The sequence below is a fragment of the Mesoplodon mirus genome (genome assembly GCF_964341445.2).
Source record: "Mesoplodon mirus genome assembly, chromosome: 4".
NCBI classification, from domain to species: domain Eukaryota; kingdom Metazoa; phylum Chordata; class Mammalia; order Artiodactyla; family Ziphiidae; genus Mesoplodon; species Mesoplodon mirus.
In genome coordinates this window covers 81,167,618-81,239,335 of record NC_138979.1, presented here as the reverse complement: position 1 = coordinate 81,239,335, position 71,718 = coordinate 81,167,618, and the positions used below count along the sequence as shown (strand labels likewise).

The following is a 71,718-nucleotide window of genomic DNA, read 5'->3' as shown; positions in this document are numbered from 1 at the left end:
CACACAGATTTTCAAACACATTACCTGAAGGCCATGATCAAACTCCTGTGCTAATTGGTTTCAAAACAGAAACCTAACTGGTGGCTTCAGGATAGAAATTCTAGAAGAGGATTCAACTTCTCCTAAGTTCTTGGTTTCCAGTAAATCGGAGTAACTAGATGATGCCACATCGACCGCTGGGATTTCTCAGCCAGGCCCATGCACGTGGACTCCATCCACGTGGGCATCCCGGGTCGGGGGGCTTTCCTTGCTCCAGAACTTGCAGGACTTTCTCTGCTCAAGATCCAGTCCCCACCCTGGGCAATTACACCATAGAGGCTGTCAGGGTCCTTCGGAAAAACACAAACTTGGCCGGATGCAGCCAGGCTCACCAATCCTGAAGGGGCCGCCCCTCGCCCGGAAGCCGTGAGCTCCCTCCGTTGGGCTGCAGCTCTCACCACCAGGAATAGGGTGTTAGAGGCCGCCCGGTGGCCTTGCGTCTGGCCCACAGACCTTATCTCTTGTTCCCGCTCCATGTCTGCTAGGTTCTTTTATTCGGGGCTGTACATCTCACAAGCTGCCAGAGCCCCAGGAGAAAGAGAGAGAAAGGGTCATCTTGGGCTCCTAAAAGGAAACTTTAATTCTCAGGCTTCCCAACCCAGGAACTCCCGGCAGGAGAATCCAGGGCCCATCTAGGCACCGGGTAGCTGCCCAGCCTCTGAGGCAGACATTCAGAGTGGCTGCGGGCGACATCGAGTCTGTTAGGACTCGCTTCCCCGGGGCTCACCTCTAGGAGCCTCGTCACGTGGCCTTGGAGGCCCCGGCAGGAGGGAGCCTCCCCAGGGGCGGCAGCTGCTGGATTTCTGAACTGACCCTTCCTTGGGAGAGGCTTTTAGCACCACTGGTGAGGCGGGGTGCCAGCTTCACTGCCCAGGGAGCATCCTTGGTCGTCGTTCCCCATCTAGGGCTCATGTCACCAAAAGAAGTGTCCCTGAGGCTGACGAGCAGCGCCCCCCGTCCCTTCTTCCTTGACACTGGGTCTGCAGAGTGGCGCACTCTCATCACCCTCCCCCATGGCCGCAACCAGCTGCCAGACGACCCAACCAGCCGCGCCCCCACCCCGGCTGTTTCAGCCTGTTCTCCCCAGTTTCGTCCACACACACTTTCCTGCAAACGCCCTTGCCAGATCTCAAGCTGCCTCTCGGGGGACACAGGGTGCAGATCAGGAACGCCGCGCTAAAGGCTTTCTCTCAATAGCAAGAGATCTCACTCGTGGTGACCCCAGCTCCCCCAGGCCCCCAGCCACGGGGCTTGGGCTCTCCCTAGGTGGGGGACGCCCTGCTTTGCTTTTCATCCCCCCCCCCACACACACCCCAGGGGCCACCCACCAGTTATGGGGGACAGAGGGGAACTCTGCAGTACTATACTGAGGCGATATCCCCAGGTGGGACCCAGGCCCGCGCTGTGGCCCCAGGTGCTCTGTAGTCACATCAGTTACCCCGGGGCTGGGGGCCGGGGCTGCCTTCCTCAGGCATCCCAGCCCTCTCCCCCACCCACCCCCCAAGCTGCATCTTCCTCTCAAGACTGGCCTCCCCTCAGGGTTCGGAGAAAATCACATTCCAAGCAAGGTACTGGGCCAGAGGCCAGGCTCTCATTGGTTTTGGGCTGTGAGTACAGCAGTGAGGATGAAGGGCCGCTACGTGGAATGGAAAGACATAGAAGGAGGCGCCCTTAGGAATGAGCCCGGCCCCTCCCCTCTCCCCTCCCCGTGCCCCCCGCCCCCAGATCATGGTTTGCTCTTTCCAAGGAAAAGTCTCATGAAGTTAAGTCCTCCTGTGTCTTCTCCTCTGGCCCTGACCTTGACGGGGAGACACGCAGTTGTGCCTACTGGACGCCCTGCTGCCTTCAGCTTGGGCTCTGACACCAGAATCACCAGCCTCTCCTCAGAGGACACCCAGTAGCGGAAAGCTTCTTCTGCCAGGAGCCAGCAGCCCTGGTGCAACAGGGTTTCCAGACTGAGGAGCCCACACCGCTGCCCAGGCAGCAATGTCACAGTCATTTGTGAACCAGCCAGCTGAGGCTCACCCTCTAACTCCCCTTTCTCGACCTTCTAGGGGAGAAAATCCAAGATTCTGACTCCAGGGGCCCCCAATCAGCGAGCTCAGTGGCCTCAGCTGGGCATCCTCACTTCTGAGAGCTCATGCTTCTTCCAAGACAAGGCTTTCACGGATCAGATCCATTCTCTGGCCCGACATGGTGGCCACTCTCCATTCAGTCTGGACACAGGGGAAGTGTGCCCCCCACCCTGACACACCACTCCCCATCCCCCCACACGAGTGGGGAGGGAAAGCCGTGAGGCACAGGTGTAAAAGGATGAACTAGAGAAAGTGGAAGCCAACGGCCTTCTATTGAGTCTTGCTTAGGGTTCTGGGTGCAGGTGGTCCAGTCACAAAGGGAATGTATCCTCTTGTGGAGAAAAGAGTTGAATTCACAGAAACTCTCTGAGCCCAAGTTTCCTCAAGTGTAGAATGAGGACACCAGACTCCACAATCCCCAGGCACCCTTCTGTGGTAGACACAGTATTGCTTCCCCCACAGAGACGTCCCTGTCCTATTCCCCAGAACCTGTGCTTACGTTACGTTATATGGCAAGTTTGGGGGGATTAAAGTTGTGGATGGAATTTAGGCTGCTATTCAGGTAACCTAGAGGTGTGGGGGGGTGATACTGAACGAGCCGGGTGAACCCAGTGTAATTTCAAGGACCCTTGTGAGGGAAAGAGGGAGATGGGAAGATCAGAGTCAGAGAGAGATTTGAAGATGCTGGCTTTGAAAATGGAGGAAGGGGCTATGAGCCAAAGGATATAGGTGGCCTCTAGAAATGGGAAAAGGCAAGAAGACAATGCTCTTCTAGAGCCTTCTGAAGGAACACAGCCTTACCAACACCTTGATTTTAGCCCAAGGGGACCCATTTTGAACATCATGACCTCCAGAACAGTAAGATAATTTGTGTTGTATTAACCCACTCCTCTTCTTGTAATTTGTTACAGTAGCAGTAGGAAACGAATCCACCCTCCATACCTAGCATCCGCACCACAATTTCCCGTCTGCTCCACCTTCTCCCCAGGGCTCCGTCTCCTCTGTCTGCAAGTCACAGAGCCCCAGGTACCAGCACTGCTATGACTCAGAATCCCAGTCCTGGTGCAACCTCATAGCTAGTATTTATGTGTTCTGAAGGAAAACAGGAATATAACGTCCTACACTTACAGAGGGTCTTGCTGTTTTTAAACCACTGTCATTCCAAAAAAAAAAGTAGCAGAGTGTTCTTGTGTGCCAATTACTGAGCTGCTTCCTGCAGATGTAAAGTCAAATGGACATCATCCTTTCCCTCAAGTAATTCACTGTCTAGTTGGAAAAAGAAACAGAAGCATCTACCTCGAACCCTTGTTTCAGAAATTAAGAGTTGGACTAACCCAGTCTCCTTCAATGGAAACAGCAAATGGCAAGAAGAAAGGTATGAATTGGCCACCTCTGCTCCAGACTCAGCCTGGGAGCCTAGCCGGGCATGTGTTTTTATGTGTGTTTTTTTTTTAATCTAATGAATAATTCTGAGTCACAGCCAGGACACTGAACCATTGAAAGATCTTTCATGTCTTACTTTGTGTCAAATGTTGTTTATACTTCTCTTTTGTCAGAGGTGGGTGGAATGTTCTAGTAATAGGGAGCAGTAGAGAAAAATCACTGCTTAAGAACAGAATTATGAACAATGCATCCTTTTCCTCCTGTCTCCTCTCCCCTTCCTGATTCTCAAAACATTTCAAACTCATGTATATTCTTTATGTAGATGGATAGGACCGTCTCTAACTTGAGTCATTCCTTTTTGCCTGGTTGGTTTTCGGTTTGTTTGAACCTGAGCAAAATTGCTGTTAGGACCTGCACACAAGTACATTGCACAGGAAACTTACCAACAAAGGAAACTTGACTAAATCCTTCCTCTTCTGTTGAATAGTGAGTGCTGAAATACACAAACCGGCAATTTATCAGGAGGAAAACTGGCAAACCTGTGAAATAGAATGTCTAAGAAACTATAATTTTCTTAATGCAGTCAAGGGTTGCCTGTTATTACAATTAGACAGATATTTTCTGAACCCAGCCAGGTGAGACCATGCAGGTAGAGTTTTGAGTCAACTCAGCAAGGATCAGAGCTAACATTACAATCTGTCCATCAACAGAAGAGGCAGGGATTCTTCCTTGGCTGTCTCTTCAGCTTGAGTTTCTAAACCTACCCCCATGAAGGAGCATTGCCAAACCTATCCCAGCAAGAAAGAGCCCTGGTGGCTTCAACGATTTTGATGGTGGAAACTTGTCCTGGTCTATCTGCAATGCAGAATGACACATTCAGTGAGCTCAGCCCAGAGCCCACACCTTGAGCATCCGCCCAGAATTCTCATCCCAATTCTTTATACCTCTATTCTTCTCTCTTGGGTGGACTACATCTTGATCCCCAAGGGTGATGCCTTTGGGGCTTTGATGCAACTGAGGCATAATCAGACAGAAAGGACAGAGTGCAAGAGGCAAGGAGGCTTAGAGGAAATCTGCTTCCAGATGAACCAAGTCCCTCATAGACGCAAAGATTTGGGAGAGAGTTTGAAGAGCCACTTGCCAATCACTGCCACTTACGAGGGGCCAGCAAAAAACACTTATAACAATCTTTGGAATTAAAACATCCTTGTTACTTCCAACTTTTCAGAGCATCTATTTTAAAGCTGAGAGTGAAAGGTGTTGGTGGCTATCCCGTTCACTGCACTATATGTCTCCACTTTTACCTTCCTCCCACTCCCTGCCAACATCTCTCTCACCAATGGTCCGTCAGGAAGAGTGGGGGCAGGGAATCCACGCCCCCCCCCCCGAGGATCATTACAACTCTCCCCTGGAAGCCAGTGCCCCTTGTCCTCCAGCCTTGCGGATTCGCTTCTCCTGCAGCAGATCTGTTTTTTCACTCTTCCTTTGCAAGACTAGTGCCCTTGACTCTCGAGGCAGCAACCATTCTCTCCTTCCCCTCATTTCATCTCAGCACAGGACTCTTCATCTGCTCTAGACATAATGGGGCTGTAGGCATGGGGTGATTCAGTTACTGCATTGAAACATGACAGCTCAAATCACTTCAGGTCTAAACCAACCCCCTTGCATGCTCACACCAATGGCACGGTCGGCCATCATTTACCATGACGCCACATGATTCAATACACCATGTTCAAATCTAAGGACCCAAAGAAGTTCAAGACCCAGGCTCATCCCTGGGTAAGAAGTAGATTCCAGCAGGGGACAGCACCACTACAGACTGAGAAGAGGTGAAGAGCAGAGAGTCGAGTCAGTCTGTGAGCAGAGGTGAGCCCTTTGACCCTGGCTGGCTGGAAATGTCCTCATGAGAGAGGAAAGGTGGGATGCGACAAGGGTGTTTGAGAAGGAGAGCATCTAGGCAAGGGACAGAGGATTGGGCAGGAGACAAGGGCACTTCCAGCGTGTTCAGCCACGTGGAAGATGTTCCCACTGTGATTGGAGGGTGTGAGCAGGAGAACTGGAGAAACGGAATCTGAAAAATATTGCTGTGACCTAACTGTGGTGAGTTTTCTAAATCTGGGCTAAAGAGATAGGACTTTATTCTGTTGGCAGTGGGAAATCAGCAGAGGGTTTTAGAGCGAGAGTGAGGTGCTCCTGCTAAGCGTGGTTCGAGAAAAGCGGCTCTGACAAGGGATACAGGATGGATTGGTGGATGGAAGTGTCTGAAGGCAGACAGACTGCAGTGGGTTGAATGGTGTCCCCCCACAAAACTCACGTCCACCCAGAACCTCAAGATGTGACCTTATCTGGAAATAGGGTCTTTGCACATGTAGTTAGCTAAGGTGAGGTCATAACCAGATTAGGGTGGGCCCTAAATCCAATGACTAGTGCCCTTATAAGAAGAGGAGAGACAAAGACACATACAGAGATGAGAATTCCATGTGAAGACAAAGATGGAGATTGGAGAGGTGCGTCTACAAACCAGGGAGCACCAAGGATTGTCGGCCATCAAAGGAAGCCAGGAGAGAGGCAAGGAGCCCATTCTCCTTCAGAGCCTCTGCCAGGAGCCAACCCTGCTGACACTTTGATTTCTTACTTCTGACCCTCCAGAACTGTGAGACAATACACATCCGTTGTTTTAAGCCACTCAGTTTGTGGTAATTTGTTACAGCAGCCCTAGGAAACGAATGCAGAGACCAATAAAGAATCTACCTGGAGATCAGGCTCTGGAAATGATGGCTGAGACAAAAACAAGGCCTTGGGGGGAAACAAAACAATTTGCAAAGAATAATCAGTGAGAATTAATAACCCCGGAACTAGTGAGCTATAGCAGGGAGATATGACTCCACATTCACGGGTGTGTGGGTGGGGACTCCCAGCGAGCTCTCGGGCCAGCGCTCTGGGATGTGAATTTCAGGGAAGTTTATAGTCCTTGAAGGTGCTTCTGGGGAACAGGGATTATACTTGGCCTCCCAAACTTGGAGTCAGATTGAAAGCCAATGCAGGGCGACCTCCAGCAACCATAACCCAAAGGCAAGTAACTACTACCTACTGTAAACCAAATTACCTTGTTTCCCTTTTTCTGTTTTTTGTTTGTTTGTTTTGGTTTTTTGTTTTTCAGGGGGAAAAAAACTAATAAACAGTCTACAGAACAGTCTAGTGTCTAGGGCGTGCAATAAAAGCCAAAGAGGAGCAGCTCCCCTAGCAGGGCGACGTACAAGAACTGTGGATGGCATCCCAAAGGGAGGGTGGAGGCCGAGGGAATCCTGCCTCTCCCCACATCCAGGTTTACCTCCAGTTCCAACCTTGCAAGACCTAGGATTTATGAGTGGGGAGCAGCTTCCTTAGCTTTGCTCCGCCCCCCCTCTCAGCTGGGCTGGTGTAAGCGGTCTGGAGCCTCCCTTCGCCAATAAAAGCACTGGCTGTGTGCCTGGGGCAAAGTCTAGGGAGAGGTGGGTTTCGCTCAGCTCACCTAAGGGTGTTCACCCCCCTCCACACTGCTCTGGGAACCCGTCCCAGCACACCTGGAAGCTGTCACTGAAGAAGCCACAGGGTTGCCTCTTAACAGGGGCAAAGCAAGCAAAAATCCAGCGTGTGAACCAATTGCCCCTGGACCTCGCCTCGGTGGGCCCATGCTTCTCATGGCCTGGGGCCCTCCCTTCTGCCTAGGGGTTTCTGAAAATGTGAAAGGGTCTGTCCCTGGGGGCGGCCTTCACCAACAATGCAGCCGCCGGGACCCACCATGGCTTGCTCTCCTTTGCTCCTCGGCCAGGTGGGCTGCCCTCTCAACACTTAGTCCCCCATTGTTTCCCAAGGTGTCATTTGTCTCTCCTATAATGCAACCTGCAGTTAGGGCTGGAGGCACCCACGAGCACCTCTCCCCAACTAAGTTGGTGCAGTTGGAGGATGTGGCGCAGAGGGCCAGGCGGTATAGGAAGGCTGGCATGCTTCGTCGTGAGATTGCCAAGTGACATCAGTTTCCTGGGAGGTAAAATCTGCTTTTGAAAGGCTTTGTTTGTTTCTTTAATTGGCTCTACCTTCTAACCCAGAAATTCCACGTCTAGAAACTTGTTCTAAGACAATTAAGCATGTGTTCAAAGATTTCTCTGGAAGGATTTCCATCAGAGCCTTATGTATAATAGCAAACTGAAATTAAATAGCACCTAACTCTCCAAGACAGGAAGCTATTTCAATAAATTTGGGAACATGCCCACATGGGAATATTATCTCACCACCAAACTGGATGCTGTAAGGTCATATCATTTGCCTCCAGAAAGGAGAACTGAGTGGCTGAGAAGCGGGCAATAAAAGGTAGCTTTCCACGGAATGCTCTTTTGTACCCGTTGCACTTTGAACCATTCCAATCATAGATAATTAGGTAGGTAGATAACATTTTAAGGAATGTTTTGAATTATAGTAGCTCAGACAGAGACAGGTATTCAAGAAGTATTTAGTGAAAAGATACGTTACAAAATACTAAGGTTCTGCGTCATACCATTTCTACAAAAAAACAAAAAGTCTGGAAGGAAAATGACTCCAAAGTAACAGTATGTATTTCTAATGGATGGAATTACAGGTGATTTTTATTTTCTTCTTACTTATGTTTATTTCTTAGCTTTTCTACAAGGAACTTGCCATCGTATTTGGCGTGGGCGGGGGTGGGTGCAGGGGCAAGGAAGCAGTAAAAATATATTTTTAATTTTTAAAAAAATGCTCCAGTGATGAGTCCTGCACTTCCTCTCCTTCCTGTCTTGGTCAAACTTTGAGAAAGAACACAGAGACACGCTGTCTCTACTTCCTCACCCCCCAAGCTACCCAACTCCACCCGAAATACAGCCTCCTGCATCCCTCCCTCCCTCCCTCCCTCCACACCTGCCTCGTCCTGGAAAGGGTCTGGCAAATGCCCCACACCGGCTGCCAAACCCACTGGATGCCCTCCGCCCCCACTCCACCCCCTTACTGGCCTCTGTGCTGTATTTGTGTTCAGTGGATCTGACAAACATTAATTTAGTGCCCGTTGTGTGTCAGGCACCGGTAAGGGGATAGCAACCCTAAAGCTCAGGTCACTGCCTTCAAGGAATCCCTCCCCGGGCTGGTGGGAGAGGAGGAGGAGTGGCACGCGGGGAAAGTCCACTCACCGTGCTCTCTGGATTGTCCACCAAGCTCTTCCACACGGCCCCCTCGCCCCGCCCCCATCGGCCTGTCCCTTACACCTCTGTCCCCAGGAACCTCTGCTCGAGCACCGCTCTGCCTCACCCTCCCTGGGCTGCATCCCTCGTCGTCTCGTGTTACAGAAGCTGGTGTCCAACAGCGCCCCCTGGACTGAGGCGACAGAAAGACACGCTCCCTTCTGTTTCCGCCCCCCCCCCCCCGAGGCCACTAGAGACCTCATCATCCTCACCCCCACCTCCCAACTCTGCTCCGGTGACATCTACCCGGGACCACCCCTACACAAGCCATCACCCATCTCCTCCACTCAAGCCCTCGTCCCTGTTCCCCCTCACTGAGGGCTTCATCTCCTACCGGGTCCATTGCAGTGGCCTCTTGGACTCACTTAGGTCTGTTCTTTGCAGACTGGTGGCCAAGTTCCATCCAGAAGGCCCTGTGGGACCCCTCGCAGCCCTGTTGCTCACCGGTTTCTACAGGATAACAGCTGTCCCCGGTTCCCCCTGCTCTACAGCCACCTCCCACTAGTTTCCTGGACACTAGTTCCCATCATGTCCCCACCCTTGGTCTGTCACACCTCTGTGCTTTTGCCCAAGCCAGGGTGTCCACACCGCCCACTGGTCCCTTGGGCCCTTAGACTCTCTCGCAAGTGCTTATGGCCTGGCTGAGTCCTGTCTTCATCAGGGTTCAGCTCGGGCTCCCTTCGCTCTGGAAACTGCTCGGGAACTCGGGCCCTGGGTGGGTGGCCCTCCTCTGTGTCCCTGTCTATCACAACCACAGCAGAGCGCTCATCCCATTATGTGGACGTGATTCACACTCCGGTGCTTTCCTCCCAAGTCAGCGGCCAGCTCCCCTGGGACAGTCACTGTGAATAATCCCTGTATCTTCAGCTCTTGGCACGATGCCTGGCCAATGCAGGCCTGTCCTGAAGTGAGCCATTGGCTGCTACCATCACAGAAGGAAACCAGCAGAAAGCTGGCCCTGGCCACAGAGCTTTTGCTTAGGTCCAAAAGCATCGCAGGCCCGAGTGGAAGCCACCTGTCAGAGATGCCTTTGTGCATGTTATAACCGACAGCCCGGACATCCCAGTGATGGGTCCCCACCTTGAGAAAGGGCACCGCGTCCTGGGCACCACCCTGGGTGTGTCCCTTTGTTGCTCATCCCAACCTGGCAGGGAGACCCTCCCCACCCAGGGGCACAGAGTTGGTCTGAAGGCCTTCGTCCACCAGGAGAATGGGGCCCTGATCCCTCTGGCACGAGACACCCCCAAAGGTGCCCAAACCTCCCACGAGCAATGAAGGGGAATGGAGTTCCAAGAGGGCTCATTCACAAAGGGCCTCAAACCACAGGCAGTGAACCTGCTCTCCAAATGAAGGTCTACCAAGCCACTGTATTTGTACAAGTGTTAAAAGGCATTTACTTACTAAGCATTTCAATAAAATATACCTGCTACCGTTTTCTGTACCCGTTTTTGGCATTTTTCTTTTTTCTTTTCAAATATTCAAGGCGCTCAATAAAGGAAAAGACTGGGGCCTCTTTCCACCTCCAAAATGCCCTCTCAGGGCTCACACAGTGGAGTCCAGGAGTGTCAAGGCAGGGGTGGCCTCTTCTCCAGCCCCTCCCAGTCCTCTCCCCCAAGGCCCTGCACACACTTGGTGACAACAGAGCACAGCAGCCCAGGGAGGCGGGGCCCCCATAAGGGGAGTGGCAAGGAGTGGACACCTCCAACTCTGGGACATGCGGTCTCCTCTCCTTGTAGCTGTGAGAAGGGGAAAATCCAGCACACACATCTTCACACAGGGCCACCCCACCTTCTCTGTGGGCTGCATGCACTCATCACCCACCTAGAAAGGCACAAGAGCCGTGGCAAAACACAGGCACAGCCCAGGGGGCAGGAGTGGGGCTGTATGAGGGGGCCACAGCCCCCCAGCCACAAACCTCTGTTGGACCAAGACTCCCACATCAAGTTTTTCTTCTGCTAAGGCAGGCAGAGCCCCTGGGAAATGATCAGGCAGTGACCAGAGGGGTCTCACGTGCAGCCATGACCGGCCTAGAACCCGTGCTGGGAATTAAGTTACTAAATGGATTCATCACACGTTCCCTGAGCATTTCCAGTGTGCTAGCTGCTGGGTCCCCGCACAAAGGTTTGGACCACGTCCCTGAGGCCTGATCATCTACCAGGCTGCAAAACCAGGCCACCAACCGACAGAACATTCCGATGGCAGTTGAAGTGGCAGTTGAAGGCAACCGGTTGAGTGAAGCCAGGGGCCAGCAGGACTCACAGTCCGGGGAGGGGCACAGAGTTGGGCAGCACACTTCAGGGTCTGCAGGGGAAAGCTGATGGGAAGCGGCGGGGAGGGTGTGGTCAGTGGAGATCGTGCTGGCTACAGGGAAGAAAGCGACAAGGTCCCGGAGGGCGGGGGCTCGGGCATTGATATCAAGTGGCCTAAAGGCAGGCTCTGACAACTTCTGTGTGTCCATGCGGGGAGTCTGCCCCAAGGACACAAATTCAGGCCTTTGCCACAGTCATTGAGCTAGCTACCTGTCTCTTTCTTAGCTCCAAAGACAGGAGTCCTGGCTGCTTCTGGTGCTGAACTCTAGGTGGGGATGGTGAATCTGACAAAGCGAGAGAGTGGCATGGACATATATACACTTCCAAACGTAAAATAGATAGCTAGTGGGAAGCAGCCGCATAGCACAGGGAGATCAGCTCGGTGCTTTGTGACCACCTGGAGGGGTGGGATAGGGAGGGTGGGAGGGAGGGAGATGCAAGAGGGAAGGGATATGGGAACCTATGTATATGTATAACGGATTCACTTTGTTATAAAGCAGAAACTAACACACCATTGTAAAGCAATTATGCTCCACTAAAGATGTAAAAAAGATCAAGATCAAGCTCATGCCAGAGATACAACTACTTTAAGGAAAGAAATCAGCCACGGCAAGTTCAAAGGAGCTGGCCAGTGCCAAGGCTGAGCAGGGGAAATGGAGCAGAGACGTCTGGGAGCGGGCACCTTGCCGAGTGTCCATCAGATTGCGTATGTGCTGAAGCCACACCAAACGCACAGTGTGCCGGCCTTTCTCGGTTCAAGGTGCCCTACTGCTTCAGTAATGTTTTGCAGGCCCCCAGGCTAAAAGAAATACCTGATAGTTCTATTAATAGGCAGTTCGTTCCAAACAACTTAATCCCGTGGAGTCTGGCAGATGTCGCTGTGTTCACTTTGAAAATTTTCAGATATTCGGTGGCACTCAGGAATTTGCTGCAGTGCCCTGGGGCATCTCAGTGCAGAATTGGGGAAACACAAAGACAAACCATTGAATAGGAGTCCTGGTTGAGTCCTTCAGTGCTTACTACCTATTATCAGAGTGAGAGATGGCAGGCATGCTGGTCTCAAATTTTTGTTATGTTTATTGCCAAGGCAGTTTCTGAGTGAGTTGTTTCATTTCCCCAGCCATCTAATACCAGTCTTCTTGGGAACCTTTGCCCATAGGGAATGGTTTCGTTCACTTGAGTCCACACTGCCAAAGTTGAAGCATCTAGAAGGATGCTCCCAAGGGTCTCAAAGTTTCCCCACTAACATGGAAAGAAGTTGAACCTGCAAAACACACCCCATGTTAAAGCAACAATAGCAGTGAGATTCTGTTCTGGACAGTCGCACACTTGGTCTCATCCTAGCTGTCACTGTCCTCTATTCCATGTCTGTTCCATGTCTATTCCATGTCTCGGTTTCCATGCTTTCCCTGATCAGACGAGAGCCTTGTGGAGGGCAGAGGTCCTGGCCTCCATCGTCCTCTGATCTCTCCCCAGGGCACAGTGACAGCCAGCTACGGAATAATGAAAATGACAGTAATGCGGTAAATACTTCACAGGTGGCCTCTGCTCAGTAAGGAACACCAGTTGGATCCTTTCTGGTTATTCCCAAATGGGAGTAAACAGAAATTCCAATCGGTAGAGAAACAGGCCTGGGAAGTAGCTTTGACTAGACCCAACACCTGAATCCATCCCTTCTCTTTGTCAAGTTAATTTCTCTATCCTCTTCATGGTGTATTGAAAGCCAGGGAGATGGGGAGCCCTGGAAAGGACGGTGGTGGGGGGGGGGGACGTGAGGGAACAAGGGATGGGGGAGGGAAGTGAGGGGGAGTAACGGGGTTTTGAAAGAAAAAAAAAATCCACACGTTATCGAAGCTCTGAAAGTCAGAGCTTCCATTTAACTCTGGAATCTCAATTTCAGCTATTTCTTCGTGCTGCCTACATCCCGAGCACCAACACCTTTCCTAGTTTCCACAGTGACTAACAAGCACACATTTTGAAATCTTTGGTGGAATTGTTCTAACTAAATTAAGCATGTAGAATATATTTAAAGCAGTGGGCTAGATACTGTATCATTTTTTTTCCTTAGTGAAATGTGCCATCTCTCCGTGTAAACATCCCACCACCCTGATTCAGGGGTGCTTCACACAGTGCATCCTCCCAGCTGAATGCTGTCTCCACCAGAAACCAGGCAGGAGTACCGTGTGTGCGTGCACACGCACATTTATATTCTTTCTCCTCCCTCTCAGCATTCTGGATGCTATTCTCTAAACCTCTGTCATTTGTGAAGCATTCCCACCGTGAATGATCAAAGGCTTGCACTCTTCACTCTTTCTCTACTGCAGCTTGCAGCTAGCCGAAACGATGGCTTTGAGTGAAGAATCAGGCAGGGCCTGCCCCCTCCTCAGACCCCTGTGCTTTCTGTAATGGTCTCCCATGGGGCCCTTTGAAACTGATCTGCCAGGAAGAAGGCCCCCATCCCTGGCACATCCAACTCTTCCAGCAGTTCTTGGATTTCATGCTTTTAGCAAAGCATGCTAAAAACTTGAGCGTGCGTGTTCTCGTCCATCCCCTAAGCTCAAATATCATGTCCCAGAAGGCCACTGACACTCCCTGACAGATTCCTGGTTTCCCATTCTGCCTTGCCATCCTCCAGGTCTTCCAAGTTCTGCTGGGCTCTCTTTCCAGTCTATATGTCTCAGAAGCGAACGTGAGCCCCAAACCGATAAAGAGCGGAGGCATTTAAACAGCTAAAGGTGCAATTAGAGTCCTCTAGAGGAGGTTTCTCATCACAGCCCTTCCCATCCGGGGACCCCAGCATGTCCTCTCACCAAGGAGAGATGGGGCCCCACCGGTTGGTCACCTCAACCCAGGTCTCTGGGTCCATGAGGCCAAAAGAGGCCCCAAGCTTCAGGCCTGGTCTCTCTCTGCTACTCCAGGCCCAGCTGGTCCCAGCAGGGATGTTCTAGTCTAGACCAATGTTCAATTTGCTTTGACCCCTAAAACCACACTAACAAATAAGTATGATTTTTCATCACCACCCAGTACGGATATCTAGATATCATAGAGGTATATGCATAGTTATAGGTATGGAGACATGTACATACATCGGAAAAAAAAAAAAAACATTGAAAAAAAAACACCCTTTCTATATGCGATACACTGAGGCTTTTGTTTTTAATCTGTTGTTGTAAAGTGCTGGCTGTAAACCACTAAATTGATTTCACAACCCATTAATGGTTTACAACCGGCAGTATGAAAAACACTGCAGTGTGAAATAGGAGGTATGTCTAATTCAGCCTTGCACCCCAGCAAGCAGCCTCTTATTCTTGAGGGATACCAAGGAAATCTCCAAATTTGAACAGATCCCAGAACAACCCTCTGCACTGGCCACGTCCCCCTGGGGAGGCTGCAGGAGGCCGGCTGCTGCACTGCCTTTTGGGGTGTCTCCACTCCCAGCAAAGTCTCCTGGAGGCCAGGCTGGGTGTGGGCAGGGCTCAGCCACATCCCTCCCCATGGCTGTCTTCCCTGAGCCTCCCTACCCTCCTTCCCTCTCTCCCCACCATTTATAAGACTGTGGGGTGAACTGCATCTGAGCCCAGGGTGCCCGCAGCTCTGGTGGGAGGGGAACGAACAGGGAGAAGTGGGCGCGAGGGGAAGGAAAGGCAGGTCAGGTCCTGCTCCTGGGGGAAGGGGGGCGACGGGCACTGTCCCCCTCCCTAGCATCCCCAGGACAACTGTCGGTTGGCACCACAGCCCAAGCAGGCCTGGGCACCGACCTCTGCCCACCTTCCCCCCGCCAGGTGGAGGACCCCATCTTTCAGATCTCAACCCGTTTCTCCACCCAGAAAATCCATTCCATAACAGAGACCATCCCTGACCTCAGAATCCAGTGGAGGGCGGGTTGTTACCCATGGCCCGAACGGCCAGGGTTTAGGGAAACCTGAGATGATGTTCTGCTCCAGCTTAGAGGGTGAGACCCTGGGAATCACTTGACAGAGGATTTTAGTTCTGACAGAAGAAATCTGCAGTCTTCTGGCCCCTCCCCCATGGCCACCACCCGCCATCCCCCCTCTCAGTAGGAGGAGTGGGGGCAGGCAAGGGGCCTTTGCCACCCCAGCCAGGAGCTCCTCTGCCGGCAGCCCACATCTGCACTCACGTTCTTTTCTCCATCCCTCACTGGGGGGTGAAGGTCGCTGTGTGTCTGAGACATTCACTTCCCTGAAACGGGGGGTCCTTGTTATGTCCATGACGTGACTTCCAGCCCCAGCAGCCTCCCTGCTGACCCACAACCAGGTTGTCTGTCACAGCCCCTGGCACGTCTAGGGAGTCAGGGTGGGTGCAGCAAACACTGGGCACAGTGACAGCAATTTCCGCTCACAGCGCCGGGCGCTGGGGCAGTGCTGGTATTCCCTGTCGATGGGTACAGAGAGTTTCCACTTTTCCCTCGAGAGCAAAAGCAGCCACGTCTAGACTCTTCTTTCCTCTCTCCCTTTCTCTCTGCTCACTTCATCTCAGCCCAAGTTTCTTCTAGGCCAACCTTGACCTTAGTATTGAGTTGATGGCTGCCTCTCTACCACTGAAGACTGCAATTCCCCTAGACCTGGCCCTAGGGGGTCCTGGGAACATCTTAAACCCACCAGCCGGCAGGGCGAGCGAGCAAGGTCTTCTGGCCCTTTGTTCAAGGCTGAGGCTTCAGAGAGCCACAAAACACAATCCACGCCCTCGAGGAATTTACAGTGTCTTTGGAGAGATGGGCAACCAGGCAATACAGGCAGCCATAGGAGGCAGCAGACAGGAACTCATCAGTTTGTACGACTCCTGAAGAGTGCGGGGCAACCACGGAGCGGGGCTGCAAGCTGGAATCCGAGCAGAAAGCAAGGCCCTTAATGGGGAGAGGAGTCGGGGGTGTAAGCCAAGTGCTCAGGAACAACTGGGGAAACGTCTGGGCAGGGATGGAAGGTGTCTGCAGGAGAAAAGTGAGGGCCACGGAGGGTCCAGACTCTCACCCCGATTGAGACTTTGGACGTTCATCTGTGGGTGATGGGAAGATGTTGAAGGTTTTTGTGAGCTGGGAAGAAACAGCTGGTTAGCGGTGTCAGGGGAGAATCACTTGTTAGCGGTGTCTGGAAAGGACTGGAAGAGTTGAGCCTGGAGACTGGGAGACCAGTCGGGAAGCAGTGTAGAATTTCCATGACTGGCAGCCAAGCTCTGGAGTCATCTGGAGACGGGGTGTGCCTGAGCGGGCGGGCGTCGCAGTGAAAGGGCTGGGGAGTGGGAATTGACACCATCTGTTAACTGATGGTGTTGGGGTCAAAGGTGATGTCCGGTTTGGGAGAACTGGATGCCATTACCCAAGGAGGGATCAGCCATCCCTGGAGAGCGTAGTCCAAACAGTTTCTTTGCAGGAGTGCTGGGCAGCGGGGTTATATGGAAATGCTACACCCTTGATGCGGTATTACAGAAATCCCACCAGGTGGACGAGGCAGACTAAAGTACTCACTTTCTCCCTCTGGACTCTCTCCCACCACCCCATCCCTTCAGACATTAGAGAACGTTGCCCGTGGACCTGGGTGTAATTCTGCCTTGAGCAAGACTGGCCTTTCTTAGCTGATAGATTTGCAACCAACTGCCCTACCTACCAGGCGGCCCAAGCAGAGGTCGAGCCACGCCCCTGGCACAGCAGGTCCTGGCAGCTCATAAAGGACAGGCAGGGTGCTGCCTGGAGCACCCCTGGGCCCCTCAACTGACTTGTCACTGGGGGACAGTAGTGCCACTTGTGTTTCTATTGGCCCAGTGGAGTGCAAATATGTGACCCATCCCATTTCTTAATCCGTGTAACGGGAAAAAATGCAAATGAATCCATCCAGAAGAATATTTACGACTGGATCAAGTCTTGTTTTCAACCGCTGCAGCTTTCTGAAGATAGACCTTTAAGCCCCAGCCATGTCACGACCTCAGCTCCTAACATTGGGCTGAATGAATTTCTTCTGTAACTCTCTTAGCTGACATCTGGGCCACCCAGGGAGTATGCCACATGCTGCATCTGACTGGACCCCAGCCCACCCCCTAGCCTCCCGAGCCCCGCATTCCTCCCTCTGATGAAAGCCTGTTGGTGCCAACACTGAGCTCTCGTTTCCCTACAACTTGCCCCACCCCATGGGTCTACACTTAATAAAGGGATCTGCTCAGCCCACAAAGGCTAGTGATAGAAGCTAAAGAAATTCCACGCACCCTCAGCTGCTGGCAAATACAAGTTCTAGAGGGAGCCGTCCTTGTTCAGGAACAAGTCAACCTGGGGGGCAGAGGGGGGAATTGTGTAGCACAGGGAGAGGGAAATCCTCCTCCGAGGGCTTAAAAGAGTGAAAGACTCCTGACATTATCCTCATGCAGGAAAACGTTCCTAAGAATATGAAATGTAAACGGGCAGGGCTTTTTTGATCTGCTTTGTAGGCTGGAGTGTCCCCCGAGCTCAAAATAGGGCTTGACACACAGTAGGTGCTCAGTAAATCGTTGTGAAATGAATGAATGAATGAATGAATGAATGAATCAAGTCCTGTGCAGTTACGAAGTTGAGAAGGGTCCCTGCCAGCCGAGCTGCCAAAGGCACGGTTACCAGATAGGCCAGTTACCTAAGGGCATCCTTCTCCCTAGAGGCTATGGGAGAACCAGGGGAGACAGGAGGACCTCCACCCTGGCTTTGCAAGCTCAGAAGCCTGGTTTTCCTTGGCATCCAAAACTGATCAACTCCAAGGCCAAGGTAATCATTAAGAAAAAGAGAAAGACTCCATCCCAGGGACCATCAGCATGGGCTGTAGGCATACCTCCCTGGTATCTTCACCCTCCTCTCTGATCTTCTGAGGTCTGCAAACTCCTCCAACAATCCCAACTCCTCTCTCCTCCTGGGGTGTCTCCAGGACACACGTGGAGTTGACAATGTAGGACATATGGAATCAGGACAAGGCACATTAACAGGGGTGCCTGGCTGAGACTCATGTTATCTGTGGCCTCTTGACTTCCATGAGTTCTACAAACTCTGTAGAAAAAATAAAAGCAATGGTATATAATATACCAAAATCTTTTGCCCCGAGATCCCATTTTCAGGAATCTATCCTGAGAAATGATAAGAGAAGGCAATCATAAGATGCTCATAAAAGGTTTTTCAAAGCATTAATTATAACAGCGAAAACTTGGAAGCCACATAAAGGTCCCAGGATAGGAGGTTCAGATAAATGACAGCACGATCCTCAGGAAACCCATCTATGCCTTCAGCTACGCTGTAGGACTAAGAGGTGGCAGGAGCCTCAAATTCAACCAAATCAACCCTACAAAGGACTCTGTAAATTTGCAGGAAATGTTCTTGTGGAGAAGACTTACATTGCAGAGTGTGCAGCATTTGACTCAAAAGAGAAAAAATGCCTGTCTTCGGCTTTTGTCCCAGAGTCTCCTGGGCTCACCTCCAGCCTCCCGAGCGCCCGGCCACCAGCTGGGACGGATGCCACTGCAAGATTTCCCCTTGGACAATCTGGCCTGTGGTACCAGGTGGGCCCTTCAGGGGCATCTGGTCTCCTCATGGGCGAGACTGTCTCTTCCTGAGTTGGAGCTTTTTTACCTGTAGGTTGCTGAGAAGGGAAGGAAACTCTGTAGTACCTTTTAAAGTTTTTTTCCCGCTCACCAGTAAGAGCCAAATATCCATGTGGGTTGACAACCAACCCTCCTCTCAGACTAGCTGACCCTTCCTCAGACATCAGGGCCATCTTCCCAGGTACCCAAGATCTTGGAAACCCTGATCCTCCAAACAGGGTGGTTCTCTTGGGCATGGGAGGGTGGTTCTCTTGGGCATGGGAAGGAAACTGTCACCCCACCACATCCCTGCTCTCTTCAAGGACATGAGTACATCCTCATCCTTGCTTTCTGGCCTCCAGTATCTGGGACGAGTTGGCACAGGTGACCCTCGGGCCAGGACATCCAGGAGGCATAACAGTAACTAGGGCTCTTGCAGGAGAGGGGGCAGGTCCGGGACGATGCTGGGCCTGTGGCCTAAACCTCCAGGGCCAGAATTCAGAAAGCCATGAGTGGTGGCAAAGCAGGGTGCAGGAAAAAGGCAACCTACAATCTTGCTCTTCAAGTTGCGGCCTCTCCTGGGAGCTTGTTGGAAATGCAGAGTCTCAGGCCACAGGCCTGCTGACTCTTTCTGGGCTCCTGTGGTGAGCTCGCGTGCATCTTCACATTGCCTTGGCCTCCGTGGACCTCACAGTGAGGCCCACTGGGACCCGTGCCCCTCCTCCTGCCCCCAGTTGGGCGTACCCTGGCGGGGCCTCCAGACCAGGAAACATGCAGCTGAAGCCCCAGCAGGAGCAGCGCCAGTTGTTTATGGCCAACATTCTGGGGTTGCCACTCTCGTCCCCCTTGGTGAAGTTCAAGGCTTTCAGACTCCATAGTCACTGAGCCTACTGCTTTTGGGAAACACCTGACGGTGGTTTCCCCCAGTGGCACGGCACTGTGGATCTCAGGTTTTTTTATAGGTGGGTCCAAATCCACTCTCTGCCCTGCGGGCAGTCACCACACCCTCTCCAGTCTGGACGTGGGGGTGGGGTGCCCCCGACACACCCCTCAGCATCCCACCACCACCCCCCCCGCCAGGTGGGGCGGGAAAGCCATGAGGCACAGGTGTAGAAGGGAGAACCGGAGGAAGAGGAAGACAGCGGCCTCCGCCTGAGTGTTGCTTAGGGTTCTGGCTACAGACGCTCCAGGCTCAGAGGGAATTTACCCTCCTGTGGAGGAAACAGTTGGGAGTTCCCATAAACTCTGGGAGCCCGAGTTTCCTCAAGCGTAGAATGACGATGCTGGACTCCATGACCCCCCAGTGCCCTTCCAGCCTGCACACCCACCCTACACATCCCAGCATCCTCCTGCTTGCCAACAGTGCTCCATGCTGGGGTGCGGGCTTTTGGTTGGCTCTTTCCAGGCCCTAGGACCTCATCCCAAGGATGATCATTAATACCGCAGGGGTAAGATGCAAAAGCTTTGAACATAAAAGTCTGATATAGAACTTAGTGCCTGACCAAGGCAGCATCCCAAGTCAGTGGTGTGGGGACAATCGGATAGACACCTGAGAACAACCAAAATTGAATCCAACCTCACACGACGGCCGCTTCAAGGACAGGACTCAGGGAGACCAGTGCTTCTGGACCGTCTCTGCACATCAGGACCACTGGGGACTCATGCTGAGGCGATGCTCACAGCGGTTCTGGGAAGCCTGGTGGGGCTCTGATGGGTCTGCCGCGGGGTCAGGAGCCCCAGCGTACTCTGCCCTCCCTGGACAGGCTCCACACGGGCAGCAGCTGCCCTTTGTGGGCTCCACTCAGTGACACAAGGACAGTCACTGAGCTGCTCAGCCAGGGTGGGGACACCTGAGGGTCAGAACTGCACACAGCTGGGTGGTGATGGCCGGGCCGGGCCGCGAGCAGAGATGATGCTGGACCATGGTGAGCCGAGCTCTGCGCTCAGGCAGACTTCATCCTTCCCCAGGCTTCAGGCTGAAATATAGAAAGGGGTCTAAAGAGGAGGAAAGGGAAGGAGGAAAAGAAACTAGCTATCATCTGAGCTCTCCTTGGGGTCCAGTTCAGACACCAGGGACCTCACTCCTTGTACTTGGCATGGGGCCCCTCTTGTTCTTTGCTTTTGCCAGTAGAGATCAGAGATGGGGTCCCTCAGTGGTGCAATTCTACAGAATACAATGCTAAGGCTCTTTTTAAAACTGTTTTAAATATTTGTGGACACCAGGGAATACTCATAATGGTTAAGTGAAAACATCAGGTTGTATGACCCAAATGTGTAGAGAAAAACATGAAAAGGCACTCACACAGAAGTCCAGAGGCCACTCGTAGTGTAAAGCAGAGCTGGCCCCTCCCTTGTCAAGGCTTCTGAGGCCCTCGCATCCCTGTCACAGCCCGTTATGCTCTGTCATCCCTCTAGGTCACGTGTCTGGTCTTCTCCCGAGACTCAACTTCTCGAGCCTTCCAATTACCACAGAGCCCAGCATAAGTGGGCATTCAATAAATGTTTGCAAATGATAAATACAGATAAATGATGGAAGGAAGGGAGGAAGGAAGGAAGGGAAGGAAGGAAGGAGGAAGGAAGGAAGGGAGGAAGGGAGGGTGGGAGGGAGGGAGGGAGGAAGGAAGGGAGGGAGGGAGGGAGGGAGGGAAGGAAGGAAGGAGGAAGGAAGGAAGGGAGGGAGGGAGGGAGGAAGGAAGGAAGGAAGGGGGGGAACATCAAAATGCTGTTAAGGGTATTATTATCTGGATAACTTGTTTTATCTTCTTTATAATTAACTATCTGTCTTCCAAAATGTCACCCATGAAAACATCACTTTTATAATAAATCCATTTTTAATCAAAATTCTGCTACTTAAATCAGTCTGAAATGTTTTCTTATAACTTCCAGTCCTATTTTTAAGTGAATCCAGAAGACATCGACTAGATCATGTCTCTATAATGGTCACACCTTCCAGAGCCAATACTGGACACGTGATCTGACAAGTCAGTCCCCAAATGCTCGCAAAAGAACGGGAACCGGGTCTTTGGAATCGGGGTGCCCCCAGCTAAGGAACATCTAATCTTTCACCGAGGGAGGAAGGCAGTAACGCTGGGGGTGTAGGATCCATTTGGACAGCGTTGTCCCTTTGGACCCCAAAGTTGGCCCCTCTGAAGTGCCCATGAAAAGAACAAAAAGAAGGAAGCATTAGAGAAAGGAAGTCATCCCACCCAGGTCCGATATTCCTTCCAGCCCAACTTTGCTTCCCCGAGACCCAACTCACTCTGCTTTTAAGAAACGGAACTTGTCTTCGCAGAGGAGGAGCTGGATTATGCAGGTAAAGGAAGGTCTCCTGCAGCCTCCTGTCCCCATCCCACCCTCCTTTCTCCCCTCTGCCTGGGACCCCACTCTCCCCAGCACCGGTCACCACAAGTGCCTTGCCCACAACAGGGGACCTCTAGCCCCCCTACCACCACCAGCTCTCTCTGCACCTCTGGAATCCCACAGAACTTTATCACTCTGGCAGGACTTAGAGGCAGAGGGGCCTGAGTGGGACCTGGCCCCTGAGCTCGATCCGAGCCCCAGCACTGAGGCACCCAGAGCTTCAGACCCAGGCCGGCCCCAGGCCCAGTACCTCCTCCTGGGCACCCCCTCTGCCCTCCTCTGAGCCTCGGGCCCACATCCCTCATCAAAGGAAGGCACCTTGCTGGCCTCCATCTCAGAAAACCTCCAAACTGATGCATACACAGTTCACACCAGAAGGGTTTTTTTATTTAAGAGCCTCTAGTGCCAAAGCTGTGGCATCTGGAAGGTCATTCTTGGTGGCCACCTCTGCCAGGCCCTGTGATGAGCACCTGGCAGACAGAGGCCGGCGTTCATGCATCAGGCAGAAGAATCCAGCTTCTCCGCAGATGGTTCAGACGCGGTTGTCGGAAAGGCAAGTGTGAGCCACGGTTCCAGTTCAAAGGTCCGGACAGCGCACAGCTGCTAGGCGGCCCATCCCGTTTAGTCACCACCCTGGCCCATGAGGACACGGTGGAGGGTACAGATAAAGCACGCCCACCCCTCTGGCAAACAGGGCGGAGAAAGGGAGAAGGAAAGTCAACAAAAGAAGCAAAATCACGGGAGGGAGCCGAGGACCAGCAGGACTCTGTCCTCAGAGTGGCCGCCCCTCTCTTCTGCAGAGGCCAAAGTGCCACCCTGATGGCCTTGGGAACGAGGGGACCCCAAAGCAGGGCAGCCCCTTCCCAGGAAACTGAAAAATCTGAAAATAGGGTCGAATAGGGAAAGGCCAGAGTTTTCATCCCAAGCAGTGGAGCAGACAATAAACAGGCACATTTGCAAACCCTGCAGAATGCCAGAAAAGAGGAGATAAAAAAAATTACAAAACACCTTGCCAGAGAGAACTGAGTAGCCCGCCCCCAAAGGCACTGCTAGGAGACTTTAGCAGAAGGATATCCGTTGCAGCAAATACCCCTGGGGAAACAGTGAAATGGGAGGCCTCTATCATCCTGAGAAGTCAGCCCGAGGCCCTGCTTCCAGCAAGTGGCACTCGAGCTGCAAGATAAGCCACCACCAAGCCACCACCCAACCCCACCTGTGCGAGGGGCCTTCCTGCAGTACCTCCTGGGTCCAGGTGGGTTCCTAGGCCAGTCTGGCCTGGACCAACTGCAAACGTAGTCCCTGGCAGTGGGCTTTTTTCAGCCAACCAAATCACCATTCATTTAAATTATCACAGTGATTTTTTTAAAATTCCATTTCTAAGACCAACAATGTAGAACGCTGATAGGGCAGAGAAACACACAATGGATGTTACTAAGCAAAGGCTGCCAAACACTTTCTCTTTAGAGATGGAGAAATTATCTCACATGTACATACACACACACACATGCACACACACACACACACATGCACACACACAGGTCTAGGTTTCTCCCTGATATTCAGAATTCTTTGTGAGCTAGCCATGCCTAATTCTGCTGAACCCTTTCGAAAAAGGAAAAGAAAAGGAGCCACAGGACGTGTTTACATCTGCTACAAGCTGAGCAGCTCTGAGCCCTTGCACTCTGAACTTTCACGCAGCCACCACCAACGAAAGGCCAGAACTCGACCAAGCCCAGAAAGACCACAAAGGGTCAGACATCTAAAAGTTCGTAGATCCAGGAGAGCAGACTGTCAGAAACCCTAAATATGTCGCTGAATATATAGGCTTTTCTTAGGTTCTTGATAACTTCTGATATCTTTTACTTTTGTCGGCAGTTGCTTTAAAATTATTTTTTAAATCAGCACGTTTCCCCTTGCCCCTTAGCAAGGCAAAAGCCCTCTTGAGGAGGGAATAAAGGGTGACATTTTAAAGGAGCGTCCAGAGGGTGGTGTCTCCTGCAGTGACATTCGGAGCCAACGTTCTACACACAACTGTGCCAGAGTTTCATAAATAATGTTTGTTTTGGTTTCAACACCTCGGACAGGACAGCTTCCAGATACTTCACACCCCCCAGCTTCAGCCGACCAGCCACAGGATGCCAACACGCTGGAGAACAGGTTTTACCTAAAAGAAGAAGAACAAGTCAGTGGCCTCTTGCAGAGCCGCACACCCATTGTGACCCCTCCCTAACCACGACCATCCTCCAGGCCACGCCGCCGTCCTAGCAGGGCAGTTGACACCCCTCCCCGTGCCCCTCCAGCAGCGCCTCCATCTCTCTCACCCCCATCTCTATTCCTGCCACACAAGCTGCCTTTTCAGCCCTTGAAAACGCCACCCTCCTCAACCCCAGGACCTTTGAACGTGCTACCTGGAACGCACACCCACTCCTCCAGGTAACGCCTTCCCTTCCCTCAGCTCCCAGCTCAGGATGCTTTTCTAGGTCCCCACACAGACCCCTAGTACACCACCTCTCTTATCCTTGTAATCCTCCTTCCTAGCACTTCTGTGGGTGTTTACACCGGGGCTCGGCAAACCTTCCCTGTAGAAGCCCAGAGAGTACTAAATATTTTTGACTTTGCAGGTCCTCTAGTTTTTGTGGCAACTGCTCAGCCCTGCTGCTGGAAATGCTTGGCATGGCTGTGTTCCAATAAAAGCTTATTTGTGGACACTGAGGTTTGAATTGCATTTAATTTTTACATGTTATTCTTCTTTCGATTCTTTTTCAACCATCAAAAATGTAAAAATCTGGGTTTCCCTGGTGGCGCAGTGGTTGAGAGTCCGCCTGCCGGTGCAGGGGACACGGGTTCGTGCCCCGGTCCGGGAGGATCCCACATGCCGCAGAGCGGCTGGGCCCGTGAGCCATGGCCGCTGAGCTTGCGCGTCCGGAGCCTGTGCTCCGCAACGGGAGAGGCCACAAGGGTGAGAGGCCTATGTACTGCAAAAAAAAAAAAAAAAAAAAAAAAAGTAAAAATCATTCTTGGCTCAGGAGCAGTACAAAAATAGGCAGTGGGCTGATCTGGCCCAGGGCCCTTAGCCTGCTGGCCCCTGGTTTATGGTTTATGTAATTATCTGATTCGTGTCTGTCTCTTGCTTAGACTGGGAGCTCCCTGCAGGTGAGACCCTTGTTGGAGCTTGTTCACATTTAAACCCCAGCACCAAGCACAGTGTCAGACAATTGTAGGGAGTGCAAGAAATATTTGTACAATGAATGAAAGTTGAAAAACTAAATCTATTTAAGACATCAGCCAAAGGGACTTAGAAAAGGAGGGAAAATCTGAGAGGTCCCCAGCATCTATTAATCTTTGAACATGGGCATTACATAATCACGTGGAAAAACAGTGGGGACTTAATAGAACTTATAAAATAATAAACTGCTTTTCACAACGTTATATGATCCCACATATAAATATCAGGTAACTAATTACTGAAAGATATGGACATCCTATTTTTAGGAAATACACACTTAAGTACTGGGGGGAAAGGGACATGAGAGATGTAACACATTCAGAAAATGATTCAGAAAAAAAAAAATCTGGGGCTTCCCTGGTGGCGCAGTGGTTGAGAGTCCGCCTGCCGATGCAGGGCACGTGGGTTCGTGCCCCGGTCCGGGAAGATCCCACATGCCGCGGAGCGGCTGGGCCCGTGAGCCATGGCCGCTGAGCCTGCGTGTCCGGAGCCTGTGCTCCGCAACGGGAGAGGCCACAACAGTGAGAGGCCTGCGTACCGCAGGAAAAAAAAAAAAAAATCTGAACCCACACACAGAGCCATCATAAGGCAAATGAGGCGAAATTTTAAAGTAGGAAAATCTAGGTAAAGGGTATCCGGGTGTTCTCTCTACTGTTTTTGTTTTGCAACTTTTAAGTTTGAAATTATTTCCAAATTAAAAAAAAAATAGACATGGGTATCCTCGTATTGACCACTAGGGTCCCCTGTTCAACAGATTAGAGGAAGAAAAAGATAAATCCCCATAGCCATGTCCACGCTGTGAAGCCTGGCTTTCTTGCATCACCCACATGCCCCCTCCTCTGGGCTAGGAAGAGGGGGGCTCACCCCCGCTTACTGACATCCACGGAGCCCAGACACCCCCACTCTACAGATGCAGCCTGAGGACCTCAAATGTTAAGACTCCCAGCAGCCTTGACCCCACAGTCAGGCCTTCCCCTGCATCCTGCTGCAAGTTCAATGTTGAGCATGAGGGGTCAGGGCCAGGGGACTGGAGACGGAGCAGCAAAGCTTTCCAAAACCAAGAATCGGACCAGAGTAAAGGGACCCGATTCCCAAGAGCTACCCAGAGCAGGTGTGCATATGAACAAAAGCAGACTACCGTGAGCCTGCTGAATCTGGAAAAAGCAGACCGTCAGAATTCGCAGAGATGTGGACTTTATATACCGCCAACGCACTGTTCTTTTTCAGATTCTTTTCCCTTATAGGTTATTACAAAATATTGAGTATAGTTCCCTGTGCTATACAGTAGGTCCTTGTTGGCTAACTATTTTATATTGATATATAGTAGTGTGTATATGACACCTTCGCAGGTGTCCCAAGATTGCTATTTTGTTGAACTCCATCTTCCGGATGCCCCAAGGGCACACCCCGGGATGCTATGCCAGCTTCCCTGCCTGCACCCCATCCCCGTGTGCAGCTGTTGACTCCTTGTGTTTACAGGAATAAACGCGAGCACGCGCGCGCGCGCATGCACACGCACACACACACACGCACACACACACACAGCGGGTAGAGACGGAGCAGTAGGGGAGCCCACCACGAACCATCAAGCACATCTGATTCCGCGGGCTCCCTCCTCAGAACTAAATCTCCAGGGCTGCTCCTGGAAAAAGAAAACAGATGCGCTCGCCTGCCCCACGGGGAGCAGCTTCCCTGGGCGGGTGCCAGCACCTCGGAGGTCACCAGCTCTGGATCTCAAGTCTGAGCAGTGTGGCTTGGCTGCCTTTTCAGACTCTCTGGTGTGACTGTGACTCGGGAAGCTCTGGGGAAAACCGACAGGAGGACTGGGGTGAGGAGGAAGGTTGTAAAGTCCCGGCCCTCTTCTTTTCATCCTGCTGTTCCCCTGAGGCCATGAAGCTTTGAGGCTCTCCCCTGGGGAGGGTCCTGGGGGGACAGGCTCACAGCTGCAGCTCACCCGGGTAGCCCTACACCCGCTCAAACTCGCACCTGTCGACATGCTATCACTTCTTCCTCGAATGCCCTCACTCCTCCCTGCCCGTCAATCTGCTCCAGGCTCGCTCCCTGGTCCTTCCAAACCCCCTGTAAGCTTCATCTCCTCTGGGAAGCGGTGCCAGGGAGATGTGCCCCTGCTGGCTGCCCACAGCACCCTGTTCTTTCCTGCCTGTGGCGTTTACAAGGTCCTCTTATAAGAGTCCATGTTCCTGGACCCCCCACCTCAGCACAAGCTCCCGGAAGGCAGGGCCAGGCTTACCCATCCTGCACTTGCAGTGAGCTGGGTGCACGTAGAAGATGACAAGCAGAGATTTCTAAGAGGGCTCTCTGGGCCCTTTCCCTCCTCCAGAACAGCCAAACTGCTATTGACATCCCTGCTTTGTCACTAAGATTAACCAGAAAGGTGGTCCATGCAGACCCCGCTCCCACACTCCCTGGAAACTCAAGGTGAAGTAAAGGCACGTTTAGGTGCCATGACTCATGCTTATTCCCTTCTGATTTGCAACCATCCTGTACAGCAACGCTGGGTTACAGCCATCCCAGAGAAGGAGAGGGACATGCCCCAACCTGTCCCTGTCCCATGTTTTACAAGAAGTTTGTCTGTTGGCAGAAAAAGCTCTCCACACGGGAGCACCTGTCTCAGCACCTGTCCTGTACAGTGGCAGCTGACCCCTCGGTGCAGCAGACAAGGACACCTCAGGAAGATGGCACAGCAGCCACGGAATGGAGAAGCCGAGGGAGGAAGCCGGGCCACGTGTGTGAGTTCTCCTGAGACAGACAGACGTGAGGACCACACCACCAGGTGCCGGGGGGCCCTCGGCAGTCTTCCCACTTTCATCCCAGGACATCGAACACAAAAAAGAACAACTGAATAACATGGCTAGCTTTTACAAAAGCACTGCTAGTTAGGATTATTTGTGTGTTTTCCTTTTTTTCCCCCTTTTCTTTGCCTGATCCTTACACAGCACTATAAACTGTGTGTCCATGTAGGCAGGAAACTAAGTCAGATTCACTTAAACATGGATGGACCTAGAGCTTATCATACTAAGTGAAGTAAGTCGGAAAGAGAAAGACAAATACCGTGTGATATCACTTACATGTGGAATCTAAAAAATGATGCAAATGAATTTATTTACAAAACAGAAATAGACCCACAGACATAGAAAACAAACTTATGGTTACCAAAGGGGAAAGGGGGGAGGGATAAATTAGGAGTTTGGGATTAACATATACACACTACTATATATCAATATAAAATAGTTAGCCAACAAGGACCTACTGTATAGCACAGGGAACTATACTCAATATTTTGTAATAACCTATAAGGGAAAAGAATCTGAAAAAGAACAGATATATATGTGTGTGTGTGTGTGTGTGTGTGAAACTGAATCACTTTGCTGTACACCTGAAACTAACACAACATTGTAAATCAACTATACTTCAATGAAAAACAGGATCACCTAGCAGTAAATTTTCATCGCCACACAAATTCCTGTTTGCATAGTCTCCCTCCTCATAGATATAAAACTCAAATAGTTTTAAGGTGCACGATACCTCAGCTGAGAACTGCCCCCAGAATGCCAACATTGCTTTTCAGAGAAACAAAAATGCCTCAGGAGATGCCCATTTATATATAACACATAAGCTTGGCATTCTACAAGCAAGAGGGCCAGCAGAGAGTTATTCAAACTGCTTTGGGGATGGCCTCTGATGCCGTTTCAGGTCCAGGGAGGATGCTCCGGCCACCCTGGGGAGCCCGCAGTTCACCAGGTCCCCTCTGATTCCTTCCAGGCCCCAGAAGCTCAGGTTACCGGTTGCCTCCACAGAGGTCCCCACGCTGACGCTTCTAGCAGCCACACTCCTCGTCCTCAGGTGATGAGGGAGTGTGGGGCGGGCTGAAGGGCCCTCCAAGCTCAAGGATTCTAGAAGTCACTGCCCTGAGTGTGCTTAGCAGGGCCTTAGCTTTGTCTCTGCCATAGGGTGGCCATGGGGACCCTGACCTCTCGGCCCTCAGTCTAGGATAAGCAAGTCAAGTCCATTTTCTCCCTCTCCCACCACAGCCTCCAGGGCCCTCTGGCTGCAAACAGCCACCAAACGCCTTTTGTTCCAAAGCCAAGATGCCAGGCACAGCCCCCAGAGGTGCAGGGGACATCTCATCCATTTCTAATTATATTCCCTCCGGAAGCCCTATCCACAAGAGGGTGGGAGTCAGACATTTCTGGGGCACACATCTGCACCCCACGGGCCACATCTTTTATACACCTAAGAAGCAGAGGCACCAAGCCCACCCTCCCTCCCGGCCCCTGGACACCAGGACTGTGGCCGGAGCTGCGTGTCCTCCCAGCAGCACACCTTTGGGCTGCGCTTGTCATGGCTCCTGGTGGCACCTAGCAGACAAACGGCAGGAAGAGCGGCATCTGCCTCGCCTCAGGGGACACCTGGAGGGTGTCACAGAAGGCTCCAGTGATAAACCAGGGAGGCCCAGAGGTCCACAACATCAGCCACATCTGAACGCTAGGCCAACCAAGCTCAAAACACATGCAGCCAGGATGCAAATGCCTTTTGAAATACGGAACCATTTCAAAACTCCAGGGGTCGCTGTACTCCATTTAGCCATCATTTCTCTCTTCCAATTAGCCTTTTTAAGTACAGAGTTGGAAACTCACTTCCACAGACTCTTTTCCCTCCCCACATCTGGCCCTAAACATCGGAGGCCTTACCTCATGCGTTGTGACATCTCAGTGGCGTGGGAGCCTGGGAGGAGGGCTGCCCACGGAAACCTTGCCCTGCCTGCCTTCTCTCCACCCCACTTCCTGCCTGGCTGATGCTCACGGGCTCTAAGTCAGGAGATGTTATCAGAGAGCTGCACGTGTAATACAAGGCAGGTTACGGCCTTACTGCCCGGGCGCCAAAAACGTGATTTTCCTCTTTGCACTCACTCATAAAACCACCCAAGGCCATGATTCAGCCACATCCGACCGATTTAAATGTAGTCTGTCTCCCAGGGGGAACCAAAAAATTTACTGGAGCCGTCTCTAAACAGGAAAGACGAGGACCTGTGAACAGATTATCACGTGCAGACAGAGCAGTTCTCAAAAATGCTAAAGCCAACATAAAATTGGCCTTAAAATTCTTGTTCTTTCAAACGTATTGACCTGAAAAGTCATTTGTGATACGCTGTTCGGGTGGAAAAATGTTCCAAAGCAGCACGTGTAACATGGTCCTATTTCTGTAAAAAAGAAAATTCCACGGGTACGTACTCACACACACTCTAGTGGTTATCGTTAAGTAGTGAGATTAAAGGTGGTTTTATTTTCCCTTTTTCTTATCCGTAATTTCTATACCATACATTACATCTGTAATAAAATCTATGACCTGTTCTTTTTAAATGGTCAATCATCTTTGGGCCTGAGGACTAGAGTGGTCTTTTGTCCAGTGACTCACCCCCAAGTTCACTCACATCCTCACAAACAGCACCAACTTCTCACATGAACCACTCGAAGTCTGTCCTTCACAACAAACAGGGAAGCAGGATAGCACCTGGCAGTGATAAGGAAAGCCTGTGGAAGGCAGCTGAAGTAGATAAGATTACAGAATAAATGCTTACACCAGAAAAGGAGGCTGAAAATGAAGGAGCTAAATATGCAATGGAAGGAGTTAGAAAAAAAGAACAGAACACACTCAAAGAAAGCTTAAGGATGAAGAGCAGAAATCAACTGAAATTGAAAATGATAATGTAATAGAGAGGATCAAATAAACCAAAAGTTGGCTCTCTGTATAGATGAATAAAATTAAACGTCCAGCCAGACTGATCAAGAAAAAGGAGAAAAGGCAAACAAAATCAATATTAAGAATGAAAAGGGGACCACGACTACACATGTGACAAAGAATAAAAAGATGATAAAAAAGAGAATGCTGTGAATAACCTTAGGACAATACATTTGAAAACTTACACGACATGGACAAAATCCCAGAAAAATACAACCCATCCAAACTGACCCAAGAATAAATAGACAAAGACTAAATAGTCCTGTGACTATTCAAAGAATTGGACATCAGTAGTTTTTTCCAATCTTCAAGCAAAGAAAGCATCAAGGTCCAGCCAGTTTTAGCATATTCTACTAAACATTTAGGAAGCAAATAATTCTAATCTGATACTAACTATTCCAGAGAAAAGGAAAGTAAGGAACCGACCTAACTTGTTTTATGAAGCTAGTAAAACTTCTACCAAAGCCTGACAAGGATATTACAAAATAGGAAAATGACAAACCAATCTCAGTCACTACGAGAAACAAGAAAGTCCTAAGCAAAATAACAGCAAACTGAAAGTAGCAATGCGAATAAAAAGATAACATGACCATGACCAAGCTCCTTTATCTCAGGAATGCAAAGTTGGTTTAATATTAGAAAAAAAATCTATGAATATAAGTTCACCACCTTAACAGATTAAAGGAGAAAGTATAATATTCTCAACAGAGCTAGAAAAAGAATTTAATAAAATTTGACATTAGCAAACTAGGAATAGAGGGAAGCTTCCTGGGGGAAAAAAATCTACAAAACCCTACAGCAAACACTGCTCTTAGTGTCAATATTGAAAGCACATCCTTTAAGATCAAAAACAAGACAGGATGCCTATTATCATCACTTCTATTTAACAATGACTTAAGAGGCCAAGAGAGAGATAAAATGTTGAAGGACCTGGGGGGAAGGGAGGCAGTCTTATTAGTCTCAAGTGATATATCTACATAGAAAACTCAAAAGGTCCCCATTTACACTACTAGAATTCATAAGAGTTTAATAAGGTTGCTGGATTTTTTTTTTAAATCAACTGCATTTCTAGACACCATGAACAGAAAGTAAGACAGTGATATTTTTTTTAAAAAAAGAGATCAGATTGAGGTCATGAATCATGTGGCAGTGGCTTGCAGAGGAACCTGTCTTTGAAGCTGTCCCCAAAGTGACAGCAGAGAGAAGCCAGCAGCCCCAGAAGCAGAAACCCGGCTGTGGAGACTGATCCTGTGGGATACAGGGGTCATTACCGTGGATGATCTGGGATGAAAGACTAATATGAATGGACTTGCTGAGCCCTGAGTTTCTGCCCAGAATCAGGGTGGAGGAGAGGCATGGAGGTGCCTGGGGAACCTTAAGTGATTCCTGTATTAAAAATTACCATGTGGGGCTCCCCTGGTGGCACAGTGGTTGAGAGTCTGCCTGCCAATGCAGGGGACACGGGTTTGAGCCCTGGTCTGGGAGGATCCCACATGCCGCGGAGCAACTAGGCCCATGAGCCACAACTACTGAGCCTGCACGTCTGGAGCCTGTGCTCTGCAACAAGAGAGGCCGTGATAGTGAGAGGCCCGCGCACCGTGATGAAGAGTGGCCCCCACTTGCCGCAACTAGAGAAAGCCCTTGCACAGAAATGAAGACCCAACACAGCCAAAAATAAATAAATTAATTAATTAATTAATAATAAAAATAAAGGAATTCCTTAAAAAAATTACCATGTGTGAAAGGGCCCCGTGCTATCGCTGTGTCACATAGAGATAGAGGGCCCATTATTACAGTGGCCAACAAAAATGCTCCAGGGCATTGCAACAGACCAGGGAGCAAGCTCGGACTCTCAAACAGCAAAAGTATTACCTGCTACCTTAACACCTACCAGGTAGTTCCATGTAATCATTTGCCTTTGGAAACAAAATCACTATGTTGAAGAGATATCTGCACCCCAAGGTTCACAGCAGCATTATTTACAATAGCGAAGACATGGAAACAGCCTACGTGTCCAACAACAGATGAATAAATAAAGAAAATGTGATACACACAAACACACATGTACACACACAGACACACACACAATGGAATACTAGTCGGCATAAAACAGAAGGGAATCCTGCCATTTACAATACCATGGATGGACCATGAGGGCATCACGTGAAATGAAATAAGTCAGTCTGAGAAACACAAATACTGTACGATCTCACTTATACGTGGAATCTAGAAAAACCAAACTCATAGAAAAAGAGATCAGATTTGCAGTTATCAGAGGCAGGGGGTTGTGGAGGGGGGAATTGGGTGAAGGCAGTCAAAAGGTACAAACTTCCAGTTACGAGATGAATACCTCCCATGGATGTAATGTACAACATGATGACTATAGGTTCACACTGCTGTATGATAGATCTGAAAGCTGCTAAGAGAGTAGATCCTATAAGTTCTCATCACAAGGTAAAAAAAATGTTTTTGTAACTATGTGAGGTGGTAGATGCCAACTAAACTTATTGTGGTGATCATTTCACAATATATGTATGTTATTATGCTGTATACCTTCAACTTATACAGTGCTGTATGTCAATTATATCTCAATAAAACTGAAAAAAAATGTTTTAATCTTGAAATCATTTGCCTTTGATGGTGAGTTTCACAGCCAAAAGCAATGCCAATACAGCGCTAACTGCTCCTAGGAAAGGAACTTGCTCCATTATTTGAAGAACTGAGACTCGTTGTGGAAGGTTCTTAATCTGACAGTGGTTTCAATACTTTCCTCCTCTTTGTGACAACAGACACGACCTCCACCCAGCAGTCTTTAGACCGCAATAATATTTGTATCCAGATTCTCTAGAGGGGCCCCTTTTCCAGCTCATACTCAAGAAAGAGTCAACAGTTAGACTTTCCGGACAGACAGTGATATTTCTTTGCTTAGGGTCTTTTCTTATGTAGTTGGGTCTGAGGTTACCACAAAAATGGCTCCATCTATCCTAGCCCCCGTGGAGTCGGCTCACACACCAAATATGGATGAGTTCCCATCCCATGGCTCAAAATCAAAACAGTCTGTTGATCCACTTAAGCCATCAAGGGCTCCCTATCATACAATAATCCCAGGCCTGCAGGATGCAGCTGAGCCTTTCCATTGTGACTCATAATGAGGACATCGTGGTCTTCACATTTTGTTTCATTTCTGTGCCTTGAATGTGAGACCGATAAAACAGCTTAGCAATAAAATCAGTATAATCACTTTCTTATGTATATAGTATTTTGCAGTATGGGTGCAGGTTAGTAATTGTTTTGATTCTTCTCAAAGGGGGCTGCTCTCTACCTAAACTGAAAATTATAGCTAATGGTTTGTTCTTCCACTCTATCTATAACCAATCCATGTCAATGTTGTGCGTTCTTCATAAAATTTAGGTGTGATTTGTTAACAAACTCTGTTTCCAATATTGGTATGTACGTGAACATGATAATACAGACTTTTTTTTCAGACATGAGTATAAATAAAATAGTATTTTAAAGTAAACAGTATTTTAAAGTAAAAAAAATTGGGAGATTGGGATTGACACATATACGTATAAAATAGATAACCAATAAGAACCTGTTGTATAAAAAATAAAATAAAAAAGTTTAAAAAGATACATACTACCCCCAAAAAATTTTTTAATAAAGTAAAAACTATATATATATATATATATCAAAATGTAAAACACCTGGGAATATATCTAGCAAAAATTTATAATACATTGATGGAGAAGTTTTTGAAAGACATCTTTTCCAATACCTAAATCAATGGAAAGTTATTCCATGTTCATGAATGGGAAGAGTCAACATAAAGGGCCTGATTCTCTTTTTTTTCTATATTGAAGTACAGTTGATGTACAATGTTATGTAAGTTACAGGTGTACAATATAGTGATTCAAAATTTTTAAAGGTTATAGTCCATTTATAGTTATTATAAAATACTGGCTGTATTCCTCATGTTGTACACTATATTTCTGTAGCTTATTTTTTAAATTTTTTTGTGGTACGCAGGCCTCTCACTGTTGTGGCCTCTCCAGTTGCGGAGCACAGGCTCCAGACGTGCAGGCTCAGCAGCCATGGCTCATGGGCCCAGCCGCTCCACGGCATGTGGGATTTTCCCGGACCGGGGCACGAACCTGCGTCCCCTGCATCGGCAGGCGGACTCTCCACCACTGCGCCACCAGGGAAGCCCCTGTAGCTTATTTTACACCTAATAGTTTGTAGTTCTTAATCCCCTACCCCTATCTTGCCCCTTCCCCACTTCCCTCTCCTCACTGGTAACCACTAGTTTGTTCTCTCTGTGAGTCTGCTTCTTTTTAGTCTGTTATATTCACTAGTTTGCTGTATTTTTTTAATTCCACACATAAGTGATATCATACAGTATTTGTCTTTCTCTGTCTGACTTATTTCACTTAGCATAAAGGGCTGATTCTCTTTAAATCAATGTACAGAGTCAATGCAGTTCTAATTGAAATCCCAAACACTGTTTTCTTGAATCTAACTCCTTTAGAGCCAAGAATACCCAAGGCTGTACTGGAAAAGGACAAGTCAGGAGGTACAGAAAAGCTGTGTGTGATGCGACTCTTGCGGATCAACCTGACTGGGTGACACGGTGCCCAGATATTTGGTAAAACGTTAGTCTGGGTGTGTCTGGGAGGGTGTTCTGGCTGAGATTACAATTGTCTGGGTAAACTGAGTAAAGCAGATCGCCCTCCCCGGCATGGGTGGGCCTCATCCAACCCACTGGAGGCCTGAATAGCACAAAAGGCAGAATAAGGGGGGATTCGCTCTCTCTGCCTGACCGTGTTGGAGCTGAGACATTGGTCTTCTCCTGCACTCTCACTGGAACTTACACCATTGGCTCTCCTGGTTCTCAGGCCTTCAGACTTGGACCTTTATAATAAATCTGTTTCTGTGTGTGTATATCCTATTGATTCTGTTTCTCTGGAGGACCCTGGTGGGGAGGGAGGAATCTCCGGATAGGGTCCAGCCTGGATTTGTGTCTCAACTTTGCCACTAATAGCTGTGACCTTGGGCAACCCATGGCCCCTCTCTGGGCCTCCAAGCCCTCATCCCTAAACTACACCTGCCCCCAGCTCTAACACTGAGAATCTCACATACCCAAAGTAGTACTTCCCAAAAGAAGCCAAAGCCCAAACTACAATCCTAAAGTCAAAAAGTCATTCTGACTTTCCTACTGGCCACGTTAAAAAAACACACCTGCCTTTGGAATTCAGCGGTAAATTCCATCTAAGGAGTAACCCCTACCCCACGCTCTCCATTACCAACTAAGCAAGGCTGAAAAACAAGTTTCCATTTGTGTGCATGGCGCGTGGTACATGGCGGTTGCTTGGACCAGATTCCCCACAGTCTGTACATGACAAGCTCATTGTCCGAAATTCAGCCCTCCTTTCGCTCCCACAAAGCTGACTTCTCGAGGGTTCACATCAGGAAAGAGATGAGAATAAGCATTTCCCTGCAAGCACTTCCCTGCTGGCTTTCTGGGTGCTGTGCGTTCCTGGGAGGGATCAAAGCAGTTCCCCCCTAGAAGCAGAATGCCCCAAGGTCAAAGACTTAGCCAAAGAACAAGAATACATGCCTGGCCACTCACTGTCTTCAGAGGTGAACCGCCCCACCTCCCCAAGCCAGCGAGCCCAGGCGAAAGCCACTGTTCCCACCCAGTACCTGTATTTGATGTCAAATACTGTGGAGTCCTCGTCCTCGTCATCCTCTTCGTTCAATGGGGCCATTTCCACTCGCTCGGCTGGAGTGGTGATGATGTCATACTTGCGGGTCTTCTTCAACCTCTTCCCCGACCTGGAAGAGGGGAAACACATTCCTGAGACCTCAGCGATGCCCACTGAGGTAAGCCACACTGCTGCCCCCAGCCCGGCTCCCAGAAGATCTGACAAATACCCCAGCTCCTCCACTTCCAGCCATGGGACCTTGGGCGGGTTCCTGACCTCAGCAACCCTTGTGGTCCTCACCCACACCTGCCCAAAGCACCGTAAAACCCAGTGATCAAGATCTATAATGCCCAAATGCAAGATTTTAAAAGGCAAAATTAATGCAAAAAAAAAATACATGATGAGCAAAAGACCAAAATGTTCAACATGGACGGAACTCAGCCCTGCCCCTGGGCTGGCATGATGCCCCTCATCCCTTCATTCCCTGGCCCCTCACCCTCATCCCAGCCCTGCCGTGTTGGCAGGTCACTGCTCCAAGCACAGGCGTCGCAGCCTGGCACTGTGTGCCCTGCCCCATGGGCCAGCCAGGTGGATTAGAACGCAGGCTTGCCCACTTTCTACCTGTGTGATCATGGGCAAGTCAGTCAATCTCTCTAGGCCTCAGTTTCCTCATAAATAAAATGGGATGAGAATAGTATCTGTCCCTCACAGCCTAGGGAGGATTAAGGGAGATGAGGCATTTAACAAGCCTACACACAGCAAGCTCTCGGCAAAAATGACTGTCTGAAAATAATCAACAAATAGTAGTTAAACGTTCTACAGCCTCTCTCACGTGACAAGGACCTGTACAAATGAGTATTGTTTCCATCACAAGGATTTATGAGCATTGGGAGTTATAACCCTATGCTTTTACCTCTGGGACGGTAGACGGTCACTGGGGACCATGGGGAAAGTGCCGAGCAAGCCTTTCCATCTCCAGTGTCAGACCCTCTGCACGAAGCACAAGATATTGATCAGGGCACAGCTGAAAGTTTATGATGCCACAGGGAGCAATATTGTTATTATGACTACTGATGCTCTAAGCATTTATTTCTGCACTATTTTGAACTTTTTCTTAAATGCCTTGTATTCTCTGATGTCCCTCCTTTTTAAAAAATATTTGAAACTTTCTATGAGAAACCAGCCAAACCCCCAAAATCATAAATGGGGCATTGAAGAATCATATTCTCTAAACATGCTTCCTGCAGACTGTAAGTCGTACCCAGCTGGAGACCACATCAAAGACACATGCCGGGTCTCTCTGTCCCCAGCACACAGAAACTCCTCAAGAAGTTTGCAAAACAATGAAAACAGAAGTTCACCGTCAAGTAAGGGTTTCTTAGCAACAGCAACTTGCTCTTTTCTTACCTAGTATTATTTATCAAAGACATGATTTGTGAAAGGATTGTTTACATTGAACATATAAATATTTATCTATACCTTTGGCTTACAGCAACCTGTACTACCTATAGTACTGCTTCTTGTGGTTCTTTGTGTAGAGACTTTGTCAGCTATAAAGCCTGACAATCCCCTAGCCTCATTACAAAGCAATTTGTCCTTCCTGCTTTCATCACAGGCACGCTCGCAGAGGTGTGGGTGTGAAACTGCGTGGATTTCAAACACGTTGCAGCACGGTGCAAACACCAAGCCAGGCAGTTAAGAGGTAAGAGGGGCACAGCCAGTCACCTCCCCAGTGGCCACGGGACAACAGTATTTTGGAAGCAGGCTTTGTACGGGAGCATAAATGCTTACGTTATAAATACCACTAGTCCAGATGCTCACAAGCAACAGATTCTTGTTTTCTCTCCACCTCCCCACAAAGGAGTAAAACAGATCTTAGTGTTCTGCCCCAGATGACATAATCCCTGGCCAATTCAATCTCCAATACTGGATGGGGAAATTTAAGCCCAGAAACGGCTCCATATGCCACAAGCAACCCAAGACAAAGCCACAAGGAAAACCCCCCACCCCCCAAGCCCTCTAGACTAGGCTCAAGCTCTGGATCTACACAGACGCACACATCACACTTTTCTCAGAAGTCTCCTCTCTCTGCCCTGACGGGTCACAGCTGTTCAGAGGAAGCACCTGGCTTTGCAAAGGAGCCGGACTTGCCCTTCTACTAACTGTGCCCAGTGCCAGGGCTGCCCATTCCCAACACACATCTAGACAAGCATCCGGAACGCTGGAATAGGATTCGTCCTGTGGACCCGAGGGCTTGAGAAAGCTCCTGTAGATGCCCGAAGAGACTGGCGCCCAGATGGTTTCTGGATGAAGAGTCACCCTTGTATGTAACTGTTTTTCAAATATCATGAGGCTTATTAGCACAGGGAGATCAGCTTGGTGCTTTGTGACCACCTAGAGGGGTGGGATAGGGAGGATGGGAGGGAGGGAGACGCAAGAGGGAAGAGATATGGGAACCTATGTATATGTATAACTGATTCACTTTGTTATAAAGCAGAAACTAACACACCATTGTAAAGCAATTATACTCCAATAAAGATGTAAAAAAAAAAAAAGAAAAGTGCAAAATCTGATTCATAAACCTGGTCCTGCACTTGGAACTTGAAACCTCGCTTAGTCTTTGGCTCTGGAGCAGGACTGACTGCTGACCCTGGGAGAAGGTTCTGGAGGCTCTGACTTCAGCCCTGCTTCATGGAAATGGATCCCCATCAACCATAAAATCACCTTCCTTCTTCCTGATTGTTTATAGAGTCTTGTGATGAGAAAATTAACCTTCTGAGCTTAAAATAAGACCCTTGAACACTTACCACGGGAGAAGCTGGAACACAGCCCAGCCTCTAGAACACCATGGCCTACTTGCTTTAATGACAGCCATTCCAAGCAGGTCACCTGAGAAGGTAATTTTAAACCTCAAGATTACACCAAAGGTTCAGTGATGGTTAATTTTATGTGTAGACTTGACTGAGCCACAGGGTACCCAGACATTGGCTCAAGCATTATTTCTGGATGTGTCTGTGAGAGTGTTTCTGGTTGAGATTAACACTGGAATTGGTAGACTGAGTAAAGCAGATTGCCCTCCCCAACTCAGGTGGGTCTCACCCAATCACTTGAAGGCCTGAATAGACAAGAAAGGCTGACCTCCCACAAGTGAGAGAGAATTTCTCTTGCCGGACTGCCTTTGAGCTGGGACATCATTCTTTTTTTTTTTTTTTTCCTGCATTCAGACTAAAACTGAAATCTTAGCTCTTCTTGGATTTCAAGCCTGTATGTGTGCATACACACACACACACACACACACTCTTGGTTCCATTTCTCTGCAGAACCTTGCCTAATCCAAAAGGCCATTAGCAAGAACCCTCATACATGCATCAAACACCAGTTCTGACACAATGAGCTGAAGAAATTACATTTCAAATAATCAACTCTCTGAGCCACAATACCTTTCACAAAAAAGGAGTACTTTCTGCTGTCTCACTACTGGACACGTTAATAAGGGAAAAACAGGACTTGTGAGAAGTTGAAAGAGACTCAGCCTCATCCATGGCAGAAGGTGACTGGCTGCGCCAGAGAGAAACCACATGTATGACCGGAGTCGCGTGGGGTGGGATGGGTGGAGGGGGCCTCACCTCATGTATTTTTCAAATTAAAAGGTGAGCCCTTCCTTTACCAGCTGTGTGTGAGTCAGAAGCTGGGAAATGCATGCATAGTCGATCAGCGTTTCCCGCAGACCCTTAGATTCCCGAGCCTCACTGTCCCGGGTCAGAGAACAGAGACACCCTGCCTCGGAGAGGAAGACGTGAGATAAGGGGAAAACAGATTCCTTCAAAGCCTGTATGACCTCACCGAGTCCTGCTGCCTCTTCTGAGTGTGGATGCTCTAATGCATCTTTTCTGATCAATAGCAGTCCCTAAGAGTTGAGCTCCTCCCGGGTGCCAGCTAAGCAATTTACATGTAAGATCGCATGCAAAACATATAAATCACCCTAGAAGGCAGCACTGTTGTCTCTGTGTTCCAGACGAGGAAACTGAGGCTCAGAGAGGTCGATCTCCCCAGGACCGAGGACCAAGGGCTGCCCCAGCACAAACCTCCCTGGAGGCTCACCTTGAACCACCTCGTGCCGGGCAAGAGGCAAGGTGCCAGTTCCCCCACTCACTCCCTCTGCAAGCCCACTCCACACCACCACTAGGCTCCGCCTCCACTTATCTTTAACACCAAGAAACTCTTTGCCCTTGGTACAAACTTTCTGGAACGTGTCGCTTACCACAGCTCACACATTCCTATTTCAAATTGATCTGGGCAGACTTCTCGTAAACTCTTTCTAACGGTGACTCCCTCAGGACACATGTTGGTTTGGGGCAGGCCAGCCTCCATCTCCTCCCTCCTTTGGGCATCTGTATCCTTAGTGAATCCCCCTCTCCATGGTCCCCATGGGTGAGGAGGCCTGACCACTGGCCACACCCCCAGCTCCAGGATTGGACCATGGGACTTAAACCTGAGTCAGAATCAGTGTATTGCAACCCCCGGGGCCATGGCTGGGAGGTTGAGGGGAGTATGGGACTAATCGGAGCCAGTGACCTTTGCTAGGCAGGCAGGAAAGGGGTCAGTAAATCACCCAGGTGAGAGCTGCATCGTCACCTTCTAGAAATGGAACAAAAAGCCAACATGGTAGAGGACAGATTGGAGGGAGAGACCAGGCTCCAAGTCTACTATGATGCCAGCCCTCCTTGACACCAACAATGCTACTCTCTTTGTCACCGAAGCCAGTCTGGTCAGGGCTTTCTGTCACACACAAACAAAGGAACACTAGCCGTTGTCACAGGGTCTCGAAGGAAAAAAGGCATGGCTGTAATGATAAACACCATCTCGGGATTCTCCCACATTTTAACAGCAAACCTTCCACATGTAAGTATAATTTTCCCATTTTGTCAAATCCTTTAAAACCCTAGGACTCTTCCCTGTTTCTGGTTCTAGAAACAAAGAACCATACATATAACGCACCTCAGTGACAACATCGTGAAAGTTTTCACTCAGGGCGACCTGTGAACAGGTTTTCCAAGACGACAAACATCCTGGTGATCTTCCCACAGGGCTGTTCACCAGCATCCCGGTCTGAGGAAAAGGCAAAGGCTACACAGCTGCAGAGAATCTGCAGTCACCCAAGTGTCCCCGGGGGGGCAGTGGGTCAGCCTCGAGGACACAGTTTGAGAAAGAAGCAACTGGCTCTAGACAGAGCCCCAGGTTAGAGTCAGACTTCGGTTTCTATCCTGGTGTTTCTACGTACAGCCCTGTTTCCTCGCCTACCCGGGGGTGGGTGGGAGGCACAAGCAGGAAGGCAGCTTTGCCACAACTGTCACAGTGCTCCCCGCCCAAGAAGGGGGAGATTCAGGGAAGTAGGAAGGGAAAAGATATTGCTGGCCCATCTGCAACAGCATGGCCCCTTCGCCGTAACTTTTCTTTTCTGGTACAAGGTCCCGTTAACCAAGTGGCCTCCACGAAGAGACGGTGGCATTTACTTAAAGGGTGCTTTTAAGTAAATGCCCACGTTGTGCTTCACAGGACCCAGCAAGACCAGAGAAGCTTGAGAAGAGACAAAGGATTGTTCCACTGGGGCCAAAACAAACATTTCTAACTAGACAGAAGAGAAGTTCAAATTCTCTTACTCTGAAATGTAATCCTAAAGCCAGAGGGTTTGTTTACTCAAAGGCCCGCTCAACAGCTGGTCGGAAACTGGTTTCCCAATGCGCCCCAGCGCACGGCTCAGGCAGACACGGAGGCTGGGGAGCAGAGTGGGAGCCAAGAGGACCCACGTGGAGAGGGGCCTGCCCTCCCCACCCTCCCCTGCAAAGAGACACAAAACAATGCAAAGCCGGACGGGTTAATTTGCTGTCAGAAGTTCAGTTTGGGGGTGCGGCGGTCAGATCCATAGGCTGCACGTCCAGGGGTGCGATTCCATCTCAGCCCTGCAACTCCTTCCGTCTGTGAGCCTCCTGGCAAGTCCCTCACCCTGAACCCAATTCGTATCCACGTCACGCACTTCCCGGGTGCAGCTAGGGTGCTGGTGGCAGAGCTCACCGCGGTGGGGCTTGGGAGGGAGATGGGGAGTGACCGATAACGAGCTCACGTTTCTTTCTGGAATGACAACAGTCTTCTATCATTGACTGGGGTGATGGTGCACACCTCTGTGAATGTACTAAAAACCATGATTTGGACACTTTAAATGGGACACCTGTATGGCATGTGAATTACATCTTATAAAGCTGTCATTAAAAGCAGGAAAGATATATATATATATGTATGTATGTGTATCTATCACATTCATTCATTTCTATACTAATAAAATCTCTCTGGAAAGAGTCACAAGAAATTGACAGCATCCGGAGAAGGAAGCTGGGTGGCCGAAGGGCAGGCTGGGCTGCAAAGGAGATTGTTCACTATACCCTCTGGCTCCTCGTGAATTTCAAACCATGTGACTATATGAGCTATTTTTAAAACAAACAAACAAATAAAATAATAAAATTCAAAGAAGATAATTAAGATAAAAATTTAAACAGACCACGTGTGTGTCAGGCCTGCCTCTCGGACAGGAGACCCTTCTCCTGGAGAGGCCCGGGGTGCCCCCTGTCCCATCCAGAGGCTGCCTGCCGTCTCCTGCTCACCTGGTGACTTTAGGAGCCAAACCCAGCATCTCTGACCTTTCCTCCGCCTGAGCTGTTTTCACTGTGAAGCCCACTAAAGTAGCTCTGTGGCTCAAGGACCAGCTTTCTGCTGAAACCACACTACTCGTTCCAAAGAGCATGTTACCTTTGACATTTGGAAAATTAATAAAGAAGATGAAAACGGCATGTGTAGGGGAGAGATCGAATCAAGCAGCTGCTGTGAGTTAGCTGCCCGCCTTCGCAGCCGGCCGAGGCTTCCAATGCTCTGAGGACAGAGGCCTTTCCTGTTTTTTGTTTGTTTGTTTGTTTGTTTGCTGTACGCGGGCCTCGCACTCACTGTTGTGGCCTCTCCCGTTGCGGAGCACAGGCTCCGGACGCACAGGCTCAGCGGCCATGGCTCACGGGCCCAGCCACTCCGCAGTATGTGGGATCCCCCCGGACCGGGGCATGAACCCGTGTCCCCTGAGTCGGCAGGCGGACTCTCAACCACTGCGCCACCAGGGAAGCCCGCCTTTCCTGTTTTTAACCTCCGATCTCTACCCGGCATCTTCCCCCTCAGAACATGACAAAACTGAGCCTTCCCTAGAAAACCAAGTAAACTTGGAGAAAGAACACGACCCCAAAACCCACTGTGCAGCCCCACCATGTAGGGAAGCAGGTGCCGGAGAGCCAGTGACAACAGCGCCATGTCTCCCAAGAAGGGGCGATGACCTGGGATGGGCCCCAGGCTCGGGGGCAAACCGAAGGCTGGCGACCAGGGTACAATTCCCGAGCACCAGCCTCCTCCCTTTCCAGCCTTGGGCACAGCCCCTGCGCTCTATCCATCACCATCCTTTTTTTTTTTTTTTCCGGAACGCGGGCCTCTCACTGTTGTGGCCTCTCCCGTTGCGGAGCACAGGCTCCGGATGCGCAGGCCCAGCGGCCATGGCTCACGGGCCCAGCCGCTCCGCGGCATGTGGGAACTTCCAGGACCGGGGCACGAACCCGCGTCCCCTGCTTTGGCAGGGAGACTCTCAACCACTGCGCCACCAGGGAAGCCCTCACCATCCTTTTAAAGCAGTTTAAACGAGCCCAACACCAGCGTGATCTGAATCTCATCTGGCTCCGCTCCAGATGGGCAACTTGAGACTCTCGGTTACATGAGACAAAAGCATTTTCCTCTAGTGCAGTGAGAGCTTCAGGATCTCAGGCAGCCCAGCTCTGACAGGGCCCCGGCCAAGCCCTCCCAAACACAGGTGTTCCAGAGACTTCCAGGTACACGAGCAGCGCTGCCACACCTGACGCCTGTCCTCCCACCACGCCAGACACTCTGCTCCAGTACCAGCACCCAGTCAAGCGCGATGACTCAAACGCCCCAGAGCCCACAGGCGCAGGAAAGCAGTGAAGCGAGCCTGGTGTGATGTAAACATTAGAACAAACACGGTGACAAATGGCAGCCAATGCTCGGTCTTGGAGTCAAGGAGACACGAGGACTGGCACTCACAAACACAGACGAGATGGGACGGTGGCTACCCAGCTCCCCGCCGCCCCCACTCCCCCCTTGTTGCAGAGGCACTGCGTTTCCAGTATTCCCATCTGTTGAGAAAAGCAGATCTGGATTTTGATGTGAAGGCTCCCAATTTTAAGTGTTCTCAGTTACCTCAGTTGTTAAAAACACTGCGTATATGTGAAATCTAAAAAAACGATACAAATGAACTTATTTACAAAACAGAAATACACTCACAGACGTAGAAAACAAACTTATGCTTGCCAAAGGGGAAAAGGTGGGGAGGGATAAATTGGGAATTGGGGATTAACAGATACACACTACTGTATATAAAATAGATAAACAACAAGGACCTACTGTATAGCACAGGGAACTATATTCAATACCTTGTAATAACCTACAATGCAAAAGAATCTGAAAAAGAATATATATATATATATATGTATGTATGTATGTATGTATGTATGTATGTATGCATGCATAACTGAATCACTTTGCTATACATGTGAAACACTGTAAATCAACTGCACTTTAATAAAAAACGAAAACAAAAATACTGTGCAGATCAAAACAAGACAAAAAATGTATCTGTGGGCTGTCAGTCTGCAACCTCTGACTTAGCTTCCTGGCCATGGTTTATTTGGTCCTGGGTGCCACACATGAGTGACACTGAATAACTGAGCTAAAATCATGGGCCCAGAGAGATGGCCTGATACTCACAGTCAGCTGAGGTCCTAGATCTGTTCACCAGCAGTTCAGTCACGATGAAGAGGTACTAGTCATTACCTATACAGCCTAGCTGTTCCCCTCCTCTCCTGGGCACTGTCCCCTCAGGATTAACAAAGTGACACCACTGTTGACTGATCGCAACACCGGCCTCCAGAACCCAATGCACAGTGTGCCCCGGGCTTACATTTCACCACATACCGTTGACAAGCCTTAGGGTTCCTCTTCATAACTCCTCAGGGTTACGCCTCCACCTGCCCCCCACCCTTGTTTCCCTTTCCTTCCCTCAATCCCTGAGGGACAGATCCAACTCTCATTCTTCCAAGAAAAAATAAGCACGCCCCGGCTTTGACCTGTTTAAGGAGCCACGTGAAATGTGGCCACAGAAAATGCCCCAAGACCTGTTCCTCCAGCTCCCAAGTGTGTTTGCAAAGGGTTGGGTCCACTTCACCCATCTGTGAGGTGCCAGGAGAGGCAAGCGAGGCCGAAAGTGAGGAAGGAAGCCTCTAGGGGCAGCTCTGTTGGTTCAAGGGCAGTGGCAAGATGACCGAGAGGGACTCTTTGGTGGACCTGGGGACACAACCACGGCCTTGAAATTCTGGGGTCACTGTGCTTCGGGACACACATCATAAATGACCCTTTCAGCATCCACTTGTCCCTGCCACGTGGTGGGGGAAGCGCGGGGGTGTCAGTCCTTGCCGCCACTGCCCCCCCCCACTTCAGGGACAGTCCACACTTCAGGGACAGTCACTTCTTGACAGAACTCCCAACCCCACCACCGCAAGCCGAGATGTCCAGCTGCGTGGCTGGCATTTCCGTGGTATCTCTGTCACCCTCGTTCTCACCAAGGCTTCTCCCCTGCCTGACCATCCCCTTCACCATGCCCACCTCTCCAGGCCCTTCCGGTCCTCCTGACACTTTCCTCTTCATCCTCCTCTTCACCCACTCGAATCTCCAGTCCTCCCTACTGATCCTTCCAGCACCTTCCACTGGTCTCCCCCGCCATCCTGCATCCCCGAGGCAGCCCCATCACTATTCATCCATTCACTCAGCAAATACATATTAAGCACCTAAAAGGGGTCAGCATTACTAAAGCAGCCCTTTCATCATTACACTCCTGTATTCAAATCCTCCATTTGCTCTTCTGACCCACTACTAATCCCAAAATCCTCTGGCTGGGAGTCCTGTCTTCCAAAATCTGGCTGCAACAGGAAAAGGAGTGGGGGAGGAATGCTGGATCGGAAATCAGACTCCTGCCCTTCACCAGCCATATGGCCTTAAGCAAGACACTTCATCACTCTGCAACTTGATTTACTCGTCTGTAAAATGGGATTCCGACAGTACACTCCTCACAGGAATGAGGAAACATATAAAATGTTTAGCATAGAGGCTGGTATACAGTAAGGGCTTAGTAAATATTAGTTGCTATTATTATTATTGTCACCATAATTTCCAGATGATCATTTTCACAAACCCTGCCCACCGCAAAACCTGCTCGGCCAGCCGGTCCTGGAAGAACCTCTTCTTCTCCCACCCCATTGGGTCCTAATCCTCCTACTCATCCCCATATGCCTTCCCTGACCACTATGTCCCCCACCAAAGTCCCTGGGGCTTTGATAAGTCCTTTGGCAACTTATCAAGTGTTGATTTGACACATGACTCCCCTACAGAATTAGATTGCCTTTCACCTGCCAAGTAAAATCATACAAAGGCATTATCCTATCTCCCAGATTGAATTGGAAACTCCTTCACCTTGGCTGTGTTCTCTCAGCACCTTCTAGGCTTCCAGTGGGTCATTAAATACACTGATAAGATTGCTCCATCCATTCAGCCATGCTCTCTCCTGGGTCCCTGGCTGAGCATTGGGGAGACCCAACTGACCAGGCTAAAACCCAGCCCACCACATCTTGGAGGCCCAGAAAAGACCAGGCTTAGCATCAGAACACCTGGCCTTGAGTCCTACTTTTCCTACAAACTCACCACTCACTGGGTGACCTTAACAAACCCTTCCCATTTCCGGGCCTCAGTTTCCTCATCTGTACAATGGGTAGAAGGAGGGAGATCAGTGGCACTCTCAGTGCAAAGAAACCCCACACCCAAGAGGTTACAAGGCCCTGAAGCTCTCCCAGGCCTGAAGAGCCCTGCCCAGGCTCTTTGCCATGGGCCCTCTGCTGCTCCACACCTGCCAGTGAGAGGGGGTTACCTCCTCCCTGCACCCTCAGGAAAATAAATATCAAGTCTGGATTCCTGACAGATTGCCAGGAAGATTAAATACAGATTTTTAAAGTGAAACCATGACAACATGATTCTAAATTCATGGTCCCAGAATTTCCCTTTGTAAATAGTTAGAACCAAAACATCAGCCATAAAACTAAAATCCCAGACACAACCTATGAAGCCTTCTCTGCTTAAATCTGGGAGGGTTTCCCTCCTGTGACACTCTCCGTACAGGATGTCATGCAGACACTGACACTGGAGACCCCCACCCCACCCCTAGATGTGCCCCGTGTCTCCAGAAGGGCCTGTGTTGGCAAAGCCCCCAAACTCGATGAGTACATGGGCAAGAGATTTACAGGCAAAGCCAAATAAGCCGGAGGGCTCAGGGTTAAATTAAAGAGGGAATTTCCTCCCTTTCCAACTTGATAGAAGGGATCAGTGGCAGGTCCTGAGTCCTCACAGGCCTGTTAATAAGGGCAGTCATGAGGCACCTCCTTCCCCAGGGGAATTCAGTTGTGTGCGGGACCCTACATGGGTCCTAGGTGTCCAGGGAGGCTCACGCAGGCTAGAGTCACCAATTTCATATTTGCAAGGCTCAGAAACAGATGCACTTGCCTGATGATCTTGGCCATATGGCTGAATCCTCATTTACAGGCAAAAGCAAGACCAAAAAGGTTGGGTATAAATTACATCTGTTTTCAGAATCGTTTTTTTAAATACAATAGGACACTTGGCTGCTTAAAGGGGAGCCAGGGGTTTGATTGACCCAATCTCATTCCAAACATCCCAATAGCCCTGGGAAGCAGGTACTTTAATTAGTGCTGGGAAGCAGATGCCCAGAAAGGTTCAGTAAACTGCTCATGTAGACAACCAGGAGGCCTGCACCTGTGCTACTGACATCTCGGGCTGGATCATTCTTTGTTAAGGGGGTCTGTCCTGGGTACTGTAGGATGTCCAGCAGCATCTCTGGCCTCTACCCATAAGATGCCAGTAGCATCCCCCTCCCCAAGTCATGACAATCAAAAACGTCCCCAGAAATTGCTAAATGACCCCAAAGCAGGCAGAATCCGCCCCAGGAAAGAACCACTTGAGGGACCCTATTCCTCCCACACGCTATGACTTCTTTTCCAACTTGGTGGAAAACTGCATCAAGGGCATACTCTCTACCCTGTTTTTTTTTTTAATATGGATTTTTGCTGGGTTAGATTTATTTAACACTTTCTTTACTGTGGTGTGTAAGATTAAACATCCATGGGAATTGGATGAAAGTGCAACCTTCCAATAAGACCAATAAGTCCTGGGGATGGAGTGGGCATCATGACTATAGCTAACACTGCTGTGTGAGAGATGGGAAAGCTGCTAAGAGAGTAGACCCCAAAGGTTCTCATTACCAGGAAAAAAATGATTTTTTCCTTTTTTTGGCATCTATGAGATGATGGATGTTCACTATATTTATTGTGGTCATCATTTCACAATATATGTAAGTCAAGTCGTTATGTTGTCCACGTTAAACTTACACAATTCTGTGTATCAATTTTATCTCAATAAAGCTGGAAAACAAAGAAAAAAGAAAACCCACTTGAAAAGTAAAAATTAAATTAAGATAAATACGTTTCACAACTATAGCTTCTCCCCCAAATCAAAACCTTGGTCAAGCAATCAAAAATGACCTCCTGATAAACAACAAGGTCCTACTGTATAGCACAGGGAACTATATTCAATATCCTATGATAAGCCAAAATGGAAAAGAATATGATAAAGAATATATATATGTACAACTGAGTCACTTTGCTGTACAGTAGAAATTAAACACAACATTGTAAATCAACTCTACTTCCATAAAATTTTTTTAAAATGACCTCCTGGTGCTACACAAGCACCACAATCTCAAAGTCATAAAAAGGGGCTTAACTTTCTAACCAGGGCTCTGCCCAAAGCTCCAATTTATTAAAATAATATTGATATACTAATGAGTAATAACTAAAAACTTTTCAGAACACTTTCCCCAAATCCTGAAAGCATTAAGCTTCTATATTTTCTCTTAAATAACTTTTATTCTTGGGACAAATGTAAATACACAGACAATGGGAGATCTGGGGAATCCAGGAGAAGCAGGAACGTTTTTATTCCTTTTCAAAGACCTGGCTTAGTAATTCACTAAGCTCCCGTGGTTCCGGCGTCTTCAGGACACGACAGCGTGCAACTTTGCCACTGATCCAAGTGCAACAGCTGGGCAATGTCAGATCACCTAGAATTTGTCTTCCTCTTCGTCCCCCAGGAAGCACCAAAACAACACACCTTTCAGATAAGACGATTTTACACAGCTTTTGAAATAAGTGGCTGGGCATGCAGCCAACAGAGATCTGGGAGAAATGTGGCCTGGGCAGGAGAGCTGGGAGACTCGACAGGACGGGGAAAGGATCGCCAGGAGGAAACGAAAGTCGTGGTTTCAGGTGGCATTTTCTAACTTGTCTCCACCTCGTTCATAAGACACCACAGAGTAAAGTCAGACTCCCCCCTCAGATCTCAAAGGGTAAAGTCAGACCTCAGAGAGCATGGGGGGCAAAAGGTACTGAACAGCGGCCACTGGCTTATGCTTGTTATTCCGGAATCCATGCAACCCCATGAGACGCTTTCCAACATCCAAAAATTGGAGGAGTTTTCTACTTCCTAAATACAGCTTCTTTATTGATTTCCTTCCAGCTTTCATAAACATGTCAAGCAACAGACCTAGGGAGGCTGGCCCTACTGTGAGCCAGGCAGAACTGCACACACACACGCGCGCACATGCGCACACACACACACATATACACGAAGGTACTCTGGCTCAAGGGCGCTCTGCCTCCAAACTGCCTTTCCCTCCCTCCAAGTTTGTCTCCAGTATTTAAACAGTTGTCCTTAATGATTCCAATACATGAAAAAGCTCTAAATGATTCTGCAGATGGGACATCAGATTGATTAATAAGTATGGGAAGAGACAGCTACTCAACCTCAGTAAGAACTGGAGATCTGCAAAAGCAAGCAATGAGATACCCAATCATACCCATCTGATTGAAAAACTTTAGAAAGTCAGACAATACTACGTGTCAGATATGATGGGAGGATCTGAGAACCCCCAGATACTGCAGGTGGGAGGGTAAACTGGTACATACTCAAGGAAGCCGTGTAAGAGTACCCCTGGGACCCAGGAATCCCACTCCTAGGGGTCCACCCCAGACTCTCCTATACAGGTCCTCAGGAGGACACACCTAAGGATGCAGCAAGGATCTGAGTGCACAGACAGGGAGAAAGAAAATGAATAAATGTCCATTGAAAGGAAATTCAGACAATGTAGAAATATATCACAAACAATAAATAAATACATAATGAAGAATCTCCCACAGTCACACGTGTACACACCCATACAAAAAATTCTTTGCACATTCATATATATATATATTATTTATTTATTTAATGAGCTCATACTACACATGCTGTTTTGTAACCTGTTTCATTCAACAGCATATAGTGAGTTTTTTTTTTTTTTTTCGGTACGCAGCCTCTCAATGTTGTGGCCTCTCCCGCTGCGGAGCACAGGCTCTGGACGCACAGGCTCAGCGGCCATGGCTCACGGGCCTAGCCGCTCCTCGGCACGTGGGATCTTCCCAGACCGGGGCACGAACCCATGTCTCCTGCATCGGCAGGCAGACTCTCAACCACTGCGCCACCAGGGAAGCCCGTGAGTATTATATTAACATCATCATTTTTCACAGCTGCACAGTATTTCATTGTAAGGACTACCATAATTTAGTTAACCAATGCTCAATTGTTAGATACCTAGGTTACTTAAACCTTTTCACTATTAAACAGAACTGCTCTGGACTTCATTGGCCATGCATCTTTGCTTCCTCTTCTAAGTAATAAAATTAGAAGCAAAGAATAGGTATTGCAGTAAAAAATGTGCGTACCTTAGAAATGGACCTGCTTGGTTAAAGGTATATATCTTTCTTACCACGATACACATTCTTTGCTTCTAATTGTAACAGTTGCCTTGGATCCACATTCTTTCTGTTGTCTGGCAAAGCGACTCCTTCAGGGAAAACAGACACACGGGTTATGTATAAGCAATAATACTTACTACACTCTTCCTCCTTTACCTCCCTCCCTTCTCTGTATCCATCATTAAGGAAATGGCGGCCACTGTCCAAATAAGTCCCGATCTCACAGGTTCCCAGCATCAGCCATGCAGCTCATCACAGAGGACATTTTGAGAAGCATCAGCAAAGCATCAGCAAAGCAAAATACTTAGGGGTTCATTCATTTGCTAAAAATACCTTTATCAGATGCCAGCTTGTGCTTGGAGCCACAGCAGGCGTTAGAGAGGCACAGACGATTAAGGGCCAGTCCTGCTCTTCGGAGCCCTCTGCCTGGTAAGTTCAGCGACACTCTTGAGTCCATGTAGAAAATCCCAAACTCACATGTGCTCTGGAAGGGGGCCTTGCTGGGAGGCTTCTCGGAGGAGGTGACACACAGGCAGGCAAACAGCAATGAGCTGGCCACATAGTCTTGGTGGTGGAGGGGACCCCAAGCAGAGGGTCAGAGGGACATGCAGGGCTAAGGCCACCAGATGCTGCTGGAGAACGCCTGAAGGTCCAGCAGGGCAGAAGCAGTGGGCAAAGCTGAGATGGGGGCTTGAGAGGGAGGCGGGGCCCTGGTTAGACAGAGCCAGCTTGCTACCACACTGAGAAGCCTGCTCACGGGGGGGATGAGTGAAGGGTGAGACCAGACGAGGGAGGATGGATGGGAGTGGGGACAAGGCTGGCTGCAGGAACACCAGCCTGAAGGGTACTGCTGTGACTCCAGACACGAGGGAGGGAGGTGAGTCAGGCAGAAGGGCTGGCAGGTGGGGAAGCTCCCGTGGGCGAAGGGGTATGGCCCAGATGAGACAGTCTCAGGGAGACTTGAGAGGCAGAATAGCCAGGATGTGGTGACTGCACGCTAAGGGGCTAGGAGGGGAAGCAGGTAAGGAAGACGCCCAGTCAGAGCAGCAGGCCTTTGGGAAGCCCGAAGAAGCGAGCGTGCAGAGGCCCGTGGAAAGGTCACAGTACAGACCACAGACTTGTAGTGTTCTAGAGTCTACCGGATGACTTATTCCCCTCCCTGGGATGCAACTTTCTCCTCTGCGAAGGAGCACATGGGACCTGTGTATCATCAAGGCCCTTCCCAGCTGTAAAATGCTGTAAGTTCCTGTCCACATCAGAACTGGGGTGTCAGCTGTCCCCCTGGAAACTCGCCCCAACAAGAAGGCCTTCCTGGAAAGAGAAGGCACATCCATAAGCAGCCTCTCCTGTGAAGTCGGAACCTTCCTCCAACACCCAGCTCACAGGCCAGCAAGGACCCATCCCTTCCAGCCCTGAGTACCGGCTCTCCTGCTCAAACACGTGCCCTCACATCTGGCCACATGCTGCTTGCTTTTCTCCCCCGCTCCTGGGTAATACGGAGCAGACTGGCAAAATAGTTCAAATACTGTCTTAAGAAGTGCACCGCCTTGTGGGCTGAGCAGCCTATTTTGAGCAAAATGTTTCAAACCTCCAGGCTCAGAGCTGCTCTAGGCACCAACGCTCAATGCAACTGAACAATCAGGAAGGCAGTAAAGGACTATGGCACATCTGCTGAAGGCCAGGCCGTCCTTCGGCATGGGTACTGGATATGCCCACCCTCCAGGACTGTCTTCTGTGTGTGGGAGCCACCAGCCTGGCGTGAGAAGGGCCGTATGGAGGATGCACAAGGCTAGGGCTGGGGGAGGCCAGAAAAGGAAGCAACCGCCTGGCTCGGATGTCCAAGAACACTACCCAGAGGACGGAGCATGGGAGCTGGGCCCCGGTGGCTGCGTGCAGTCATGGCAAGTGTGCAGTGGGAACTGGCCCAGGAGCGGACGAGCACAAGCCAGCAGCAGGGAGTGTCAGGAGAGAAGTGACAGGAGGTTCCTAAGGGCTGGCTGATGGCCACAAGGTGCACTGGGGCTAGTTTGTAAGGGTCTGAATGCCACATCCAGGTAGTGGCTACAGGGAGCCACTGAAGTTTGCAAGCAGAGGATGAAGGGCAGAGGGAAGGCTGGGATACAGAGAGGGGCAATTCAATGTCCGCTGCACATCAGGGGATCAGCACAGTGAAAAACAATGTAGCCGGAGCCAGGGCAGGGGATGGGGCGAGGGGATGTGGGCCCACAGTTCCCCCTTCTCCATTTTCTCAGGACCACTGCCATTTAATCCTATGGCCCCACAAAGAAACACCTTGACTCAAAGTCACACAGCAACCAACAGCAAACCTCAAGGGAGAGCTCCCAACCCTGCCTTTCCAGATCCGGTTTCTACTCCTGCTCTGAAAATGCTCATAAGCCCCTGGCCCCAAACCTCCAACAGCTGATCAAACACCCAAGCACACTGTATACTCTTGGAAGGGGAAGGAACAGGCTGTGAATAACTGACACACACATGCCCAGATTTCCCAGAGGTCCGCCTGAGTAACAGGACACATTTGGTTCATTTCCTGCAAAACCAGAATTTCCCAGGCATTAGGGGAAAATGCATCCCTCCCTGCATCCCCTGCAGCCCTCTCCATCCCCCTACTCCAGAGACCCCGGCCATCCTTTCTAATTTCCCACTTTCTCCCTGAACTTGAGCAACCTACAAAAAGCCTCTCCAAGATCCCTCATGCCCCTGCAAATCTTCATTGCGGCAGTTCATTCAGGCAGGGTGGTAGGCAGAAAGTCACTGAGGCCACCAAGGATGGCCAAATATCCTAAAGCCCAGCTCCAATCCCTGGCGCAACGCGTGCCTCCAATAGGTATCCCCACAGGCTAGACACTGCTTCTTTTGGTAGCAGAACCGATGAAAAGAAAAAACAGCAGGTGGTGCCTGAGAAGCCCTCAGAGGGAACAGAGGGAGGCGCAGCAAGGTGGGTAAGGTTCAAATCCTACTTCCACCACTGAGCTTACTTGAATAAGCCACCTTGCCTCTCCGGAAAATTTTTCCTCATCTGTGAAATAGGTATAAAAATAAATTCCGTGTAAGGTTGTCATAATTCGGAGCGCTATGGATAGTGTTAAGCATTAGTGGAGAGTTAAAAGGAATTCAATATTTTTTATATATTTATGGATATATATAGATACATATCATAGCTATAGCTAGAGATAGAGATAGAGATAGAGATATCGTTCGAAGGGGAGAAAATTCCTAAAGTGCGTAGCAGGGAAAAACAGCCGAGTGCAACCCTGTGGGGCAGGGCCGGGAGTCCCAGGCTAGCAGGAGCGCACCCAGGCGCTGGGGCCGGAGCATCGGTGCGCGCAGGTGCGGCGGGCGCGCAGTGACAGCAGGTTGGCGGTGCAAGTTGGCCCGCGGAGGCTGCAAAGGGGCGGCGGACCCACCTGAAGACGCGCAGCAGCAGGCAGGCTATGAGGAAGGCGGAGAAGGCGCACGCCACGATTACAGCCGCCTTTAGGGTGGGCAGGTCGCGGAGCAGGCTGGAGATGCGGGTCACCAGGGCGTCACCGCTGCTGTTGGCGCTGCCGCCGCCGCCCGCCGCCTCCCCGGAGCCCATCCCGGTGGCGTTCCCGGGCCCCGGGCCGGGAGGCGGCCGCGGCTGGCGCTCGGATCCGGACTGCGGCGGGGCGGCGGACTCGGCTCTGCTGGCGCGGGCGGCGGGCGCGGCCAGGAGCGCGAGCAGCACCAGCAGCGGCAGAAGCCGCGCGGGAGGTGGCGCGGCGCGCATGGTGCGGTCCGGCGGCCCGGGGTCGGGCTGGGCGAGCGCGGCGGAGCCCTGGGTCCCGCACCGGCGCGGAGGCCTGCACCGGCTACTCCCGCGGCGGAGCCAGGCGGCTGCGCGGTGCTTGGCAGGAAGCTGCGGCGCCCGGAAGAGTCCGAGCCGCCCGCCGCCGCCGCCGCGGCCGCCGCCACCAACACGTTGCACAGAGTCATTCGACGGGCCGCAGCCCCACGTGGGCGGGGCAGGCCACCAGGCCCGGTGCGGGCTGCGCTGCGCTCCGGGCGGCCCCAGTTCCCCCGGGGTCTGGCACCCCCTTGGAGAAGTAACAATAGCCAGGCGCTGTGCTGCACATTTCACATTTTCTCTATTTGATTTAATCCTGCAACCCCCTTAGGAGACAGGTATTTCTGTTACCCTCCTTTAATAGTTGATTCAAGACCCAGAAAGCCTGCTCATAGCAACCCAGGTTGTGTCAGACTAAGAATCAAAAGACCATGGCACCCGGGGCAAGCCTCCATTCTACAGGTGCGGAAACTGAAGCCTCCAGAGTGAAATGGGCTGTCCGATGCCCTATGCAGTGCATATAGTTCAACATCTCCCCAGTTAACTTCTTTTTCTCTGAAAGAGTTTCTTATCTCATGGCTTCGATTTTTCAGACATTGTGCACCTCTGCTTATGAACTGGATTAGGATGTGCATTTCTGCATTCATACCTTTGCTGTGGAATAGTCTTCCTCCCAAGTTGAAGTTTCAGACCCCAGGGAGTAATTGGCTTGCTGCCTCTGGTTTGTAAGCTAAATTATACTTAAGTGGAGAAAGACAGTTATGGATGTTCTAGTGTGAGACCCAAAGTTGGGAACTGATGCAGAGCACAAAGGGCTTTCCTGGATCACTAGGAACTATACTGCAGGCCTCAGGTTCCACCTTTCAGCATGAGGATGGATCCTGGCAGGAAGCTCTCCAGTAACAGGTAAACAGGTAAACACACATGACAAGTACTCAGTGACCTTAAACAGCTCACTCCTGGTCCTACTAAAAACAGCAACAGATAAATAAAATATAGTACAGTGTAGTAGTTAGCTATTGCTTCCTAACAAATTATCCCCAAACTTCACAGCTTAAAATACACACATATATTATATCCGAGTTTCTGTGGTTTAGGAATCTGAGCATAGCTTAGCAGGATCCTCTGCTTCAGGGTCTCTCACAAAGGTGCAATCAAGGTGTCAGCTGGGGCTGGGGTCTCATCTGATGGCTCAACTGGGGAAGGATCTGCTTCCAACTTCAATCACTCGTCGTTGGCCAGATTCAGCTGTCCGTGGGCTATTGAACTGAAAGCCTCAGTTCCCCGCTGGCTGTTGGCCAGAGGCTGCCCACCGTTCCTTACCACGTGGGCCTTTCCAACATGGCAGCTTGCCTCATCAAAATGTGCAAGTCTAGAAGACAATAGAAAGACCCTGTTAGCAAGACAGAAGTCACTGTCTTAGGAAACCTGACCACAAAAGTGACATCCCAACACCTTTGCTATATTCTGTTGGTTAGAAGCAAGTTACAGATCTTATCACAAGGGAAGGGAAGTGTACAAGGGTGTGAATATCAGGAAGCAGGGATTATTGGGGCATCTAAAAAGCTGCCTGCCACTTATAATGTGACACATTTTGATTTAGTGGGATGAACAATAATCAGGTTATCAGAAGTCATCACCCAGGAGGTACTATTTGAAATGCACGTTGAATAGTCCAGCATGCCCCAGTGGTGAGAAATTTGGACAGATCACATGATTTAGGTCTCTTCCAACTCTAAAATACCACTTTATGGTATGTCAAAAATGTGTTGGTAGAGAGCCAGCATTTTATCATATCATCATGATAGAATTTAGAAAAGAAATTTCTTAAAGAACCACTGGCAACATCCATGATTTTGCAGCACTGCCCTCTAAGGCATAAACCTCAGACATCACAGGCTTATATTTTTGTCCTTATCAAAAATTCCTGCATGGTAGAGTAAAGAAGGCCTGGGCCTTGGAGCCTTTAACCAGGATGAGAGGTTTGACCGCTGAGTGGCCTTGGCCAAAGACCTAACCACAGAATTCAAGTCTTTAATGTCTAAAGTGAGGATAATAATACTTAGCTCAGGAAGACCACTGGATGCCTAAGAAGGGAGAAAACATTAGTGCCCTTATCCTTCTTTTGCCACAATTCATGGACTGGAGTAGACTGGCTTAGTTGTTTAAAATTGACTTAACACCAAGAATGTACATAAATGTTAGGTTATTTTAGTAAAGTGAAACTGTAGAATCTTTCCTTCTTCCTGATTATTTGCTGTGCAAATCATCACAACAAAGAACTTACTTATAAATTGCCTTAAATTAGAGTTCCTTAAACATTTTGAATCAACCAACCATAAACAATGACATTTTAACATGGAACACTGCTGACAGGCAACAGAAACCAACTGGGGCTGATTTCAGGAAAAGGGAGTTTATTGGAAGCACGTTGGGTTGCTTCTAGAATCAACCATAAGCTAAAGCAGAAGTGTGGTCTGGGGACCCCTGGGGTCCGTGAGACCCTTCCAGGGAACCTGCAAAGCCAAAACTAATTCCATAATAACATTAAGATGTTATTTGTCTTTTTCACTGATGGTGCAAAAGCAATCGTGATGAAAACTGATGGTACCTTAGCATGAATCAAGACAAACTATACTCATAGTAATTGTATTCTTCATGACCATGCACGACAGAAAAAAAAAAAAAGAGCCAGTTTCATTTAATAGTGTCTTTGATAGAGCCATGAAATGATTAAATCTTGACCCTTGAGAACAGAACATTTTACTGTTAGATGTGGTAAAATAAGAAGTATGCATAAATCTCATCTCCTGCACTCTGAGCCATGATGAGTGTCTCAAGAAAAAAACACATGTGTGATTCTTAAAGTTGCAAACTGAACTAGCCACTTTTTTCATGGAACACCATTGTTAATCAAGAGTGCCTGACAAACTTCAGACCTGGTCTTTGGCAGGCATTTTCTCAAAAATGAACAAGAATGAGCCTGTCACTTTAAGGATGGCAACTGACAGTATTGTAGCCAATGATAAAATTCAAACCTTCAGGCTAAAATCGGAATTTTTAGAAAACTTATCCATTAGGAGGCTTTCTGCTGTGAGCTGGACTGCTTCCCAATACTTCAAGACTTTTCTGATGAGCTTGGTGGTGATACTAAAAAGTGTGGCGTTTTTGATATTATGTAATGAAATATGTCAAATTTTGAAATATCTGCTTAAATCAGCAAGCCAATTTTTCTGCATGGCCAATGCACAGTGTTACAAAATCATGCTTGGGTAAAAGATCCATTCGAAGTGCAAGATAGACCAATGGATTTTGATGAAACGGAGTATAAATGTTCATTGGGGCTTCCCTGATGGCACAGTGGTTGAGAGTCCACCTGCTGATGCAGGGGACACGGGTGCGAGCCCCAATCCGGGAAGATCCCACATGCCGCGGAGCGGCTGGGCCCGTGAGCCATGGCCGCTGAGCCTGTGCGTCTGGAGCCTGTACTCTGCAACCGGAGAGGCCACAACAGTGAGAGGCCCGCGTACCAAAAAAAAAAAAAAAAAGTTCATTGATATGGTTCCAGATTTCACAGTGTAATCTTTAAGAAACTACTGCTCGCAAATTTCGGTGTGAAATTAAAGAAGCATATCCATACTATCTGAAAAGGCTATTAAAGTTCTCCTTTTTCCAACTGCATATCTGGGTGAGGCTGGATTTTCTTCATATTTTTCAACCCAAACAACAAATCGCAAAAGAGTGAATGCAAAAGTGTATATGAGAATCCAGCTATTTTCTTTTTTTTATAGAAGTTTATTTTATTATTAAAATATAGTTGATTTACAATGTTGTGTTCGTTTCAGGTGTACTGCACAGTGATTTCGTTTTTTTGCAGATTATATTCCATTATAGTTTATTACAGGATATTGGGTATAATTACCTGTGCTATACAGTAAATCCTTGCTGCTTATCTATTTTATGTATAGTAAATAGTTTGTATCTGTTAATCCCGTATTCGTAATTTGTCCTTGCCCCCTTCCCTTTCCCCTCTGGTAACCATAAGCTTGTTTTCAATATCTGTGAGTCTGTTTATGTTTTGAATATGGATTCATTTGTATTAGTTTTTCCAGCTATTTTCCAATAAATCAAACCATAAAGAGGTTTACCAAAAAATGTTGAAACAATGCCACTCTTCTATTTTTTTAGAAAATATAGTTATTTTCATAACAGTGTATCGATGTTAAAATGTTAATGTATTTACTACCCTGTTTCTAATTGAATTAATATTTTAAGGTGTTTTCATTTTAAATCTCTAATGCAGTAAATATCAGTAGGTATAACCCACATAACAAAAGCTCTTTGAGGTCCTTCATTTTTCTTAAGACTGGAAATCAAAAAGAGACCAAAATTTCCTGAGACCAAAAGATTGTTTGAGAGATGATGAGCTTAGATAATCAGGCTTGGGTGGAAAAAAGAAGCAAATCAATTAGAATATTTTCTGCTATGAGAAACAGAAAAACCCAACTTGAACTGAGTTAAACAAAAAGGAAATCTCTTCTCATATAAAGGAAGACCCAGGTGGTTGATTCAGCAGTTACATGACGTCTAGGACCCTGGATTTTTCCATCTCTCTGCTCTGTTGCCCAAAGCACTGGCTTCAACCTTAGGAGGGTTGCAGTGATTGCTGGTCACAAGAACACTGCAGTGACAACTGGGGTAACCTGCCTTCTGGTTCATATATATCAAGTGAGAAAGAAAAACCCTTCTTCCAATCGTGGAATAGAAACTCTCCTCTTGGACTTCCCTCGTGGCTCAATAATTAAGAATCCTCCTGCCAATGCAGAGGACTCGGGTTCGATCCCTGGTCTGGGAAGATCCCACATGCTGCGGAGCAACTAAGCCCGTGCACCACAACTACTGACTGAGCCTGTGCTCTAGAGCTCGTGAGCCACAACTACTGAAGCCCACACGCCTAAAGCCCATGCTCCACAACAAGAGAAGGCACTGCAATGAGAAGCCTGCACACAGCAACGAAGAGTAGCACCCACTCGCTGCAACTAGAGGAAGTCCGCGCACAGCAGCAAAGACCCAATGCAGCCAAAAAACAAACAAACAAACAAACAAAAAAACAAAAGAAACCCTCCTCTCAGTCTGATTGGTCCATCTTGAGTTGTAGCCCATCAGGGGAATGTCATGCACTGATTGGATGGGATCTGCCTCGGGACTAGGGTTAGGACAGCCCCCTGAGGAAAATAAAAGGAGAGGGAAGGTTCCGTTAGAGAGGAGGAAGAGAAGATACGGATGCTACATAGTCTTCCCCTCCCATTCCAACAGGCAAGAAACAGGGAACTGAGTCTGGCTGGATTTCTAGAACCAAAGCCAAAATCAGACCCCAGGAAGGATCCTGTTAGGGAAGCTACTGACCAGTGGCCCTGCCCAGCAGACGTTCTGCAGGCTCCACCATCACCACTGCCGCCTCTGTAACTGGACATAGACGCCACTGCCATCACCACTGCCGAAAGAGTGAACCTCTAAGCTGCTTTTGAATCTCATCACTCACTTGAAATTCAAAGTCCTGGGCTGGAGCATCTGATTGGCTGCCCTAAGTCACATGTCATTGTCCCAGCTGTTCAAGGAGGGGAAGAGGGCATATTTCACCCCCTTCAGCTCCGTATGAGAGGTGGAGTCCTGCTTCACCAAGGCTCACACACCACTGAGGGAGGCCACTTCAAACTTAGATGAAAATTCTTCTGAAATAATACAAATCAAATGAGAAGAGAGAGAGAGAGAGAGAAGGATAGATAAATGGAAAGATAAGAGGTACTTATATATACATGCACATATATATATATATTTATATATATATACACAGCAAACACAAGAGAAGTAATTTAGTCCCAGTACACCATTTACTAGCTGTGTGACCTTGCTTGAACCTCTTATGCCTCCGTTTCCTCATCAATAAAATACGGATAATAAGAGAACCTATCTCATGAGAGTATTTCCAGGACTAAATGAGTTAATACTTATAACATGCTTAACATGACATCAAAGAAATGATACATGCTCAGCCAATGTTAATTATTAATATATCAGAGCAATGAAGAAGGAACATTGAAATAACTGAAAATACTTAACTATACATTGTTTTTCCAACCTTCAAGGCTCACCAGTACCCAAGGGAAAGAGTTTCCAGTATCCTGCTTGGGACGCCTCCAGGGGCAGCAGCTGAGGAGCAAAACTAGCTACCTTAGTTAATAGTCTAGATTCCTTTGAATTCAGAGGAGGAACAGCCATGGGGCAGCTCTCACCTATTCCTGGTTTCACATCTGTCAACCCTGAGGAGATTGGTCTCAGGCAAGTAACCTAACCCTTCAGAAGATCAACATTCTCTGTTCCCTGGGACTAACAGCTGACTTGAAATGGAAAGACACCCAAGAAAAAAGATTGGAAGGAAATATATCAACACATTAACAGCAACTATCCCTAAGTGTGCAGTCAGTCATGGGGCATTTGTATCTTCTTCTTTTCCTTACAGAATTTTCTAGTCTCTACAATAAGCATGTATTAATTTTATATTTTTTAACCTGTAGTATATATTTTAATCTGAACTACTTTGTTGTCTAAAATGGATAATGACATGAATCGCCTTCTTCTTAATATAGCTTTGGGGGAAAGGTTTAACAAAGGTGACCAGAGATCAGACTTCAGATTGTGGGTAAGGAAAATGGGAAAGGTGGGCTCGAGAACCTCAGAGCAGGCTCCCTCCCTTTCTGATCCACCCCCAACACCCAACACTCTCTAGTGGAAATAATTTCTAAGGACACATTTAATGGGGGTAAAGAAGTTCCAGATAATAGTGGCCAGTATTCACTGAGCGTTACATGCGTAATTGCACTTAACCTTCCAACCTTATTTTACAGATGAAGAAACGGACGCTCACAGCAGTGTCTCAGTTTAGGGACTTCAGAAGGACACACGTGCTTCGGCAGTGGGAGAAAGGGCTGGCCTGGAGAGGGGTGGCTTTCCTGCTCCCATTTGGAGGAGGAGGTGAAGGGCACCCATGGCAAAGAAGTGGATGCAACTCAGTAAGAAACCCGGAGGAGGTGGGGGGCGACCCCAGAGTGACTTGGCCAATCTTTCATCTTTTCCTCATTATGTCAGCAGAGCACATGTCCTCTGGAGAGCTTCTTACCACAGCAGCAGATATTTTATAGGCTGGGCACCACAGAGGGGGAGGAAGCATGTGACATGTGGCCTCTGGCCTTAATGAAAGCCATTCGATTTGCAGACAAGACCTACTGGCTGGTAATCTAATCACTAGTAAATAAAGTTTCCAGACCCAAGAGAAAAGGGTCAGGGAGAGTAGGTAATAGGTTTTGAGTGTACTATACAATCATTGCTGGAGAAGTTCAAACAGAGAGCTAATATTTATCGAGTGCCCACTGTGTACCAGGCTCAACCTCATACACGGCATTTCTTTAGCCGTCACAGCAGCCCGCTGTGGTCTGCTTCCCTTCCCACACGCCTGGGGAAGTGCCCTGTTCTTGGCTGCTGAAGCCTCCACAGTGCTGTGAATCTCAGAATGCATTTAGGAGAGTAGTGCTGGCTTAGAGGGAGAAACTTCTGGAACCTCGTTCAAAACCTCTTTTGCACAGGCCTCGGTCACTCGTATAAAACATACTCCTGGAATACCAGTGAAATGCCATGTTCAAATTGAATTCTAAAATGGGCCCCTTTATACACATTTTTTTGCCCTCCACATAATAAAAGGAATTGTATCTCTTTAATTTTTACGTGCTTGTACAGTTCGTCCCATTTCTCTGGGGTCGGCTGGGAGGCTTGGAGTAACCCCACTGAGAGGGGGCAGGTGGCAGGGAGGAACGGGAAGGCCCGGACTCACGGTCATTCTGTCACAATACTCTATGACCAAGTGGCCAGGCGGCGCAGATGGAGTCACGCAGAACTTGCTCCGGGAAGGTAAGGTGGCCCTCTCCTCCCCTTTCTGCATGCCAGGTAGGTTAGTGTCCTCGTAATCCGGAGAACAGGTAACCGCACGCAGGCTGGAGCTCTGGCCCCGTGACACAGTCTCAGGATGAGAAGGGAGGAAAACTAAAAGCTGACAAATTCAACCCAACCTGACTCAGGAGGGTGACCAGGCTCCAGAGTGTTTGGTCTGGGGGTTCCCAGGATGCAGGACTTTCCATTTTAAAAATAAGCAACTATACAGCGATGGATGGAAACTAAATTTTTGATGGTGAGCACACTGTAGAGTATGATGCAGAAATATAATGTTGTACACGTGACAGTTATATTATAAACTAATGTTACCTCAATAAAAAAGAATTCTAAAATAAAAAGAAAAGTTTTAAAAATAAACCAGGCTGGTCCTGGACAAACCAGGAAGAGTTGGTCACCTTACTCAGCCTCTCCGTGTTCAAGTACTGTGATCTCTGCCCACATGCACACCCCACCCTGTGTGTTCCCTAGCGGGCAGGCTCTAATAACAGCTAATGTTTATTATTTACTCAGCGTTGGGCACTTTCCATATTTGTCTCATTTGCTCCTCAACACAGGCCTAGGGAGAAGATACAATTATCACCTCCTTTCACAGATGAAGAAACTGAGGCTTAAGGAGGGTAAATAACTTGAATACAAATAGTTCCATAAAACCAGCAACTGCCCACACTTGAATTTAGAAAGGATCTCTGTACTGTGGTTTCTGAAGTTCGCCAGAGAGAGATGGAGGGAGGGAGAGAGGAAATAGGAAGGAAGGAAGGAAGGAAGGGAGGGAAGGAGGGAGAAAGGAAGGGAGGAAGGAAGGAAGGAAGAAAGGAAGGAAGGGAGGAAGGGGGAAGGGGGGAAGGGAGGAAGGAAGGGTGGAAGGAAGGAAGGAAGGAAGGTAGGAAGGGAGGAAGGAAGGAAAAAAGGAAGGGAGGGAGGAAGGAAGGAAGGAAGGGAGGGAGGAAGGAAGGAAGGGAGGAAGGAAGGGAGGGAGGGAGAGAGGAAATAGGAAGGAAGGAAGGGAGGAAGGAAGTGAGGGAAGGAGAGAGGAAATAGGAAGGAAGGAAGGGAGGGTGGGAGGGAGGGAGAGAGGAAATAGGAAGGAAGGAAGGGAGGGAGGAAGGGAGGGTGGGAGGGAGGGAGAGAGGAAATAGGAAGGAAGGAAGGGAGGGAGGAAGGGAGGGTGGGAGGGAGGGAGAGAGGAAATAGGAAGGAAGGGAGGGAGGGAGGGAGAGAGGAACTAGGAAGGAAGGAAGGAAGGGAGGAAGGGAGGGAGAGATGGGGAGGGGAGGGGAGGAGGGAGGAAGAAAGAGGGAAGGATAAGAGAGAGAGTGTGAATGAGAGGGGGGAGACTTGACCATCCTCCCAAGAGAAAGAGCGGCATCTCAGCAATCAGCCCCTTCTGAAGGCTGCAGCCCCGCCCTCAACTTGCCGCCGCTCAGCTCTGCTGGGGAGCTGACAGCACCAGCTGCGGCTCATTCACTCCCTGCTAGAGCTCAGGATGTTATCATGTGATATTCCTGCCTATTTTTATAAATAATTCATCTTTTTTTGCACGAAAGTAAAATAGCCTGAAGCCAGAACATTTAAAATGAACGTTGATGCCTTATTCATAAAATAATAATGTGCTGGTTTGCCAGACAGTTTGTAAAAAGTCCTGAAGCTAAAATACACTGAGTTCTAGGTCTATTTTTAGCCTGGAAAAGGCCTCCCGATGTCTTTCTCAGTTCACACTTGATAAGGGCAATTGTTATGCTTTCTCTGAAACTGGGCTTTCCCAAATCAGTTGCATTCACACAGGGAAATCTAAAAGATAACTTGGCAAATAAGCATATTTATGAAACCCAAACCCCCAGTACACAAATGCTTTTTTTTAACCGCACAAAAATGAATTATAAACAAAAGGCTGATGGAGTCTCTGGTCAACCACAGTTATGGGAAATGGGGTCACAGACTGTTAGCGTTTACGGGACTCTTTTTCCCAAGCCTGACAGGGAGATTTCTTTTGCAGAGGAATAGCAATTCCAGAGCTGGAAATACTTAAAACAACTGTTAGATGAGAAGATTTGTGCCCCCGTGTTATCATGGTTTCCTCCTTCCCCAATACTATGTGCTAGTCATTTACGACATCTTTATTTTGTCACCCGTGATGATTTTGTAAATAGTAAGGTCACTCTTGTCAAATTACCTCCAGAAGGACACACAACAGACTCATAATGTCAGTTGTCTATGACATTGGGTGACCAACCAGTTTGCTAAGGACTTTCAGTGCTAAACCAGAAAGTCCCAAACAAACCAGGACCAGTTGGTCACCCTACCTTTGCAGAGGGAGCTTGAATTGCTGGGATGGGGCGGGGGAGAAAATGGTGACTCTATACCCTTTCACACATTTGGAATATTAAACCCTGTGCATTCACTACCTGTTCAAAAAATTAGATTAAAAATATTCCGTCAGATGAATGGATAAAGAACATGTGATAAATACACACACACACACACACACACACACAATGGAATATTACTCAGCCATAAAAAAGAATGAAATAATGCCATTTGCAGCAACATGGATGCACCTAGAGATTATCATACTAAGTGATGTTAAGTCAGACAGAGAAAGACAAATATCACATATCACTTATATGTGGAATCTAAGAAAATGATACAAATGAATTTACAGAACAGAAACAGACTCACAGATGTAGAAAACAATCTTATGAAAAAAAAAAAAAGAAACTATCTTATGGTTACCGAAGGGGAAGGGAGGAGGGATAAATTAGAGGAGTTTGGGATTAACAGATACACACTACTCTATATAAAATAAACAACAAGGGCCTACTGTATAGCACAGGGAACTATATTTAATATCTTGTAATAACCTATAATGGAAAAGAATCTGAAAAGAATATGTACATACATATATATATATATATATGTATATCACTTTGCTGTACACCTGAAACTAACACACTGTAAATCATCCATACTTCAATAAAAAAAAATTCTGTCAGTATCAGGTGAGAGGACTATTTGCTTAAATTAGTAGATCTCTAAGAATGACAACAGTCTATTAGACCCAAGTGAAATTAACATCACTACATTTAAGTTCTGCTTTGTTTCTTATTTCATTTGTTTCTAAAATATACCCTCCAATTACTCTTTATAAAAGAACTCAAGGGCTTCCCTGGTGGCACAGTGGTTAAGAATCCGCCTGCCAATGCCGGGAACATGGGTTCAAGTCCTGGTCCGGGAAGATCCCACATGCCGCGAAGCAACTAAGCCAGTGCACCACATCTACCGAGCCTGCACTCTAGAGCCCGCGAGCCACAGCTATCGAAGCAGACGAGCCACAACTATTGAAGCCCGCAAGCCTAGAGCCTGTGCTCCGCAGCAAGAGAAGCCACTGCAATGAGAAGCTCGCGCACCACAACGAAGAGTAGCCCCGGCTCGCCGCAACTAGAGAAAGCCCGTAGGCAGCAACGGAGACCCTACACAGCCAAAAAAATAAATAAATAAATTTATTTTTAAAAAAAAGAACTCAAAATTTTGCAAAGTCCTTTAACGCTCATTCTCACAACAGAAAGTAATTAGAGCTTGTATTATTGTTCCATTTCAAAGATGAGGAAACAGAGGCCAAAGGAGGTTATCTAACTTGCCCAGGGCTGGACGTGAGTGTGTGAGGGCCTTCTCTCCCCCGGGGCAGGCCTCCCCTTTGCTGGCCGACTTTACATCTGGTTAGTATTGTCAAACCATGGAAACAGCAGGCTGTTGCCAAAGAGAAATATTTCTATCAAAGTTTCTCAAGTGTCCCCTAGGAGAGCCCGCCAACAACCAGTAATGACATAGCACTGGCTGATGGAGCCCTCCCAGCCGGTCACGCTGCGGAAAAAGTGCCACCCACAGAGAAACTTTTTATGGGATTTTGAGAGGACACAAAGTCCTGAGGTGCAAATGTGGGGAGAGCCCCAGTCTCTGAGCTGAGGGCGGACTACCCACAGCTCCTTCTGCAGTTCAGTTATTTGTCTCCTACACTTCAAAGTCACGTTCACTCGTTTTCTGCTCAGAATGAAGACTTTTGAGAAGCAAAGACCACCTAGGCAGAATTAAACAGGCTACAGACTTCTTTCCCCAGAAAAGCTAAGGGGGAGGTGGGGGCGGTGGGAGGGGCAGTTCACCCTCCCGATGGCTGTTTGTAAAACAAATAGCGAATGTGAGGCAGACTCCAGGCTGCTTGTTGAAAATTCACCAGCTGTTGTCTCTGCACGTCTCAGGGTCACCCCCACGTCCGGAGACATCCCCTGCATGCCTATCCCGCTGTGATCCCACAACGGGCATCGTCAGCCTCTCACTGAAGGCCAGAATTAAGTTTCACATTTGCACAAATGCATGTTTGAATTCCCAGGCAGAGCTCTTGAAGAGATGGAGACACAGGACAGATCAATTTTGGGGTGGTCCCGAGTGGCACTTCTCCCAACCCCCACTGTGTGAATTTCAAACCTCTACCTCTCTGGACCCTTCCATCTCACAAACAACCTGGCCATCTGCATCCCAAGAAGCGCGGCTCTGCATCCCCACCCATCTTTCCTTGCTCCCCTCTGGTCCCTGGAATATGCCTGCCCGTTCAAGACCGCTCCCTCTGCCTTTCCTCTGGATCCTGTCTCCTCCATCTCCTCCAAGGCGTTGCTCCACGAATCGCCTCCCCTTTCTCCTGTGCCTTCAGTCCTGTACTAGATACTTCCCATTCTGGGCTCCCATCGCTTTCAAAAAAATCCCCTCAACTTTGTGTGTCTCTGTCCTGGCCCCCAACATCTCTAGCTGCTCCTTCCCTGGGCCTCTAAGTGGCATTTGATGATGCTGGGGCTGCCTGCCTTGAAGCTCTCTGCTCCCTGGAGGGCCAGGGCCTCTTTCTCTCTGGGTTTTCCACTCTCCCTCTGACCTTTGTCTCCCTCTCCTCTGCCCTTGGTTCCTCTGCCCTTAGCTCAGTCTACAGGGTTTCCACCTGAGACCTCTTCTCACTCTGCACCCTCCCCCGGGGTCCTCAACCATGGCCCCAGCTTTAAATGACTTTCTCAATTTGCCCCGTGACCATCCTTCAGAGCTTTCGACTCCAGGAGACTCCAACTCGACATGTCCAAAACTGGGCTCTTGTCCTCCCCCCAGGTCTGTCCTGAGCTCTGTGTCTCTGCTGACAGTGCACAGCAGATGGCAGAGCCAGAAACCTGGATGTCCCTACACTCCTCCCCACACCCCTCACTCCCACATCCCCAAATCCTTTCTCTTCTCCCTCGAAATGGAGTCTAAAGCCATCCACAAGTAAGTTATATTGACTGGTTCGTCTGCTTATCCATCTTCCCCAAACACACACACACACGCACAAATGTAACAGCCATCAAGTCAGGAACTGGGTAGGTTTTGTCCACTGCTGTATCCTCATTAGCCAGAAATGTGCCTGGCACATAGTCAGTGCTCCATAAATGTTGCTCCAGTGAACGAACAAATACACACCGCCTTAGTTTTCATCAGGTAATGTGTGGTTAAGCGTATGTGAAGTCAGAAAGCAAGAGTTTGCATCTTGGCTCTGCCATTTACCCTGTGCGACTTTTTTAACTAAATTAACTTCAGCTAAGTCTGAATCGCCTCATCTCTTACAGAGGCATAAAAATAGCAGCTGACTAAGGAGTTCGATGTTAGGATTAAATGAGATAATGCGTGTGAAGGGCTCAGCACGGTGCCTGGGACATATCAGGTCATCAATAGGCATTAGATATTGTTGTTGCTGTTGCCATCATCCTTTCCTGTCCTCTAGTCTCACCCGTGTTTGAAGAGTCTTGCAACTGTAACTCCCACCCTACTCTCATAACCAGCCTTATCTTTTCAAACGCAAAATCGAGCGTAATTCTCCCTTGCTGAAAACCCTTAAGGTGAGCTCCTTGCCCACTAGAGTCCCGCTTCCTTAATGTGGCCCCAGCTTCCCCATCCCCAGCTTCATCAACCCCCCCACCCCCATGCACCTCAAACTCTTTAACTCTACGAAACTGCTTGCTCTCCTCCCCTGCAAGCCTTAGACGCCAGAGCTATTTCCTGGTTCTTCCACCAGTAACGCTCTTGCCTATCCCCCTCCCCTCCATTTTTGACCTAAAAGAACTCCAAGTTATTCTATAGAAAGACATAAGCTCCTTTGGGAAGCTTTTCCTGATCTCTTCTCCACGATGCCCCCCCCCATCCATGCAAGCCACAGCCCACATACAGTGAGTGTTCCGTGACAGCCAGGGTGGCCAACTGTCCCAGTTTGCCCAGGACTGAAGAGTTGCCCAGAATTCAGGATTTTAGTGCTAAAACCAAAGAATCCTGGGCAAACAGGGGCATTCGGTCACCCTGATAGCATTGATCACATTGTTTTGGAATTAGCTGTCTTTCTGATAAGATTGGAGAGCAGAAATTTTGCCTCGCTCATCTTCACTTCCACAATATCTATCCTAGGGTCAGGCACATATATGGTCCACAGTCAATAAATATTTGTTAAATGCGTTCATTTAGGGCTTCCCTGGTGGCACAGTGGTTGAGAGTCCGCCTGCCGATGCAGGGGACATGGGTTCGTGACCCGGTCCGGGAAGAGCCCACATGCCGCGGAGCGGCTGGGCCCGTGAGCCATGGCCGCTGAGCCTGCGCGTCCGGAGCCTGTGCTCCGCAACGGGAGAGGCCACAACAGTGAGAGGCCCGTGTACCGCAAAAAAAAGAAAAAAAGCGTTCATTTAGATAGCAATTAATTGTGACAGCGGTAGAGCTAAAGGCCGTGGTTCAGATCCTGTCCCCCTTCCTGCATGACCTTGGGCACGTGATTACTTTCACTTATGTATTTATGTACTTGTCCTTGAGTGATTTAAGGCAAATTCCTTGGTCTCGCTGAGCCTACATTTGTAAAATGGAGATAATAACATCCATTTCACAGAGATGCTGTGAAGGTTAAGTGGATATCAAGTGATTAACGTAACACCTGGCATATAACAAGCTTTCAATAAATAGTAGCTGCTCTTACTATTTATTATTATTATTTAAATAGTGAGCACAGTGCACCCCATAAGGTTTGGTTCCCTTGCCCCTATTAAAGAAATGAATAGGGCCTCCCTGGTGGCGCAGTGGTTGAGAGTCCGCCTGCCGATGCAGGGGATACGGGTTCGTGCCCCGGTCTGGGGGGATCCCATATGCCGCGGAGCGGCTGGGCCCGTGAGCCATGGCCGCTGGGCCTGCGCGTCCGGAGCCTGTGCTCCGCAGCGGGAGAGGCCGCGGCAGTGAGAGGCCCGCATACCGCAAAAAGGAAAAAAAAAAAAAAAAAAAAAAAGAAATGAATACAGGTGGCCTTATACGTAATTATACCATAGAGAAAGCTTCCCTCCAAACACTGGTCGGCCACCTTGGCTATACATTAGAATCCCCCCGGGATCTTTTGCAAAGACTGATGCCCAACCCGACCAATTAATTCAAATCTCCAGTGATGGATCCATGCATCAACTCCATTAAAGGGTGATGCTAATAGGAAACCACGTTGAGAACCTCTGCCTTAGGGCACTGGATTAGCTGCTCTTTAACTTTTGTGTGTGTGTGTGTGTGTGTGTGTGGTATTCGGGCCTCTCACTGTTGTGGCCTCTCCTGTTGCGGAGCACAGGCTCCGGACGCGCAGGCCCAGCGGCCATGGCTCACGGGCCCAGCCGCTCCGCGGCATGTGGGCTCTTCCCAGACCGGGGCACGAACCCGTGTCCCCTGCATCGGCAGGCGGGCTCTCAACCACTGCGCCACCAGGGAAGCCCTGCTCTTTAACTCTTAATTGCTGCCCTGGGTCTTTCCAAATAGTTACCCCTAATCTAGCTGTTGTCAACAGCAAGTACTTAATTTCCTTTGTCCCCCCTCCCTTTGCCTTCAGGGCAAGAACTGGAGAATTCTCAGCCCACCTGAGGGGAACAATATTGCCTCTCCTCTTAACCATTCCAGGCTGGTACCCTCATTCCTATAGCCCTTACCTAGGCCTCTGCCTCTCCATTCCTTTCAGAATCTTCACAGTTTGATATTCTCTCTGGAATTTGGAGAAATGAATAAGAGGTCACTTTATCTGTGTCTTCCCTAAGGGTACATAGAGATGGTTTCATTTTCTAGCCAGTGTTTCTCAAACTGGGATCCACAGACATCTCAGGGATCCACCCTTTCTGCATGACAATTTTCTGT

At 48.9% G+C, this 71,718-nt stretch overlaps 1 protein-coding gene across 2 annotated transcripts; it reads right to left on the bottom strand.

The window, feature by feature from the left end:
• Positions 1 to 22,082: 22,082 nt before the first annotated feature.
• FAM174B (family with sequence similarity 174 member B) lies at positions 22,083 to 55,590 on the bottom strand. 2 transcript variants are annotated; one of them, XM_082619391.1, is made up of 4 exons: positions 55,118 to 55,590; positions 51,704 to 51,781; positions 36,626 to 36,757; positions 22,083 to 24,100 (listed from the first exon to the last, which is right to left on the bottom strand). In XM_082619391.1, the coding sequence occupies exons 1-4, from the start codon at positions 55,459 to 55,461 to the stop codon at positions 24,097 to 24,099; spliced, it is 558 nt and encodes a 185-aa protein (XP_082475517.1). In that variant the 5' UTR covers positions 55,462 to 55,590; the 3' UTR covers positions 22,083 to 24,096. The 2 variants fall into 2 exon arrangements, with proteins under 2 accessions (XP_082475517.1, XP_082475518.1); XM_082619392.1 differs by lacking the exon at positions 51,704 to 51,781 and having other exon boundaries at positions 22,087 to 24,100.
• Positions 55,591 to 71,718: the final 16,128 nt, after the last annotated feature.

Bases quoted from the DNA above. Each gene is read 5' to 3' on its own strand.
- FAM174B (XM_082619391.1), bottom strand. From the start codon at position 55,461: ATGCGCGCCGCGCCACCTCCCGCGCGGCTTCTGCCGCTGCTGGTGCTG. The intron at 51,782-55,117 runs GTGGGTCCGCCG...TTTTCCCTGAAG, and splicing joins CTGCTGCTGCGCGTCTTCAG to GAGTCGCTTTGCCAGACAAC. The intron at 36,758-51,703 runs GTAAGAAAGATA...CCCCTCTTCCAG, and splicing joins AGCAAAGAATGTGTATCGTG to GTCGGGGAAGAGGTTGAAGA.